The following is a 59,848-nucleotide window of genomic DNA, read 5'->3' as shown; positions in this document are numbered from 1 at the left end:
GTTCACGTGCCGCTATAGGAATCTGCCACGTCACATTAAAATGGCAAAACGGTATTTATTGTTTGAATTTCGTAATAGAATTGACAGAATCTGAGAGCTGAGATTTTTTTAAATATCATGATTCATAAGTAAACTGCTCAGTTTTGTCTGTCGATCTCCGTGTCCTCTTTGCTTCACGATTTTTCTGTGCGTTGGACGCGCCTCACGTGATCTCACGCAGCAGATCTGAAGTGGAAAAGCATGGAAACATGGGATATGCATTGCCATGAGACACACACACGCACGCACGCACATACACACGCACAGAGACTTTGAACCTACCGGTACTTTGAGTTAAGAGCTTAGATCGGGCCCAAAAAATCAAGCCCGACCCTACCCGAGCCCGTGCACGTTGTGTCCGAGCCCGGCCCGGCCGACACAACACAACACATTAAAAACTGTAATTATGAGCCCGATTTAAACCCGACCATTTTTTTTATATGTGGGCCGTTATAACCAGGGGCGGCGCCAGATAATTTTTTATTGCAGGTGCTAATGGGGTGCTAGATATATAGCCTATATAAATACTATTACAAAAATTGCCCACTTAATATTTAATATTCAATTATTTTAATTGTCACAATTAAAGTATTATTTTTATTAAACTGACCAAGCACAACATTCAGCATTCAATCAAATATTCTTAAAGATTTATTATTATTAGGCTAATAATGTTATTTCAACATAATATCTCGTTATTTCAACATAATATGTGTGCATGCAACAAGCAAGATGTGCATTTGTATATCCGGTGACGCGTGCATTGATTTTATGAATAAACTAGTGTTTTCTGTTAGTGTCGGCTGCAAAGATGAAGTTGACGAGCGCCATTTCCGTAGTGAACGCGCTAGCCTAGAGAGAAATGCACATCTTGGATTACATAATCAGAGAGTAGCCTATTTCTTTTCGTTTTGAATTGTTTCGTTTAAAGACATTTCAAGCTTCAATGTATTTCTCACGTCTCTGAGGCATACACTGAGTTTCGGTAAATTTATGATGAGATGCGCTCCAGTTCACAAGCAATGCAAGTGACCGCGCGGGCGCCTCCATGATTATATATTGTCTGCTATACTTGCTTCTCATTTATTAAATCCAGGCAATTGGTTGATAAAAAAATTATATAAATTAAGAAACAATTTATACAAAACGAAATTCACTTTAAAGAAAGGTTTTCTACAAAACAAAACTTAATGAAGTGGTCAAAATCATGTCTGCCCCACTCTATGTCTCCCGATACATTGCACATCATATCTTTCTCGTGCTGTTCACTTTTCATAATCAACATAGATGGAAAAAAATAACAAAATAAAAATATATATAATATTTTAACAAATAGCACAAAAAACATGAGCATTTTTGGAGCGGGCTCAGCCCCCTGGCCACCCATAACGACAGGTATGCCTTCATATCAAGTCATATTGGTGAAAAGGTAGCCGTGACCAAGGAAAGGGAAATCTTTTAAAGGAACACTCCACCGTTTTTTGAAATAGGGCTTATTCACCTTCTTTCCTACATTTAGATAGGTGGGCAAATGCATTTTTGTCTTAGTGCATGCATTGTTTTAGTTTGACAGGGTCGGCGCTAGCTTAGCTTAGCATAATGAATGGAATCCTTTGTTGCCAGCTAGCATGTCCTGAGTAAAAGTGATATAAAAAATAAAAAAACTCCACCTAATTACTTCTTGTGGCCTGCGTATTCACAACGAGAACAAATAGCGATGCAGATTAACACTTGGCGATTTCCTAGGCAGATATTGGCTTATATATTAACCTGTTAACCGTTGCCAGAGCGCGGACGCACTGAAGCGGTTTTATTTATATATAGTTCAAAGTTACTATCAGATTTAATGTTATACCTTGACAAACTATACATCATTAAAAAGATATAAGACTCAAGTTTCAGAATTTGACCACTATTGTATTCTGAGAAACTTATAGCGACAGTTATTTCTTAATTTGTGTCAGGAGTTATGAAATGAAAAAATTAGTCGATACCTTTGATATGAATTATGCGCGTCAGCCGCTTTCATTCATAAAAAAACTCCCGTGCCGTCGTCATGACAGCGATACACAAAACAACGTGCCTCAGGGCTTTAGCTCAAAAATGTGCAGATTTGGAGAAATATTGATATATTCTCATAGGTTTACATCAGATTTCTATAGACAGGAATAATATTTATTGAATTTATACCCAAATGCGTCGATGTAATCATTATGAGCGTTTGCATAACTCTGATACTGTGTTTTCAATTCATACCAATAGCCTGAGGGCGCCCTCGCCGCCCTGTGCACAGTATTAGAACATGAAGAAGTGCCATAATCATGTGACAATCCAGGAAGCCTCGAACACACACAAAGCTAACAAGATCGCGCTGTAACTATGGCTGTAACATGCAGTTTTGAAGACAATAAACATGTTTGCTATGATATTTGAGTTACCTGTGTTTTTCAATCCATGCCAGGTATTTCCATAATAATAGATTATATTTATAATGTAATGCTAATCTATATAGAATCGTTGTGCAGAACACTATCCAATAGTATATTTTCTGTCTGATTTTTTATCTGAAGCCAAATTAGATCACAAAAAATTATTTAAAATACTCGATTTGCTTTATAAAGTAAGTTTATAAGCACAAACATGGTTTTAATCTCATAAATTGTCGTGTATTGATGGTGTGCTAAGCTAACATGCTAGCTAGCCCTAGGTGCACCTGCCACCTAGAAGTTATATTTTTATTATTTTTTGAATGCTTACTGAAATGTTTCTTTATTCAAAAAAATGCATTTGATACAGTTTAAAATGTAAGGGTGAACTTTAAGAAAAGAAATTAGTGACTGAAACCCTATGAATAGCCTGTGAATAGCCAGTCGTTAGTAACTATAATGCAGACAAAATAAATGCATATTTAGAGCCATAACCGGGCTGGAGAGGTGTGAATGTGTGCAGGGGGAGACTGAGACTGAATGGGGCTCGTTTGCACCACAAAACAATAAAGACAATATACTGGATAGATGGTTAGAAGATGACAATAAACATCAGTAGCATTTTAGCGTCAAATCAAAATAAAGTCACATGACATGGTCTTGAAAAACATTTCACTAAATACAGAGTTTTGGACTTATTATCTTAAGATTTTAAACATAAAATGTTTAGACATGTGGCATTAGCTGTAGTGCATTTCTAGATTGCTCCAGTGCCAACTTCAATTTTTTTTTCATGAGGATGTTTCATAAAAAATAATTTCTAATAACTTTACAAAACTTTGAAGCTATTTATAACAATTTTTGTCATTATGACAATAATTAATTCTACATTTACAATAAACTGCCAGGTGTCAGCTTTCAAATGAGATCATACTTGTGCTTTTAGTACAAAGGGTTCATGAACTGTATCTGTTTCAGTTTGGGTATGTCATTTCTTGGGATTTTTCAAAAGTGGGATTGCAGCTTAACAGGTTAAGGACTATATTAGGTGGAAGCACAGGCGAAGCACTGCTACATGGGCGTGATATCTCTGCGCCCAAGTAGCAGTGCTTCGCCTGTGCTTCCCCCTAATATAGTCCCAAGTCAATATCTGCCTAGAAAATTGCCTAGTGTTAATCTGCATCACTATTTGTACTTATTCTCAATATGCAGGCCACAAGAAGTAATTAGGTGGGTTTTTTTTTTTTTTTATGTCACTTTTACTCAGGGCATGCTAGCTGGCAACAAAGGATTCCATTCATTATGCTAAGCTAAGCTAGCGCCAACCCTGTCAAACTAAAACAATGCATGCACTGAGACAAAAATGCATTTGCCTACCTATCTAAATGTAGGAAAGAAGGTGAATAAGCCCTATTTCAAAAAACGGTGGAGTGTTCCTTTAAAAATCATCCTTTTAAGGATATGTCTCATGAATGGCGTTAGCGCTGGTCAATACAATAAATCAATGCCGTTGATCATGGAGTGACGCATCAGCTCAGCGTTGCCCATGTGCCGCTTTGCTACTCAGCTGAGTCTTGAAAAGTGGAGCTCAAAGTTTAAATTAAATATTAAAATAATTAACAGCTTGTTTCATTACATCTATCTGTGAATGCATCCGCATTTTTACATTTCCGTTAAATTAACAGTTTAATGACTGTGTGAGTGACAGCCTGTCTTGAATGCGCATACTTTCAATGCCAATACTGGTGAAATATCAGCAGAAAGCCTCTCGTGAAGTGAGATTCAAGGAATTAACTGTTATATAACAATGGCCTAACAAGCTCATTGTCAGGTTTATGTTGAGTTTATTATATTATGTGGACCCGACCCTTATTTTGACATTGTATCTTCATTTTAAAGGAAAACTAATTTTTTTGTAAATTTGGAGTGCTGTCAATACAGAGAACAACGACAAAAATCGGTGTTGCCTACACCGTGTTATAGATATGAGATAAAAAGAATGAAGATATGAAATAAATACAGGTATGTGCGCTGGCCGAATTAACTTCATTTTTATTCATATCTTTCACATCTACTGCAGTCAGATTCACCCGTGTTCACTCTGAAGGAATCACTCACATTGGCTGTGCACTTGTAATGACACATCAAGGATGTTAAAAGGCTAAAAGCAGGTTTAAAACTTGCCCCATTGAAGTCAACAGGGTGCAAATTTTAAAAAGAGGATAACACTGTGTAGGCAACACCGATTTTTGTCGTTGTTCTCTGTATTGACAGCTCTCCAAATGTACAAAAAAATGAGCTCAATGTTAAAATTGACCGGAGTTCTCCTTTAATCCACTTCGTTTTAACACGCTTTTTAGTTTCGGTTTCATTACTGAACATGTAGGCTACTCGTCTTTGTGCCTGCTGACCACAGCGTAACAATTAGCAATAAATAAATGGAGATAAAAATGTATATTGCGCTGTTGAGTCACTCAAAATTACCTCAAGGGAAATTCCTTCACCACGACAGCCCTATTTGTTTCTTGTTTCTTGGGTATTTTGGCAGTAGTGACATAATCACAGTCTTCACCCCGATTTAAAATCTTAAATATCAAACATGTTTGATCTGATCGGGGCGAGCCCGATTTGTGTGAGAGCAGATCGGGAGGTGCAAGATTCGATCTGTGAACGCCTCACATTACCAGATGATCTGCGCCGAACAGTGGAACCGATCGAGGTCCTCGACAAGATTTTTTCTAAGATTCTCGGGAGGGGAAAATCGGGCATAAATCGGCCTAAAACTCCTGTAGTGTGAGCCAGGCATTAAAGCCAAATTGAACTATATTTGCATCATTGAATCATTATTTTACTGTTGTAAAGCTGCTTTGAAACAATTTGTATTATATAAAGCGCTTTAACAATAAAGGTGACTTGACAACACTCTGCAGGACAGTGGCTGTCAAGGAGTGGAGTTTGACTCATGTGCTTTAGGCTGTCAGATAATTAAGCTCAGTTTGGTTCAGGTGAATTAGGTGTAACAGGGATCCACCCTCAGAAGACATGCAGCTTTGATGAATAGCCTTCCAAAAGCAATTAATGTCAATTCATATATTTCAGGCGTGGAGCAAGCTGGGGCCAGTTGCATAAACGTAGCCACTATGTTAAGACCGTGTCTTAAGAACTAGTTTGACCAACTAGCTGTTAGACAAGAGATTATCTTACTCACACCTCCCTGTTTTATACAGTTCATAACCAATGATCTCATTCACAGTTATCTCCCTCCCTTTCCTTTTTGGCTCATCTTAAAACTCTCACCATAATCCTTCTTATATCTATATGTTATAAGATTATTACTTCACTTTATATGACTATACTTCAAAAAGTTTTCTAAAATGTATAAAGCATACAAATTAAAAGGAATACATTGCCTACATGATGTAGGCATAATATCCCTGGTACAATGGAGAGGCTGGTGCTTGTTAATGATAATAACTAAACACTGAACTTACATAGATTTAACAGTGTCTTATTTCTGCTCATATTGCCCAAATTATACCGCCAAATATATACTGTATTTCTAATAAAAAAATATAGATACAGGCCTGTCAATTTTCAATCTCAACAGAAGAAAAACAAAAATATGTCAACAAAATGCAAGTTTTGTTTCTAAAAAAACATGCTTTGTGTGAAATGTGTATATGTAAATAAAAGCCTAAATTAAATCTGTTAATGTAAAGTGAAAATTCAGAAAATTTGGACTAAACCTCTCAATTCATATGGATTAGTTTTACAATCTCTTTATTAACTTTTTGAAGCATCAAAATGTTGTTTCATAGGCTGTCAATGGAGGGACAGAAATCTCTCAGATTTCATCAAAATATCTTAATTTGTGTACTGAAGATGAATGAAAGTCTTACAGGTTTGGAACAACTTGAGGTTGAGTAAATTATGACAGAGTTTTCATGTTTGGGTGAACTATCCCTTCAAATGGTAGTACACACCCACCCACCCACACACACACACACACAAACATTTTGACTGGGAGATATTTTGTTATTAAACAGCAAACATTTATTGATTTAATAACAAGTCTGTCATAGCTATCATGCTTTAGACATTTAAAATCCTCTTAAATACTACAGAATCATCTAATGTTGAATATAATTACAGACACCATAAGTTTCATATAAAACATTAGCAGGAGAGCTAATGAAACAAAAATTACGATCAAGATAAGATGATACAAGTGACAAAATTAAAATATTTACAGAAAACATCAAACATGATCAATAAAGCTGACATATAATGTACAAGAGAAATCAATTAAATTTAACAAGCTCATATTGGTGTGCACAAAAACACAAATGTATTTTTTACAGCCAACACAAACTTGACAAGAGAAGAACTGTGACGATAGATATAGTGGGTGCGGCCGCTGATGAAGGTACCTCCTGTGATGTCACAACTCTGCCGTTCAAGGGCTGAACTCCTCTGAAGTTGTTGGTCATCAGAACTGAAGGGCTTGCTTTGAAAAAGGTAGTTGTGCTGAAGCGGCTGATCTGTTTGGAGGAATAAATTCAACTGAGTGACTTTTAGGTTTTAACTCAGAATGTGAATAATGTTGCCATCCGGTAATAGACGAATATGATTTTTTTTATGAATTACTCTACTATAGAGTTGCCTTGACTTACCAAGTCCTGACTGACTTTGATGGGATCTTTGAACACAGTCCAAATCACAGCTTCATTGCAGTTGGGTGTGGTAAGAGAGCCTCGGTACCGGTAATATTTAGTCCTGTTCACCCCTTCAAGCAGACTGTCCATTGTGATTTTATTCATGATGTCTATGGTTGTATTACCTAAATACACAAAAATGTCAAGAGGGTGTAAGAAAACTACTTGGCCGTCTTCAGTTTTGTGCTAATTTTTTGTTAAATCATATCGGTTAAGAGAAATTAACAAAATATCTCACGTTTTTAATGGTGTGAATTGCAAGACTCTTCATACTGATAAAAATTGTTACGTGCTTGATGTTAGAGGTATGATTGCATAACGTTTAAGTGAGATATAATTGCTGCAGCATGTGCAATAAACAGAAACAACCGATAAAAAAGAATAAGGTGCAGTACTGAGTGCAATTTATCAGAAAAAAATGCAGTGTGAACAAGTTACCAAACAATATAAATAAAATAGAATACAAACAAAACAAGTGTCACCAAATTGAAGAAGAAGATGATAAAAAAAACCCCCAAATCTTCAGCATATTCAACGCTTTACATTAACTATCCTAACTAAAACCAAAAATACAAAAAGTGGCGATCACTCTTAACCTAACTAACAATGAAGATATAACTCTAGATGTTTGCAAATTGCTGTAAGAACACCAATTGACAGAATTAGAAAGTGGCACAAACAAGTAAACAAGTAGTAAATTCAGAATTAGGTAATTAACAAAACAAACATGATCAAGTGGCAAGACCACAAACACACCACGCTCGTAACTTTGGCTAATCAAGAACAAATACTACACGAATTTGGGCTCTGATAATGTCTGATGTTGCACTAAACACAAGACTCAAACACTTTACGCTGAATCAGTGAAGACTATCAAACTGAGATAATATTTGCAATACATATCGTTAACCAAAGTACGAACCCAAAGATAGTTCGAAGTTCAAGATCACATGGCAAACATCGCTTTCACAAAATTGAGTGAAGTCTGACGCTGATCTGGCTCACTACTCAAAAATGAAAAATCTGTCAACATTGTTGTTCCAAACCCTTTATGACTTTCTTTTTTTCTGTGGAAAACAAAAGAAGGCATTTCTCTATGATTTGTGCCTGAGTGCCATTGTTGTTTTGTACCTCACGGGTTGCAAAAACAGTTGAAAGATTCTTCAAAATGCGTTTCAATGGGGAACGACATGAAGGTGAGGAGTGACAAAATGTTCATTTCTGGGTAAACTATCAACAACCAACTATTTCTTTACCTGAAGAAGAGATCTGTGTCAAAAAGGATGTTAGGATATCCCAACTTTTTGTTTTGTTTTGTTCATTGGTTCCCTGTTGGGTAAATACAAATACATACACATGAGCACACAACTAAGCCATGAATATACTTTAAGGTTTGCGCTTCCCTCTGGATATAATAAACGTGGTCTTGCTCACCTCAATAAAGAAACCAAGAACAGCCAATCCTGTGCTGTCATTAGCAGCAAGAGCAGCTGCCACATTCCCGTTGTATTTTGAATGGACATTCACAATGTGCAGCTGAGAAACAGAATCAGACGGATAAAGATAATCCATTTGGGGTAATGAAGTGCATGTGCAGGGAAAATGTATTCATACCTCCATTGAGTATCGTTTGCCATCCACAGTGTGTTCGGAGCCAGGCGAGGAGCTGCCGTTACCCCAGTGAAGATGGAATTGTTTAGTGTTGTATAGACCTGGAAGATCGCCTCCTTGCACTGCCATTTTATTATCATCCAGGTCGACCTTCACTGTGAAGACAATGGACATATTAGATACAAGGTCCAGGACATGCAATACATTGTCGTTGTGCTCAGGGGTGAAAGCAAAAAAAAATCTTTTGACTAACCCCATTCCACAGTCACACACACAGTTTAAGAGCAGTTTTTTCTTCTTCTTGTAATGAGTATAGTGAGTACATGCTTTACCTTCACAAATTAAATACTCAAAGAACATTTGCATTTAAAGAAAGGCCATTTTGAACCGCGTTTCTATTTACACACTTTATTCAATGTTTTCAATCTAATGCTTTTACAAGACTGCGATGATATCTCAGATCATTATTTAATCTTTTATTATTTAATCATTTCATGGAGAGAGAGAGAGCACAATTGCTAGATCTGCTTTTTTTCAACACTTTTAGTAGAAAACAAACACAGACTAGGTATTTATTCGAAACGGTGGCAACAGACTACTCTCTTATGTAATCCATATAAAATGTGCATTTCTCTCTATAAGCGCGGTCATTTTTTGTATTATAGTTTATATACTATATAGTACATAGTATTATAAATTCAGACGTTCATGATATAAAAAAATAAACATATTAGAATAACTTTTAAAAATGGAGTGAACACGGAGCAGTTTTTCCGTGAGCGGGAATGGAAAATCCGGAGTGGAGTCAGAGCGGAGTGATTACAGAACGCTTACAGAAAAGACAGTTTGACATGTCTGTCATTGGAAAGATCCATGTGGTGTCATGAATAATTAAGAGACAGTGTCTTCTCATAGGATAAGAATACTCAGTCTCATAATTATGAGACACCGATGAGTCATCAAATTACTACAGTGCTCTGCCACCTCAGCCTGTGACGAAAAATCTCTAAAATGTAACAGATGTTAACATTGTCTTCAATGGTGTTCAACACGCATATGTCTGTTAAAATCTCAGAAAATTTGGTTTAGGGTTTCATGACCCTTTAAACTAGTGTGCTGTTTGAGCATAAACAACATCTGCAAAGTTGCAACGCTCAAAGTTCAATGCAAAAGGAGATATTTTATTTTACAGAAACTACAGCAAACGGCTGGTTGGGACTACAACAAGCTTGGTGACATCACAAACCCTAAAATTTACATAAAAATTTAGAGGTTAAAATTTATTTTTAACACTGTTTCTGAACATTATAACCTCAACGTTTGTCTGTGCGCTGCACATTTGTGTTCGCTGCACAAGGAGAAAAGCTTCCAGAAGAGAGTAAAATGCAGGCTATTCACACAAAAGCTTCTCCTGAAAGACGTAGCCATTCCCAAGTATGTCTTATTATTTGTAGATGTGTTTTCTATTAACAGTTCCAATTGTAAGCTTTATGTAGTTGAATGATAGCTATGATGTAATAGAAGGGCAAAGCTTTGCCTCCGCTAGCCTGCTAACTAACATTACAGTACTGACGTAGTGTTTACTGTAGCTTTTGTAAGCTCTTGCTTTTATAAGACTGTTCACCGCCTCTTAGGAATATTATCTATGATTTTGTGATCGATTACTGTTTGTATTACCATAGTTTTCCGACAAATATGAAAAAATGGTGGATAACATTGTATCTATTAGAAAAAAAAACGGAAAAAAAAACATACCACTCTGAAACGTCCTGTGAAATCCATGCTTGAAATCCATTCAGCACAATCCTCTTGTTCATTAACATTGTCAGGGTCTGAATCGGGCTCAAAATGGTTTGAAATTGACGCCACTGTTAATATTTACATCTGATTACAGCTTGTGGTTAGGAAGGGGGATGACATTTCTCTAAGCGCTGCCAATCACAACAGAATGGGCCAGCTAACCAATTACAACGCATTTCGTATTGCGGAAGGAGGGTCTTCATCGAAAATAGCGTGTTCAACCAGACTGGGGAGAGATGAGCTGTAAATCAATCAAGCATGGAAGCATATTCTAGTACACCCCAAAAACAAAATCAAGACTTCATAAAAGGGCATAAAAGGACCCCTTTAAGGTGCCTCTATGTAGTCATTGAGTCTCATGGTATGAATAAAAAGAGGAATCAAATAAATTGTATCTTCTGTTGTCTAACAGTTTATTACCCAGATCTTGGTTTTGTATACTTTTCTGGAGCTTTTTAATCTGAAACTACTCATGTTACTGTCTCTTAAGGATTGATCGCTTTTGTTGGTAACCTATATTCCTCATTCAGAAGCCACTTTGAATAAATCTGCTAAATAAATGTAGCAACTATATTTTGTAAAGACAAACAAATCCTATAATGATAATAAAAAAAATAAAAAAATCAAGGTTGCCAGTGTGCAGCGCTCCTTACCAGATTCGCCTGTATTCGTGATTGACATGAAGGTGGAGTTGTCATCAAAACCAGTGAAGTTAAATGAGGTCAGGTTAGGATTTCCCTGAACACTTGCAGTCACGATATTAATGGGAGATTGCATGGATCCATTGCAGGATTGTGCAGCAATTTGGGGCCAGGTTGTAAAATCTATTACAAATTAAGGGTCAAAAAAGATCTACTTCAGAACAAGTTTTAAATATATAACATTTTATAATAAGATTCATATTAACATTTATATTCACTTTTATGCAGTGGAATATTTTAGAATATAATAAATCACACTTACTGCATGTTGGCTCGTGATAGCACCATTCTGTTTAGGTTTAAATGAAAGCATTAATAAATATAACCAATGAAACAGCAGAACTTCCATAAAAAAAGTTTCAAGTGCCTTAAGTGCCTATTTTAATAGGAGTTTAGATATGCATTGAGTAAATGAAGTTGAACTTGAGTTACTCACCCACTCGGCCGTGGACGCAGGGACACAGAAGAGCAGCAAGGAAAGCTACCAGCAAGACAATCATCTAAATCAAACAAGAAATCATTACAATGGAAATCAATGCTGCTTACAGAATTTTACCTTATTATAAGTAAATTGAATATGATATGAGAAATTAAATCTATCAGAATACGGTAGTTAAGGCTTTACTGTACCTCTTCGATTTGATTCACCTGTCGGTATTCAGAAAAATGATGAATGGTTTCGTTCTCACCTTATATACTATTCGCAGCTCATTTTTAATTCACTCGTCTACATTCCAATTAAACGCATGTCATCACATTGCGTAATGTTTATTCATCATACTTTCCTGTACATAGCTGCCAGTACTTGAATTATCACATTCGTACCTCCCAGCATCACTCCTCACACCTCTCAGGTCATGTTCTCGAACCCTCTCGTGATGGAGGTGAAAAGCACAGTTCATGATTGTTATTTTCCTTTCCAACCTTTAAAATGAGTAAAAATGTTTATTAGCTGTCGACTTGGCAAAATAACCTAAATAAATGGTTGTCAATAGCACTAGTTTAAGTTTATTTGGATTATATCAACAGGTAAACACTTCTGGTCAGGGGTCAGGGTTCAGGTCAGGGGACTGGGGTGGTCACGTCAGAAGCTTCATTTTGTGCTCATTGACACATTTTTGTGTTGATTTTGATGTTTGTTTTGGACTGTTGTCCTGATGGAAGAGCCAACCACAGTCCATTATAATATTTCTAGCAGAGGCCGTCAGGATTAGATTTTTTTAATATGTTGCTAATTGCTAGAATCCATGAATCCATGTATCTGAACAAGTTGTCCAGGACCATTTTATTACAGTGGAGTTTGTACGTATCTCTGCAGTTCTGTATTGAAATGTACGGTGAGTGGCGCTAAAAACGTAATGCTCCATTTTAAAATAACGTACACCTATACTAAACCCTAAACCTACCCGACAGTGTTAACAAAAGCAAATGTGACATAAAAACACAATCGCAACCATGGAATTTTAACTTGTTTTTGAACTCTTGTCTTTGAGCTCTTTTATCGTGACTCGTCTTTCACTGTATGCGTACCTGAGCTCTCCGCTTAACAATTACAATTCTGTAGAAGCTGAGCTACTGAGAACGCTTAATATGTCAGTAAAATATATATCTGGTGGGTTTTCATCTGACCATATAACCCCGTCCCTTCTGAAGTTCCAGAAGTGTTTGACAGCTGAATATGCTGGAGTTTATTTTTGGAGGAGCGAGGAGGATTTTTCTTGAAACCCTCCCAAACAACATGTGGGGATGTAGGTTTTGTTTTAATAATTTTTTTAGGCTTTCTGAACCCAAGACTCAACTAATCTCTACCATTCTCCATCTGTGATCCTTGAAGAGTCTTTGGCCACTCAAACTCTCCTCCTCACTGTGCATTAAGACTATATAGACACGCGTCCTCTTCCTGGCAGATTCGTATATCTTTAGTTGATTATAACTTATAACTTATTGCCCTGATGGTGGAAATGAGAATTTTCAATTCTTTAGCTATTTTCTTACATCCACTTTCTATTTTGTGAATCTCACCATATCTTTTGTTGCGCATCAGAACTATATTCTTTGGTTTTCCTCATTGTGATGGATGATTAAGGGAATTTGGCCTTTGTGTTTCCTCATATTTATACTCCTGTGAAACAAGTCATAGCTGGACAATTTCATGTTCCTATAGTCACAAACTGGTGTGCTAAAAAATGTAAATATTAATGGGAATATACTTCAGAGATATTTCACTCATAACAAATTCTAGGGGTGCCAATAATTGTGGCATTTCATAATGTTATTTTCCCCCCACTGTCAAGCCTTGAACTTCAATGAAATGTTATATTTTTGTGCATTTTTTGAATGAAAGATCAAAAGGATAAACCATGCAGATTTATTTTTACAGCCATCTTTGATCAGGACGAGGTCGAGGGACTTGAGAGAACGGCGCGAGGCCGGTGGCGTGATTAATGATGAACGACACCTGTGAGACGCACCGGTCTCGTATCTCTCACGGAGGAGCGACGATCATGAAGATCGAGAGAGGCCGGGCCTGGATTTTATTTGATGTGTTGTTTCTGTTTTATGTGGGCGAACGACTGCTAGCTTATACTTTCGTTTCTGTATTTGTTTTATTTTGGTATTAAAGTCTTTAGAATGTTCGGCGGTTCCCGCCTCCTTCTTCCCTTGAAGTTTGCAAACTGTCTCCTCATTCTTCTTTAGAGGTTACTGTAAAGAGCATTTCACATTCTCACGAATGTTCAGATGAATGGCATCAGTTATTTGTATCATACTTGATTTATATCCTTCTTGTCTGTTTAATTTTTAATTAACCTCTTTAATTTTCATCTTTTGATGGTTCTTTCCTTTTTGTTTTGACCCATCAAAGAAGTCAATATTCAACTCATGAGAAAACGTCATCATTTTACGGGGTGGCAATTTCACAACGATTTGTATGCTGTGACTCCTATGGAAACATACCATTTTTTTTTAGAAAGATGACAATGGTTAAAGCGCCTATACTTTGGGCTCTTTATATACAGCCAGCATATATTAATCTAAAGTAGCCCACAATGATCACTTATGACTTCTGAGCTGTACGAGATATCTGAGATACAAAGGTTATAGAGTATGTTTTACGGTGTATGAAAGTTTTCATATATAAAATGAGGTTTAATTTCTCAAGAATTTTTTTTTACTTTTTTTTTACTTGTTTTTACTTTTTACTTTTTTCATTGTTGCCATTTCCTAATTTTTACTGTCTAAAGTTGAATGATGTGTGATATGCGCCCCTTTGTTTTCCATATGTGTATGAGGACTCTATACAAAATCTACTTTCAGGTACAAATAAAGGAACTTGAACTTGAACTTGAAGAAAGGAACCACATTGTCATTATTACTGTGAACACAATCCTTTAGCAGTGATTACAGCTGCTTATTTTAAGGATAAGCAAAAAATTCCACCTCAGACAAATTAGATGCATGTCATTCTTGTCCAGGTTTATGCTGCATAACTTAATCATGAGGCCAAAAATGCAGGCTCACCCAAGTCATCATTTATCAGCCTCTATCCCACCCTTAAACACATTATTTCCACTATTAAATACCCAATAGAAACTTTATTTCCACTTTTGTAATATTTACTGTTGCCTTTGGCTTGTTCAGTTGGGGATATTTGGGGATATTTAATTTAATTAATCAATCAACAATACTATTGATCAGCATTACCAAATGTGGACGTTTTCCACTAAAAACAAACATTGATGTATTATTTTAATTTAATACTGTGAAGCTGCTTTGATACAATCTGTATTGTGAAAAGCGCTATATAAATAAACTTGACTTGACTCGACTTGTTTATCAAAATTGTACAGTCTTCAGATTTACTGTAAGAACGTCAGTGCTTCAGGCTATGATACTGGCAGGATGCCACTACAAGCAGATATTGAAATGCCTGTTGTTGTGTAATATTGGGTGAGCCTCTATAGTAATACCTGTACTTCAGGGCAGGACTGCTGAAAGCAAAGCTCAAATCAGTCAAAAGCCTTTTTATGTTTTTTTTTTTTTTTTTTCAATATTGTTTGTGACAATATCTAACTGTGTTCTAATTGTTTTATTTATTTAAATACATACACCATTAACAAAGAATCTCAGGTTTTGTTTTTCCAATTTTGTTCCTGGTATTGATTTTGGGGGACTGGGATGAAGATAGTTTGTTTTATTTATTTATTTATTTATACATATCCAACAACTTGGCATCGTATTGCATCATGCAATCCCTCTGTCAAATTCCAGATATTTTGGAAGCTAAGATAAAATCCAGTGGAGTTGGAATTGTATGATGAATTTATTTTCACCAAAGTAGTTTTAAGTTGTCATAAGTATCATAATGTTTTTAAATAGGGGGAGAGCGGGGCACAAACTAGTTTGTAACACATGGTTTAAAACTTTCCACACATGCGTATTTACTAGTTGCCATATCAAGAATATATATGTATATATGTATATATATATATAAATAGTCTTTGGAAGTTTAAAAAAAAAAAAAAAAAAAGTGCAACATTAAAAAATCTTTGGAAGATATCATTAAACATTTAACCATAGCAAAAGTAAATTTCTTAATTCAGTTAATTTTTCTGTTCTTGATAATTTAAGTTTTTTTATGTGTGTTTATTTAAATTTTGTCACGGCCCCTCCTCTGCCTTGCAGGGGCGGTTCCTCTGTCAGGCAGAGGAGGGTCGTTAGTGATTGTTAGGGTATTAGTGATTGGAGCCACCTGGGCTCAGGGTATTTAAACTGCTTCACTAACCACTCTCTCTCTCTCTGCTCCTCCAGGTATGATCATGTTTTGTTTGTTCCTTTGTAGTTTTACTTAGTTTCCACAGACACCCAGACAGTAGTGGTGGGCAGATCGAGGCTTTGTGAAGCAATGAAAAAACAGTTGAACCAAATGGGCCATATTGTTTCGAGGCTTCGAATCAATCCGACACCCGTCTCAACGGTGACACCTAGTGGTCACTTGCAGGTGTTGATCTGAGACATTAAAAAAATGTGTTGTTTTTTTATTATTGTATTTTTTCTAATGTGTGAAGCTTGTAACCTGTAGGCTCCTCACTGTGTATAATGTTATTTTGGTCCTGCAAAATGAATATTAATAAAAGAAATCAAGCCACAATGTCTCAATTTTTTAGAGATTTTTATTCAAAAATATTAATTTCTCTGCTGTGGAAGGACTTAGCCTACTATGTCACTATATCACCAAAAATCTGCTATCTCAAAATCAAACTCCTCTCACAAAAACCCACGAGGTCAATATGCGTTCATTTCACTTTTATACAGATGTGCGATTGTGTGGTCTGTTCCCGACCGTGTCAATCAAACGCTGATTCACACCTGATGAAACACTTAGTGAAACACTTCGAGGCTTCGTTTGGCCATAGTCACGTGACATGGGTGTTTTGAATCACGCTTCGGATCAGTGTTTCGAAGCATCTGCGCTTTGGGATCTCGCAAAGCTTCGGAACGACTGTTTCGTGTCAGCCATGCCTAACAGACAGACACGCAGACAGACGCACACACAGACATACACATAGATTCACGCTAGGGATGGGGAAATGAAGCCTCGTGAATCAGTGAGGCTTCAAAGCGCTCTTTAGCCCCCAGTGGCTCCTTCCAGGCAGCTAACCCTAACCTCAACCTTAAACCTACCCATCCCCTCTCTGCCTGGAAGGTGCCGTTGGGGGCTAAAAACACCAAACACCATTCAAAGCTTCGAGAGTGTTGAGAACAGCGCCATCTGGTGCTTATTTAAAATAAAGCAGCCAGAAGCCTGTGTTAGAAGCTCTGGCAGAGGAAGCAACCACAACACACTCCATAGTTTCAGTGTTATGTGTACAAATAAAAGCCTTACATGTTTGTGTTTGATTTGTTCATTTAAATAAATTCATTTTCTCTCCTCACAAACCCATCAACCAGACTGAGGCAACAATGACTCGTTAAATAAGATCTGGGCTTCGAGCCTTCTGACACCCAAAGCGAAACACGCACGTGATTGGACAGAAAGTGAGGCTTCGTTTGTCGTCGATCACGTGACTCTAGTAAACCAATACACACCCTGATACGGGGCTTCACCAGAAATTGTGTCGCATGTGCGATACCTACATCGAAGCTTCAGTGTCATACGTAACATCACTAATTCAAGCATCCCTGCACTATACATGCACCTTACATTATGACATTCTCACACCTCATTCCTTTCTCTTTGTTTAAAGCGAATAGTTTTTGGTTTACAATAAAGAACCTTTTTGATTGGCCTATACCTGTTGTTCGTGTCCCCTCATTTTTGCCACAAGCCATGAGCCAGCCTGTGACAAGTGGGGGCTCGTCCTTAAGTTAAAGTTAATTGTACTAAAATCTTACTTTAGTATGTTAGTTTACTTTAACATTTTGTCATAGTTGGTTAAAGTTTTGTCTAGTTTGTCTTTAGCCCTATTCGCACGGGATTAGTATTATCTGGGGACCTCGTGTGATTTAGAAATTACCCCCCCACGTCTGAATTTCGTGTGGCGCATTCGCACGGGATAACCGAAGCCTGTGATTTTACTCGAATTTACTGACTTATCTCCCGGATATGATGTCAATAGGCTATTGCTTGGAAATGACTTGGCGTTATTATAGGTCTAGCTGTATGATATCATAAACAGAAGAATGTTCCTCACCGCATGCTCAGTAGCGTAACTTTAAAAAGTGGGTGGGACGGGGGACGGGGGACGGGGGACGGGGGGATTTATGAATGCGTGAATAAATGCATAAATCCGCTAAATAAAATATGTATATTAAAATGGTCTAGTGGTAGAACTTTTGCCAAGCGTGTCAGAGGTTCGGGGTTCTAATCCACACTCGTATAGGTTTTTTTTTTTTCCTCATCAAAACCGATGTTTATCAGTGGTTGTATATCAGGCAAGCATACGTTTGTATGCATTTTGTTTTGTAATTTCACCAGAACGAATAGAGTCTCCACAACGGATTGAAGCGCACGCCCGAGTGAAGACTGTGCGCGAGCCACAAGAGAACACAGTATCCGCGCCACTGATCGCAGCGGCAACGAGCACTTTGATCACTTGATTTCAAAAACAACACATTTCAGCGCTAGATCGCCTCTTACAAACTAACTAAATGAATGCTCTGCTAGTTAACTGGGGATGTTTTATTTATTTGTATTGGTACATTCGTGCTGCGAGATGTTTCAAAAATGGTGGGGACATGTCCCACCCGCAAATTACGCCTATGTATGTCATTCATCTCCATCTAATCATGGTTTTCAGCTTTCTCTTTCTGATAATTGTAGTTGTATCGTATCATGGTGTATAGCATATGACCCAGCACCCAAAATACTATCAGAACACTCCAACACAGCCTCCATTCTTCACGAAAGATGGATAAAAAAGCACACAGGAAACAAAAACTTTGAAAAAATTATATACACCCTGTTAAATCACAGAGATGCCGATTCGCACGGGACTAATATTATCACAGGACCTCGGTGTTCGCCGAAATATGGTAGGTCATTTGCGGGGGAATTTTTACTTTACAAATTACAGACATGGCCGATTCGCACGGGATTAAGATCACAGACAACCTCCGCAATTATTACAAATTACTAGAGGTCGCCAGGTAATACTAATCCCGTGCGAATAGGGCTTTTGTCTTATCATTGATATGTTTGTTTATTTGTAGTTTGGCTAATTTGACTATTGTTTTGTAGTTAACTTGGCTTAGTAGTTTTGTCGGTTTAGTTCAGATTGCCAAACTTTTTTGGTTGGGCTGATGTTGTTGGAGAGAGTGTTGAGAGCCATGTGTTCCTTTTGTTCAGTTAGCTTTGTAGCTAAATTTGGTTAGCAATTCACTCTGGGCCTTTTCTGGGTTTTGTTCAGGTGGGAGTCCTCTCCTGTTGAGGCTTATCAGCGAGTGTCGATGGGAGGAATTTCCCCTACATCGCCTCCGTGGATATGGGCCGGCCACCAGTTTCTGGCTGTCTTTTCCACTCCACTGGTTTTGTGTGCATAAAACCCCACCACATCAGGGAAGTGGTACACAATCAAGAATGTGTCAATTCGGCAATTTGATGGTTGCACTTATTTGTCTACTACTAAACAGTCTTCTATGACAGTTGTTCCTGATTTAACAAGTGATGTTGCAGTAGTAATTGACCATTTTATGGTCCATGACGGCAGAGGTCAAAGCAGAACACCAAGGTCTGAAGTTGCATCCTTTGCCTGCAGTCAATTTCCAGACTTTGATGACAAGATGTCCACAATGTGCAGCATACCGCAAAACAGCAAGAGTGATGTCCGTACTTCGTGCAGCTGTCACTGTACAGGACAAGAGTGATCAAATGAGCACTTTTGAAGATGTTGTGCTTCGTGAGTTGCTGGATGTGCAAGTCAACAGTCGGCTGGAACCAGATGAGTTGGCAGCAAAGTTGCTCAGTGATGATGATCATGGCCATTTGCACATAAAATACAGAGGACAACGTGTTATCTCTGCATCATATGCAACAATCTTCAGAAGAAGTGTCTGAAGATTTGATGCTTGAAGAATTGTTTATGGTTGAAGTGCTGAATGTTCACAAAGCCAGAGCCAAGATGTGGTGAGTAGTGGAAGCATGGAACAATTTACAGAAGCACTGTCTGCAAATGTAAATTGTAAAAAAAAAAGTCTGCAAAAAAAAAAAATGTAAATTAACAAATGTTAATTAGAATAAACCCAATGTTTATAGTTTATACAACTTTATTCTGTGTTTGGCTAAGTTTCACACAAGTACCATCACTGTCACATTTACAGACAAGTGCAGTGCTCATTTGCTAGTTTCCAGCACATTGTGTTGTATTTAACAGTGTAAAAGCCTTGTTTTGTAATGAACAGTGTAGAGAGGAAATAGCATGTTAACAGTTCACACATGTTTAGAGTCTGGCTTTGGAGGAAAAGGGAAAAGGAAGTAATGAAAGCAACAAAAGGTTTAAAGAAACTGCAGGACATAAGAAACCACAAGTTAATGATGTTCAGTTTTGGTTTTGAATTTTTGGTTAATTGTATAGTGTTACAATACATTACATAAACAAAAGATGTAAATGTAAGTAGTTTTTATATCATTCATAATTAAGGAAATTTTGTGTTTTGATATTTGGGAGAAGTTTGTATTTATTTTTTGTTATTTCCAGATGTTAGTGTTAGTGGTTTGTGTTTTTATACATTTTGATAGTAAAAAAAAAGTGGTAATTTATTTTCACAAGTGAACAAAACTGAACTGTGGCCAATATTGACTTGTTCAGATGTAAACAAGGAAGGCTACGTATGAAAACCATTTCAATTTGTTCAATAAAGTGTTTTTTGTTTGTTTGTTTTTTTGTCATTATTTGCACAAAAAGTATTATTGTTGCATCATAACATTAAAGTTAAACCAATGTAGTAATGTTGAACACTTGAACCATGTTTTTGCATCCTATCTGGATATCAAGTGGTGCAATGACGTTGCTGTCTATGTTTGGTTTAGATGCCATTTGGATTTTTGGAAAATATCTTAATTTTGTTTTACAAAGATAAGCAAAGGTCTTAGAGGTATGGAATGGCATGACGGTGAGTAATTAATGACAAATTTTATTTTTTGGGTGAAATTCTTTTAAGTAAAGGTAAATGTGAAGTGTTGTATATTAAAAGTAGGTTTGCAAGGTTGGTTTTGTTTACACAAGAAAACAAAATGTGTTCTTTATGTTAAGCATTGTTCAATAAATGTGTGTGCAATAAAGGTATATGTAGCTGTATTTTGTTATGTGCACTCTTTTTAATTTTATGTTGCTTATGGTAGTGTTTGTAGTAGCCTACTCTATAAGGTGGAATATAGATTAATTTCATTTCATGGTTGTGCTTGTGCACTTTGCATGACCATATTTACTACTCAAGCGAATTTGGTGCAAACTCAAGTGAATTTGGTGCAGGAAAGAACAACTGTTTGCAGTAAAGTGGAGTAGATTGAATACTTTTACATTTGACCACAGCTTTAATTATTTTTAAATTAACAATTTTTTATTAGCATGTGTCCTACATGTTTCACTCAACTAGTGTTCATTTTCTCATCATCACCAAAATGTAGTCCGATTTAAATTACAATTACAATATATTATCATATTTCCATAAGAGTGCTACATTTGATCACTAAATTAATGTCAGACATATTTAAAGACCAAAGAGAAGTTGTTTTCATGGTGAAACCTCCAAACATTTGGCATCTCTGAAAAGTCCTGAATGTGCTCTTTACAGGACACCCAGGCTGTGACATGTATGATGTCAGAGAAATTCACTAAAATATAATGTCCACTACAGTGGACAATAGTCAATTCCTGGGTCCCAAGCTAAAAGGAAGAGCGTTGTCAAACTTAGGCAGTTTTTAAAAGATGGATTGGTTTTGGAGATTCATATTCGTGGCTAAACGGTGAACATTGCAGACAGCTCCAGACAAACAGTGACACTCAAACCCCGTGTTACTCACGTGTGGAGTGGAATAAACCGCTTCGCTCTCTCCAGCGCTGGAAAGCTTTTCTAATATTAACGCGGGTCCTAAAGCTCTTTCCGGATCATAACCATTCATTTTACAGTGATATTCCTCTGAGCTTTTCTCTTTTGTAATGTCTCTCAGCCATCTCTCTTTCTAGTCTTTCTTCCAATCTCCCTCTACGGCCCTAATGCTGGGGGAGAAATCATTCAAGAATCGAAATCGAGGTAAAATGTTCAATTAATTGAGATTTTGCTTTTAGGTAATATCTACCAGGTAACGGTAACTAAAGATTTTCTGTAAAATAAAAATATTATAGTTATTATTATTTTCTATTTATTATTTTGTAACTTTTACATTTACATATAAATGAAAGTTATTAGAATAATAATATTTGGAATAATTTTGTATAATGTTTTAAATAATAATAAATCTTATAATTATTATTAGTCATATTAATATGTTAAATGCAAACAAGCACAACAAACCTGGTGTTCTTTATAAAAATTATTTGTTTAAAATACTTTAAAAAAACAACAACAAAAAAACAATAAACAATAATCCAAAAAGAAAATTGCAATTAGATGTTTCCCCAAATTGTGCAGCCCTAAATACTTGACATCTGAAAGATACAGTGTATGGAAGAGATTTAATGAGATTTAACTGAGTCTTTTACAGCCTTTCCTTAAAGGGATACTTCAGGATTTAGCATTAAGCTTTGTATTAGTAGAAAACCTGTAGTATTTTCGAATTACCGTGCTTTCCACCCTCATATCCCCCTGAGAGGAGAGATTTATGTATTTTTTGTCTGGAAAAAAATCCTCCGATGATGCAAAAATCGTCATTTTGCGTCATCGGAGGATTTTCTGGCCAGAGGCTAAAGACTACAGCCAGTAGTAGGAGCTGTCCCGCATGTTTTCAACCCGCCCATAGAGGGTGGGATCTCACTCACAGAATGTGAGCAGAAGCTAAGCTATCAGGCTCTTGAAATGTGTAGAAAGCTGAGTAGTAGGAGAAAGCTGAGTAGTAGGGGTTACCATCCTCTTTTTCCTGGACTTGTCCAGCGGGCGAGATCGTTCAAAATGTCCGGGATTCGGCTTTTGCTTTCTGCAGTCGCCATTCATTGTTTACATGCACACCTTTTGTTTCAATCTAACTGAATTCATTCCGATCGGTGAGTCTGAATGTAGTGTTTACATCAGGGAATGACAACTGGCGGCCCGCGGGCCAAAACTGGCCCGACAGCAATATTTTCTGGCCCGCCGGATTATTTTGGAAGTCCTAAATGCTGCACAAATCTCTTCCACTACTCGAGAAAAGCCGCAGACGTGCGGCGATTTCACCGCCGCATACTCACTGTGTGAAACGCCCATAGGGAATCATGCGGCGCGGGATTACATTTTAAAGTATAACGGTGCGTTCACACCGGACGCGAATAGCGCGTCAAATTCGCGCCTGCCGCGTCTAGTTATACGCTTGACCACTTTGTATCCATTCGCGCGTCAAAAGACGGTTGCGGTCGGAACTCTGGTGTACTTTGGACGGAGCGGGCGGTCTGACTGACAATAGCCCACTCCCGACATCTTTTGACAGCGTATCCGCACTTAATTCTGACCACCTGTAGCCTACACCTAGCTCCGAGGAGCTGTTTGGTACTGAAACCATTGTCAGTCAACAACATTCTTTTTTTGCAAGGATGTTTGAAATAGTTCGGCAGAAAATAGCCTACTTCATTTGTCAGTCGGGCAATATGAGTTTCGTTTATGTTGCTTAGAAATTTGAGTGATAGGCTTTGTCCTATTTAATTTATGTTATTTATATTTCATTATTTTTTTCTGTGACATTTTTTTTCTCTGCTGACAGTAGGCTACAATGTTAAAATAGCCTAATATTTATATTGACACGAACACAATTTTTTGTATAGCATTTATAATTATTATAGGCTACTTAATCTCCTTCTTTTCGTTAGAGACATTTGAATGTGAGATTATGGAAACGAGATCTAAATTTTGCGGACCCGTCAGGTCGGGAAATAAAGCGGGTGAACACCGAGTGTATTTTAAGCGGTTGCTGAATAGAACCTTGTGGGAGCGGGACGAAAACAAAACAGTCCCGCGCAGACCTCCTTAAACCTTAGGTGTGTATGAGTGTGTCCCGAATAAATAATAAAAAAAAAAAAGGAATAAAGTTCAAAAGTCGGACTATAAGCGAATGAGGCATGATTGCTATTCACACCTTTATTAAAATGGCTGTAATCTGTTACCACAATAGTAGCCTACTTGATCTGTTTAAAATGATTTCCTTGATATATGCCTAAGGTGTTAAATTAAAAATTAAAAATCAAAATTAAAATTTGTCTAATCCAGTAATTCTTTTTTTCTATTTTTGATCTGAGCACAATCAGAAAATCAGAAAACCCGTCGTTATTAGTTTTTTCATTTTAGTTCAGGAAATAAATAATGGAAAAACAAGTTGTTTTTCATCTTTTTATTTTTGGTTTTAATTTGAAAAAACGATTGAACGAATGGTCCACGGACGGTGACGGACCCATCATATTCCGCGATTATAGGCCTATATAAGAATATTTAATTTGTATCCATAGGCCTACTCTGTGTAGCTGGCCCGCCATCTACTGGCTAAAAAAAATATTGGCCCGCGGCCAAAGTTACATGCCGACCCCTGGTTTACATGAACGCTAAACAAGTGATCGGTTGATGTGCGTTTTACCATTGCTAAGAAAATTCCCGCTCCTCCGTGAGAGATACGAGACCGGCGCATCTCAGTAATGACGCCACCGGCCTCGCGCCGTTCTCCCGCGGCCCTAACCTCGTCCTGCTCGCCACAGTAAACATAATAAATGACGACTGTAGAACGCAAAAGCCGAATCCCGGACATTTTAGGCGATCTCGAAATCCAGGGCAAACTCGTCACGGAGACTCACTAAGTTAGTAGCCTAACCTTCTTGTTGTTTTCAACTGCGCTCTCTAACCGGTAGGCGTGGCTTGGGAGTGGCCTCCGAGGGCAGCGAAGCAAGTGCATTCTGGGAGTTGTTATCTTTCATCCACATAAGCCAAAAATACATTTTCTGGCTTTTCTCAGTCTAGAAAACTCCAAATTCAAAAAATTCTTCACATTTCTTCTACATAAATTACCTATTTTAAATACACATTCATCTTTCCAGAGGTGAAGTATCCCTTTAAGTACTCAGATCAGGATAATTATTCTCCAAATTGAGACATGGAATAACAGCTGGAGTAGCATTGACTGGGATCATAGACTGGGGGAGTTCACACCTGGATGACAAACACAAACACACAGCATCTCTAAACTCTCACTTCTATTACATTTTGTTCTGTTTCTCTGGACACGAGAGCACTGTACCAGACGCACTGAGACATTTCAAATGATACCAGACATGTAAAGAACATTATATTCTGCTATGATCACTCAGAGTGAACTGAGTGAAGGAGAGAATGGGTAAAGGGACTGAAGTGGGAGAAGGAACGAATGAGAAGGAAGGACCGGAGGGAAAAAGCTTTCCTGCATCTTCACTCTGTGGGCTGTGAAACAGAAGCCTGTGTGTGTTTGTGTTGTCCGTATCTCAGAGGATTAAAGTATCTGAGGTTATTTCAGCCTTAAACTGTTACTTCTGACATGATTTTTCTCTTTTAAAAGCAGAGCATTTCTAAAATTGTGAAACACTCGGGAAGTGTCATCATCTGGACTCTTTCTACTGCATGATGGGAAGACAAGAAGAAAATAATCTCAATCCATTGTCTCAGTTTTAACACAAACTGTAGCAATGACTGTATTCATCAACCCTGTTACCAAAGTTACTGTAAGAATAATCTCTAGAACTATGAATAACTTCTAATATTTATGAGAAATGCAACTTCAACAGTAACTATAAATCAGATTTAAACTGAATCTAATGATGATCTAATAATTTGTATTGCAATTAATGCAGCTTTGAGAAAATCAAACAATGTTTAGATTCATATGGACATATAATGGTGTAGTTATTTACCTGAGTGTCATTCATGTTTTTGTATTATTGATGTTTTATCCATGTCATATTGTGAGAAATAACAGTATTGTCTTTCAATAGAGCAGTTTTACAGGCTTTTATCATCTATCCTGAGTCAAATAATGTGTTTCTAACAGCAAACACTCAGAATAAAGTGAGATGATCTGCTGATGATCCTGAATGGCTTGTTGAATGAGTGTTGATAGTCTGAGGCTCATCAATATTAACAGATCTGCTGAAAACACTCTTTATTTCATGACAATAGTTCCTGTTTTCACCTCATTTATTATGCTGATGTCTTCAGATCTGCATTAGAGAAGCAAAGCATGCGACTGGAATGGATGGAAATATGGTGGAGCCCTTAGTCTCATTTTCACTGTTTAAAACACAAGTATATAGCATGTATTGATTACCTTTGAGGTGTGTATATGTTTGATACTGGACTCTGGAGTTGCTTTTGCAAAAGCACTCGACTTTGTGAGATAAAATAATTTCTTGGATAGTAAAGCTTATTTTCTGGCATCAAAACCCCAAGATTGATTTTTAATGAAGTGACAGACTCCACAACAATTTTTGAACGAAGAAGGAGAATAATTGTAGGGTTATGAATTGAATTAGCATCAGTTACTTTATGATAGACAGACAGACATAATGTCCAGTTTTTTTTTACAGATGTGTCATTTAGTTAAAAAACCTCATTTACTGATTTTTGGCAGATCAGCTCCTCCCACAGCAATCACATCATCAGTGAAGCTCCTCCCACATCAATTACATCATCAGTTTAGCTCCTCCCACAGCAATTACATCATCAGTGAAGCTCCTCCCACAGCAATTCTCCAATAAATGCTGTAAATTCCCATCAGCTACAAGTGAAGACGAGCATCAGAGCATCAGGAAGAGCTGAAATCTGCAAAGACTGAGTTTATTAAAGAGGACAGTGAGAACATGAGTGATCCAGAACCCTGCAGAATGAAACACACTGAAGATCCTGAAGAACAAAGAGGTTGGTGTTTATTCTTCATTCATTCATTCATGATGCTGAAGAACATTCATGCTAGAAACATTCAAGCACTTCATCACTTTTAGATAAACAGTTCAACTATGAAATGGGTACAGATTTTCAACACATGTTCAGTAGAGGGAGGTTGGAAAAACTTTCATATAGATTGTCAACTTCAGGTCAAATTATCTCCCTTATCCACTTATTTTATATCTGGTTCGCCTTTTTTACATACAGTATATATATTTTACATTTTATATTTATTATTTTCAAACAGTAAAAAGCAAACTGTATCAAGTAATTGAACAAAAGCAGATTTTAAAGTTACTGATAAAGTTGTTTTCTCATAAGTTATAGAAGTTATTCATAGTTATAGATTCTTCTTACAGTAACTTTGGTAACAGGGTTGATGAATACAGTCAATGCTACAGTTTGTGTTAAAACTGAGACAATGGATTGAGATTATTTTCTTGTCCTCCCATCATGCAGTAGAAAGAGGTTAAATGGTGTCACATTTTAGATACTTTGATCTCCTAAGATACGGACAATACAAACACACACAGGCATTTGCAGTGTTGGGGTAAACGCATTACAAGTAACTTGAGTTATGTAATCAGATTACTTTTCAAGTAACTAGTAAAGTAACACATCATTTTTTCAATTTACAACAAATATCTAAGTTACTTTTTTCACATGTTTTGACTGACAACTCTCCTGTCCCCATGTGGAGAGAAATAAAGGGTGTGTGAGGTCAAGGGTGTAGTTTTGGTTTGACCATTGGGGGGTTGAAGTGTGAACCGTTTAGCGGGGTCCCAGCGCATCTCATGAGATTTATTCATTTTATTTGTGTTTTTTTGTGGTATCATCCACAAATGCATTGATAAAGTAACTGCAATAAAGTAATAGCCTAGTTAGCATTTACTTGTTTACATAGGATAATAATGCATTTTATTATATTAATGCACCAATACACAAAAAAATAAAAAACACATTTTTCGAAACATATAGTTCTCAGGGAGAAGTACATTTTTAATCTCAAAACAAATTTCATAGTTTTCCGTCATTGTCTTTTGATAAAAGAAAACATGTTCTATCATAGTAGCTCAAAAATCCAAGATGGCAGCACTGTGTTTGTCTTGTCTGATCTGCTGATCTGCAGTCTTCTCCCGTACGTTTAAATGTTGCTTGTTTTATTTCAAGAAGGCTTTTTAAAATCTGGCTCTATCTTGCATTGAGTCTGGATTAAAGTCAGACCTGTTTTAATGGACTTTTAGTCAAGTCAAGTTAAGTCAAGTGTATTTATATAGCGCTTTTCACAATACAGATTGCATCAAAGCAGCTTCACAGCATTAAACCAAAATAACACAACAAGGTTGTTTCTAGTGTAAATTTATTGATTGATAAAATTAAATTAATATCCCCAAAATATCCCCAACTGAGCAAGCCAAAGGCAACAGTGGCAAGGAACCAGTTTTAGTTACCTACAACCTGTTTTGCGTTTGGTGAAGTGTGCTTACCTGTTGCACTACCCTGGGTCGCCATCCATCACCACGTTTTCGCTTTGGAAAGCGTTTGCGTCAACAATGGCGATCGGAAAGTCACGGTTGTTCCTTGAAGAACCCCCCGGATACTAAACTAACTGGAGCTCACAGATCATCGTGGCAGTGGGGATACTTGCAGTTAAGGTCGGTGATGTTTTCTCGCCTTGTCTGAACTCTCCAGCTGTTGTTCGCCCGTAAACGAGGCCTACATCTGCCACACTATCGCTCTGCTGTCTGCTCTTCCATCGTGGGTCGTGGAGCTGTCTGTGTGAGCTTGTCTCGGAGCTTGTCTGTGCGATTTTCACTTCAACGCTGGTATCATAAAGGTGCTGCTTTTCTGTGCGGTAATCTCCATGCTCGGACTATGGGACACACCAAGTGCATCTCCCATCAAAATGTACGGACATTATATTCATATTTCGTGCTGCTAGTAATCCTGCGTTAATGGATACAGGGACAAAGAACTCACTCATCTTTATTCTCATTTCTAATAACCCTCTTTTCATGTCAAACTCTCTATTGGACTCTCGTAATGAACAATGTAGTCGTCCACCAAAAAATCCAAGACAGCGATATCTGATAATGTTGCCCTTATTGGCCGGTATTAATCCAAATCCTGGTCCAGTTGGAATTGTTTCAACTCCTTTGGATTTCTCAAATAGATCAGGCCTTGGCATTGTACACTTAAATGTTCGTAGCCTGTTGCCAAAATTAGACCAAGTACAAATATGGGCCAAGATGACCAAAGCAGACATTTTGGTTATCTCTGAGACGTGGCTTAAAAAATCAATCTCAAGCCAACCCGACATTGCATTAGAAGGGTAATGTGTTTAGAGCTGATCGTAAAAGTAAGGGGGGTGGGGTTGCAGCTGTTCTTAAATCGGTTTCTCTCCTATTCCAGATCGATAGCCAAAAACTCAAACTGTTTAGGGGAAAGGATTGTCATTTATGTATAGTTGGCTGCTATAGACCACCTCCAGCAATCAGTGATGCTCTCACCTCACTGTCAGCTGTTTTAAGTGACCTGCTTTCTAAAGATCTTGTATTATTGGGTGATTTGAATTGGAATTGGTTGACATCAAACTCGGATCAGTTCAAAGCATATTGTGATTCTGTGAATCTTACTCAACTTATTGATTCACCTACACGACCTAATCATAAGAACCCAAGCAAGTCCTCTCTAATAGATATTATACTAACAAATAAACCCCATAAATACACCTATACAGGGATTTTTCCTGATAATGTCAGTGATCATTGTACTGTAGTTGCTATAAGGAATTGTAAAATTCCCAAAGTAAAACCTAGAATTATTACAAAAAGGAGCTTTAAATTGTTTAATACTCAAGGGTTTCTGCATGAGTTGTTTGCATCTGACTGGGATAGATTGTTTTTAATACCTGATGTGACCACTGCATGGCAGTATTTTCACACTTTATTTTTGAAGATCGTGAATAGGCATGCACGTGTTAGGATATTCAGAGTAAAAGGCCGTGATAATCCATGGTTTTTAAATGAATGATCTGAACTTCTTCATGAAAGAAACTTGGCTTGGGCCACGGCAAGGAAATCGGATATAGAAAGAGATTGGGTAGCATTTAGAAAATTGAGAAACAAATGTACAGCTCTTATACGCAGATCAAAATCTGAAAATATCTAAATGAAACCTCACAAAATCTAAATAATCCTATTAAATTTTGGAAAACCATCAAATCACTTTCTCCCTCCACGTTATCTAATGATTTTCCTGATCAAATTTGAGTAAAATATAGTCTTATTACTAATAGGACGGATATGGTAAATAGCTTTAATAAGCATTTCATTTCTTCAGGTTCTATTTTTAATGAAATTTCAGTGAGTGATATACCAAATCCATCTCCTCTTCTGAGAGAAGATAGCCCTACTTTTAGCTTTTCTCCAATCTTAAGAAGTGAAGTTTTAAAGGCCTTAAAAAACCTGGACATTAATAAGTCTGCAGGGCCTGATGAAGTTGAGCAATATTTTTTGAAAGTAGCTGCTGAGATCATTGCTGGCCCACTAGCTTATATTTTCAATTTATCATTAGAACAGAATGTTGTCCCTGATGTCTGGAAATCTGCTCTGGTTGTACCCCTGTTGAAAGGAGGTGATCCAACCAACCTAAATAATTATAGACCGATTTCTAAGCTATCAGTTATAGCCAAAATTTTAGAATCTATTGTCAGTGAACAGCAAAAGGAATTTTTTGGTTAGTAACAGCATTTTGTCTAGGTTTCAGTCTGGTTTCAGAAAGAATCATAGTACGGTAACTGCCACTATGAAAGTTCTAAATGACATTACCTGCGCCCTAGATAATGTAAGATCATGTGTTGCAGTGTTTATTGATTTGACTAAAGCTTTTGATACTGTCAATCATGGTATTCTTCTATCGCGTCTACACAGTATCGGTCTTTCTGAAACCGCATTAGGTTGGATTAGGAACTACTTAAAGAATAGGTGCCAAAGGGTGCAAATTAAGGGGTCTCTTTCTGATAGGCTCAGTATTGACTCTGGTGTGCCACAGGGGTCCATTTTGGGTCCCCTGTTATTTACACTATATATTAACAATCTTGGTGATAACCTATCAGATGCAAGTATTCATTTATATGCAGACTACACCATCATTTATTGTTTTGCATCCTCCATTGATAGTTGCATTTCAAAGTTGCAGGAAGCATTTGTAATAGTTCAGCGCAACCTCATCTCTTTAAAACTAGTTCTGAATGATAAGAAAACAAAATGCATGGTCTTTTCTAGGAAACATAAGCGTAAATCTTCTCAACCACCTCTTTACACTCTGCAGGGTAAATCTATAGAACTGGTCTCCTCCTACAGATACCTAGGCTTTGTGTTGGACTTATCATTCAAGTTACATGTTAAACAACTGCTATCCAAGTTAAGGTTACAGCTGGGGTTTTATTTTCGGAATAGTGCCTGCTTTTCACAGTCAGCCAAGAGAAAGTTGGTGGAAGCTACCTTCTTACCTGTCTTAGATTATGGAGATGTTTTTTTTACAGAAATACCACTAAGGCTCTTTTACAATCATTACTCTGTTTATCACTCTGCTCTAAGATTTATAACTCGTACAAATTATTATACTCATCACTGTGCACTGTATGAAATGGTTGGTTGGCCTTCACTTCACTTAAGAAGGTACAAGCATTGGCTTATACTTGTGTACAAGGCCATAGTTGGCCAGCTTCCTCTGTATATATTAACTGTCAATAGTCAAGGGTATAATCTGCGTTCAAGTAGATATATTCTTTTAAATGTTCCCTTAATGAAGACAGAGTTTGGAAAAACTGCTTTTATTTATAGTGCACCAACTGCTTGGAATGAGATTCAAAGATCATTGAAACTTACTGTAATTATTTCAATCAATGAGTTTAAGTTATATCTCAACCAAACATTCCAAACTGTCTGTACCTGACTTTCTCCTTCCCACCTTCAATGACCTGTTTGCTCTCTGAACTGGCTTATATTGGTTGTGTCACATCTTTTGAAAAATGTTAAATCAGTTTTGAGTGGTTGTGTTCAATCAATTACATGTGTTCTCTATTTGTATGTGATTATTGCCTCTTGTGTTTACCAGTATGGATGACATGTACATTAGAGTGCAGAATGTGTTTTGAGAATGAGAATGTGTTTAGAGTTTTGCTGAAAAGTCTAAGTGAGATCTGCAAATTGTGTTTTTCCATGTGAAATGGTTTAAGGTATTGACAACAGACTGCACAATTAGCTAAATGAGTTCAGGCAACTGAGAACTTAGTTCAGCCAATGGGTTTTAGTGTTTTAGCAATTGAGAAAAACTGTAATATTTCTCAGTTCAGAAATGTGATTTGTGCCTAAAATGTCTTGAAAATAATAATTGAAAGGTCAATGTACCTCATTCATGCAATTAATTTATGAAAACAACACCAGAATTATCATATTTTATAACAGTCGTCTACTAGTGCTTTCTACTATTACTAAATTAAACTTTTTTCTTTTATGTCAGACCCGATGGAAGTGAAGGAGGAGAGAGAAGAACTGAGTGAAGTGAAGGAGGAGAGTGAAGAACTGAGTGAAGTGAAGGAGGAGAGTGAAGAACTGAGTGAAGTGAAGGAGGAACATCATGTCAAACCTGGAGAAAAACCTTTGAGTCGCTCAGAGACTAAAAATACATTTTTAAAGAAAAGAAGAGCCAAGAAATCTTTCACCTGCACTCAGTGTGGAAAGAGTTTATTAAACACACGTGATCTTGATCGTCACATGAGGATCCACACTGGAGAGAAACCACACACATGTGATCAGTGTGGGAAGAGTTTCACACAATCAGCAAACCTTAAGAAACACATGAGAATCCACACTGGAGAAAAGCCACATGTGTGTGTTCAGTGTGGAAACAGTTTCACATTAAAACAAAATCTTGATGTTCACATGAGGATCCACACCGGAGAGAAGCCATTCTCATGTGATCAATGTGGAAAAACATTTTTTACTGCATCAAACCTGAAGTCACACCTGAGAGTTCATATGAAGGAGAAGCCACATTCATGTTCTGTGTGTGGAAAGAGTTTTTCAGTTCTGCAAACTCTACATAGACATCAGAAAATTCACACTGATGTGAGAGAGTATGTGTGCTTTGAGTGTGAGAAGACTTTTATTTCAGTGAACTGTTTGAAACTGCACCAGAGGATTCACACCGGAGAAAAACCTTACAAGTGTTCACAGTGTGACAAGAGATTCAGTCTGTCTGGAAATCTGAAAAGACATGAGAGGATCCACGCTGGAGAAAAATCTTACAAGTGTTCACACTGTGACAAGAGATTCAATATGTCAGCAAATCTGACAACACATGAGAGGATCCACACTGGAGAGAAGCCGTTCACATGTGATCAGTGTGGGAAGAGTTTCACACAAAAAACAAATCTGAATGAACACATGATGATCCACACTGGAGAGAAACCACACACATGTGATCAATGTGGGAAGAGTTTTACACGATCAACATCCCTTAAGAGACACATGAAAATCCACACTTGAGAAAAGCCACATGTGTGTGTTCAGCAGGGTTGGGGAGTAACGGAATACATGTAACGGCGTTACGTAATCAGTATACAAAAATCCAGTAACTGTAATTCGTTACAGTTACGTCAAAAAACGTTGTAATCAGATTACAGTTACATTTTGAAAAAAGGGGGAATACTTTCAGGATTACAATGGTTTAATTTAAAACTAAATAAATCAGGATTTTGGCATAATATCACAATATTAAGCTGCTTGATTATACAGTAGTTCCTGGTTCTGTTGCCAGTAATGACTCGCGAGTGCCACCCGCTGGTGCATGCGCAAATAACAGCTTTCTACAATCTCCTCAGACGCAGGTTGAATCACTGCTGCTAATAGAAGGTAAAAACGCTTTCAGTTCATGGAAATTCCACTGCTATTTTGTTTTCAAAGAAGAAAATGCAAACAACATGGTTGTACCAAAATGACCTTTCTTAATCTCTTCTAAGTTAACGGGATGTTCGCTGTATAGGTAACGTAGGAACTCCCACTGCCAATGCCCCAAGTTCAGTCACGCAAATTAAGAAAGATCACGGCTTTGGTCAACATGTTGGCCTATTTTAAAATAATCTATGTAGATTGTGTAGAAATTTTAAATGTTGTGTTTTTATTTTTTCCTTGTACATGTTAGTTAAAAATAAACAAAAATAATCTGTAATACCATACTGTAGCCACTAGATGTCTGTATAGCCCTTTACATAAATATATATTCAGGGCTGTGTGTTCCCAAGTTGTGGAAATACGGAAGAGGATTCGGGCCAAGCAATAATAAAAAAATAAAACCATCTCGAGATTAAAGTCGTTATAAAACTCGTTAAATTTCGAGAAAAAAAGTCAAAATACAATCTTGAGAATAAACTCATTAAATATCGAGAATATAGTAGTTGTGTTTCGAGAAAAAACTCGTTAAATTTAGAGAAAAAAAAAATCGAAATACAATCTTAAGAATAAACTCATTAAATTTTGAGAATAAAGTCATTGTGTTTCATCGTTCATGAATCGAAATCGAGGTAAAATGTTCAATTAATTGAGATTTAGCTTTAAGGTAATATCTTCCAGCCTCTAGTTACCAGGTAACAGTAACTAAAGATTTTCTATAAAATAAAACTATTATAGTTATTATTATTTTCTATTTATTATTTTGTAACTTTTACACACACACACACACACACACATACACACATACATATATATATATATATATATATATATATATATATATATATATATATATATACAGTGAGGAAAATAAGTATTTGAACACCCTGCTATTTTGCAAGTTCTCCCACTTGGAAATCATGGAGGGGTCTGAAATTGTCATCGTAGGTGCATGTCCACTGTGAGAGACATAATCAAAAAATAATAATCCAGAAATCACAATATATGATTTTTTTAACTATTTATTTGTATGATACAGCTGCAAATAAGTATTTGAACACCTGTCTATCAGCTAGAATTCTGACCCTCAAAGACCTGTTAGTCTGCCTTTAAAATGTCCACCTCCACTCCATTTATTATCCTAAATTAGATGCACCTGTTTGAGGTCGTTAGCTGCATAAAGACACCTGTCCACCCCATACAATCAGTAAGAATCCAACTACTAACATGGCCAAGACCAAAGAGCTGTCCAAAGACACTAGAGACAAAATTGTACACCTCAACAAGGCTGGAAAGGGCTACGGGGAAATTGCCAAGCAGCTTGGTGAAAAAAGGTCCACTGTTGGAGCAATCATTAGAAAATGGAAGAAGCTAAACATGACTGTCAATCTCCCTCGGACTGGGGCTCCATGCAAGATCTCACCTCGTGGGGTCTCAATGATCCTAAGAAAGGTGAGAAATCAGCCCAGAACTACACGGGAGGAGCTGGTCAATGACCTGAAAAGAGCTGGGACCACCGTTTCCAAGGTCACTGTTGGTAATACACTAAGACGTCATGGTTTGAAATCATGCATGGCACGGAAGGTTCCCCTGCTTAAACCAGCACATGTCAAGGCCCGTCTTAAGTTTGCCAATGACCATTTGGATGATCCAGAGGAGTCATGGGAGAAAGTCATGTGGTCAGATGAGACCAAAATAGAACTTTTTGGTCATAATTCCACTAAACGTGTTTGGAGGAAGAAGAATGATGAGTACCATCCCAAGAACACCATCCCTACTGTGAAGCATGGGGGTGGTGGCATCATGCTTTGGGGGTGTTTTTCTGCACATGGGACAGGGCGACTGCACTGTATTAAGGAGAGGATGACCGGGGCCATGTATTGCGAGATTTTGGGGAAAAACCTCCTTCCCTCAGTTAGAGCATTGAAGATGGGTCGAGGCTGGGTCTTCCAACATGACAATGACCCGAAGCACACAGCCAGGATAACCAAGGAGTGGCTCTGTAAGAAGCATATCAAGGTTCTGGCGTGGCCTAGCCAGTCTCCAGACCTAAACCCAATAGAGAATCTTTGGAGGGAGCTCAAACTCCGTGTTTCTCAGCGACAGCCCAGAAACCTGACTGATCTAGAGAAGATCTGTGTGGAGGAGTGGGCCAAAATCCCTCCTGCAGTGTGTGCAAACCTGGTGAAAAACTACAGGAAACGTTTGACCTCTGTAATTGCAAACAAAGGCTACTGTACTAAATATTAACATTGATTTTCTCAGGTGTTCAAATACTTATTTGCAGCTGTATCATACAAATAAATTGTTAAAAAATCATACATTGTGATTTCTGGATTTTTTTTTTAGATTATGTCTCTCACAGTGGACATTCACCTACGATGACAATTTCAGACCCCTCCATGATTTCTAAGTGGGAGAACTTGCAAAATATCAGGGTGTTCAAATACTTATTTTCCTCACTGTATATATATATATATATATATATATGAAGAGTTTGGTTCCAAAACGCGATAAACGCCATTTAAAAAAAAAATGAGTTCCTGCAAAAATCAGTATTGTATAGGGTCAGTATTGAAAAGTCAATTTTAAATTTTACGTAAAATGCGATATCCACCGTGTTATTCTGTCATGTTTTCTCCCTTTCTTTCCAAACCGCGACAAACGCCAGTCTCCTTTCTCTGCAGAATGAGATAAATCCGCTCAACCAATCACAGCGCATCATTCCACGCACTGTAAACAGTAACGGCAGCGCTTTGAATACACCCGGCATCCTAGTTTTTCCTATCTAACGTTACTTTGTACTTTTTGATCAACAATCAAACAAAATCTTTTATAATTTTGACGGCATTGATGAACCTGTGGTGGTTTCTGCGGTAGGGAAGAAACGTAAGCCATCGAAATCTAATCATTTACGTGAGGAGATTAAGACGAGGAGGCGCGGGAGGAGGAAAAATGCCGGCTGTTGCTTGTACTCACACGACAGCATCAAACTTCTGTCACACTGACACGTTGAACCCAGGGGATCTTTTGAAAAACTTTCAGTTGTTTTACTCAAAGTCAACGAAAACCGAGTAGGACTAAGCCATTTTACAGATGATCGCCGTCAAAAAAGTTCAAGAGGTATTTCCTAGCTATAGCTGATTGAATGTATTTTTAGTCCAGTGCCTGTAATAAGATATTGACAGAGTTCAGAGGCTGTCATATGTGGATCAACTTATTTTGTTGTGTATTTTCAACAGTTTCAATATGAAAAATAACTTTTATATTGATTCAATGGATTAATTGCATTTGGGGAAAAAAAGTGTCATGAATTTATTGCATTTTGGGGAAAAAATGATCAGTTTTTATAATAAATCTTTGAAAATCAAAATCTGGATTTGAATTTGTTTTGTTATTATAACCTAAAGATGCTATGTGAAAGTTTGAAACAGAAAATAGTGGTTTTCATCTTGCCACATTCTTGGTAAAGAAAACACATTTTTACTCAAATTAATCAAAATGGATTTATCGTGTTTTGGAACCAAACTCTTCATATATATATATATATATATATATATATATATATATATATATATATATATATATATTTTTTTTTTTTTTTATTTTTTTTTTTTTACCTTTATTTAACCAGGTGAGCACGTAGAGAACATGTTCTCAATTGAAACGGCGACCTGGCCAAGATAAAGCGAGGTGCAAGACAACAAATAGTTACACATGAAATTACACAAATTACACATTAAATACACAAGGGAATAAAATTATAAATAAAATACAAGTTTTCTGGACAATAGAATAAACAGTATCGATATATAACAATTAGTGCAACATAATCTATAATAAAAGGATCAAGTTGTTATTTAAAATAGCAAAGCAACTACATAAGTATTATATGATACTGAGCATAATTCTGCAAGTAGATATTGTGCAAATAGCATACAACACATAAGATAATACGCAAGATAGTGCAAGCAGGGTACCAAAGTACAAAAGGCACTAGAGCAGAGGTAAATTGAGTGTGAAATTATAGGAAGGGGGGGGGTCAACATGTGCAACGAACAGGCAGAAGCTCTGATAGTCGTGCTTTAAAGGAAGTGAGAGAGATGGTGTTCTCAAGTTTCAGAGTCTTTTGTAGCTCATTCCAGTCAATCTAGTCTAGATCCATCCAGAGTCAAAATACTACTCAAGTTGGCGGGTACGGGCAGTGTGCGATTGAACAGCATGCATTTAGTTTTGCTGGAATTTAGGAGCAGCTTAAGTCCCCAGAATGCATTCTGAATGGCATTGAAGCTTTTTTTGGAGATTGGTTAGTCATCTGCGTAGAGATGGATCTGAGTGATACCAGCGGCAAGAGCAACATCATTGATATACACAGAGAATAGTATTGGCCCGAGAATTGAACCTTGTGGCACCCCCATCGAGATATCAATAGGTCCAGACCCTCAGATTTAACATGTTGAACCCTGTCAGAGAAGTAGTTGGTGAACCAATCGAGGCAGTTTTTCGATAAACCAAGGCTACCAAGTCTGCCAATGAGGATGCGATGGTCGACCAAGTCGAAAGCCTTGGCCAGGTCAATAAATACGGCTGCACAGTAATGTCTTTTAACAATGGCAGTTGTAATGTCATTTAAGACCTTGAGTGTAGCAGAGGTGCAGCCATGACCAGCTCGGAAACCTGATTGCATGGCAGAAAGTGTATTGTGGGATTCAAAATGTTTGATCATCTGCTTGTTGATCTGGCTTTCGAAAACTTTGGAGAGACAGGGCAAGATGGATATTGGTCTATAACAGTTGGGGTCCAGCGTGTCACTCCCTTTAAAGAGGGGGATGACTGCTGCTGTTTTCCAATCTTTAGGGATCTCTGAGGATACGATGGAAAGGTTGAACAGACTAGTAATAGGAGTTGCAATGATTGCTGCTGAGAGTTTCAGGAAGGTCGGATCCAGATTACCTAGTCCAGCTGATTTATAAGGGTCAAGCATTTGCAAATCTTTCATGACATCTGCTGGTTGAATTTGTGTGAAGGAAAAATTAGAGGGACTAAGGCAAGGTGATGCGGGGGGTGACGAGCTTATGGCCATATGGGTAGCCAAATTGAACACATGGCCATCCATAGCAAAATGCTTATTGAGATTTTCAACTATAGCAGTTTTGACAGTGGTGATGGTGTTGTCTAGCCGCAGCGCAATAGGCAGTTTGGAGGAGGTGTTCTTATTCTCCATGGTCTTCACAGTGTCCCAGAACTTTTTTGAGTTGGTACTACAGGCCGCAAATTTCTGTTTAAAGAAACTACTCTTGGCGTTCCTGACTGCCAGTGTGTACCGGTTCCTTACTTCTCTGAAGAGATGCATGTCATATGGATTTTTTGAGGCAGGAGCAGTACGCCACAGGGTGTTTTTGTGCTGGGCTAGGGCGGTCAGATCTTGAGTGTACGAAGGACTATATCTATTTTTGGTTCTAAACTTTTTGAGAGGAGCATGTTAGCTCAAAACAGAGAAGAAGGCATTTTAAAAAAATGACCATGCATCCTCAACTGTCGGTATAAGGTCAACGTTCTTCCAAGGTACCCGGGCTAAGTCAGTTAGGAAGGCTGGTTCACTAAAGTGCTTCAATGAGCGTTTCACTCTAATGAGTGGGGGTGGTTTGGTTACTGACCCATTACGGATGCATGCAATGAGGCAATGGTCACTGAGATCCTGACTGAAAACAGCAGAGGAATATTTTGAGGGCATATTAGTTAGAATAATGTCAATAAGGGTTCCCTAGGACACATTTTTCAGGTTGTACCAGGTTGGTTCATTGACAATTTGTGTGAGGTTAAGGGCATCTAATTTAGATTGTACATTTGCAGGAATGTTGAGCATGTCCCAGTTTAGATGACCTAATAATATAAACTCAGAGGATAAGTGGGGGGCTAACAATTCACATAAGGTGTCAAGGGCACAACTAGGGACTGAAGGTGGTCTGTAACAAACAGCAACAATGAAAGACTTATTTCTGGAAAGGTTAATTTTCAAGACAAGCGGTTCCTGTTTTCAACTCAAATTGGGGGGTATTGTTTGTGTTACCTGGTGTGTGCGTGAACCTTCATCGTCTGGAATAAACCTCTATTTGTTTGGATCTCTTTGTCTTAATGAACTCCTTTGTATTTGCCAAATGCAGCGCCGTGACAATATATAAATGAAAGTTATGAGAATAATAATATTTGGAATAATAATTTTATAATAATAAATCATCATAATTATTATTAGTCATATTAATATGTTAAGTGGAAACAAGCACAACAAACCTGGTGTTCTTTATAAAAAAAATTGGTTAAAAAATACATTTAAAAAAAACAATAATCCAAAATCCCAGTTTTAACTAGAAAATTGCAATTAGATACAATTACAATAACAGCTGGAGTTTTCATTTACTGGGATCACAGACTGGGGGAGTTCACACCTTATTGAGGAACAGGAGGTCATTTGGTTTGGAGACCCAGGGAAAAGACACACACACACACACACACACACACACACCAGGGTTTCCGTTGTCCGGTAATTGCAATGTCCGCCAAATGTCACAATGTCCAACAAAATTAAATCTCTCCGGTCAAATTGTCCGATCAAAATTGCCTAATAATCCCGCCCCCCTAACACAATCTGAATTTGAGAATAAGCCTAAAATGTATAAAGCAAAAATACACCGACCTTTGGCTATGTTATAAAGGAACAGGCTCTACCGTTTGAGTAAGGGTTAATGCCCGACGAGGTGTCCATTGTCAGGTATTAATGGACGATGACGAGGCGTGAACCGTCCGACGCGCAGTGATGCTTCAGCGCTTTTGCCTCTGCCGAAGTCCATTAATACCGGTAGGCTACCTGACAATGGACACCTCGAAGGGCAATAACCCGCTTATACCATGGTCACTTGCCAAATAACACATTTTTAAAACATTAGTTTATATTTTAATTAGTTTTACAATCAAAATCTAAAGTTTTTACAAACAATAACTTGGTTTCCCTGGTTACGCCTGACGGTTTATTTAGCAACCGGAGATATTTATAGTCCACTCAGCTCGTGGAACCCTTCAGTTTACTGCCTGTTGCTATGGTTACTCACAGCTGATGTAGCCAGTGCATTTATTTATTCAATTTGAATGGTAAACAGTCAGTTTCACCAGAACTCCTTTACTAGTGTCCTCTATCAAATATTATTTATTTGACCGGCATATCATCAAAATGTCCGGAAAATGAAACTGACCGGCACCATTTTTTTCTAGTGGAAACTCTGACACACACACACACACACACATATTACGAAACAACATCTCTAAACTCTCTCACTTCTTTTACATTTTGTTCTGTTTCTCTGGACATGAGAGCATTGTACCAGTCGCACTGAGACATTTCAAATGATACCAGACATGTAAAGAACTTTATATTCTGCTATGATCTCAGAGTGAACTGAGTGAAGGGGAGAATGGGTAAAGGGACTGAAGGGGGAGAAGGAACAAATGAGGATCCGCGCTGCGCAGAAGGACCGATTTTTAGCGACGTCTGTTCGCCTCCTCCACACGAGCTCACAAGCGGCTACAGTGACGAACCAGGAGATCGTTATTTAGGACAGCGGACTCGGGTTGGAGTTTGAAATTGAGTATACGAGTTGAAGTAGCGAATATTTTGATTTTCTAGTCTCAGAATTGGGTATTGTGGGGAACACTGTGCAGGACTATAGACCGACGGCCTGTATAGGTCCGGAACAGTAGTCCTGTGAGGTTCCTTACAAACTCGAACAGAATGGCAGGGAGGGAGACAGATGATAATAACAGTATGGAGTATAGTGGGGAAGAGGGAAATTACGTAGATGAGGGGGGAGGAAAAGGGTGGAAAGAGGTGGTAAGACAGAGAGAGAATAGGAATGCAAGTAGGTGTAAGAGAAAGAAAAATACAGCTAGTTTAAGTGAAGCAGAAAGTGAAGGAGGAGAAAGTGAGAAGAAGAATCAAACGGCAGGAATGATTAATGTAGTGTTAAGATTTGAGGGGGAGGGGGGAGTAAAGAAAATGGATCCATTGAAGTTAACAAAAATTATTCGAGGACAAGTGGGGGAAGTAAATTATGCAAAAGTATTAGGAGATGGTAACTTGCTAATAGGGTGTAGTAGTGGAGAACAGGTGGTGAAAGCAAAGAATATGACTATCATTGGAAAAACCATAGTGACTAAGGTTGTAAGAGTTGGAGAAGAAAGAATCAATGGTAGTAAAGGGGTGATATCTGGAGTTCCTCTAAATGTCAGTATGAGGGAGCTAATGGAGAACCTGAAAGTGAGGGAAGGATCAGTTAAGAGTGTGAAAAGAATGACAAGAGGAATAGAGAAAATTGAGACTGAAACTGTTTTGGTAGAGTTTGGAAAAAAGGAGATTCCAAAGGAGGTTTACTGTGTGTAAACGCACTATTTACGCGTGGCTGGGAGCAGGTGTAGATTTCTTTCGTACCAACTAACATTTGGAAAATACGAACATTTTAATGAATCCGAAAATATACGCCAGAACCACTTTACACACGATTTACACAAAGATTCGTTCTGCTTGTGTTTCATGAATGAGACCCATAGTGTGTATCCAAGAATCCTGGTTAAAACCAAACTTGGATTTTGTTCTATATGGGTATGTAACTGTGAGGCGAGATAGGATAGAGGGAGCAGGCGGGAGATGTATCACTTTTATAAAGCAGGGTATTCCTTACAGGATTTTAGGGATAGGAAGAGAACAAAAGTACGTGGTAGTGAAAATGTGGGCAGGGAAAGAAGTAACGATTGTGAATTATTATAACCTGTGCAAAAAACAGGAGGGAATGGAGCTACCCGGTTCTGGTTGAGGGGAATGAGACAGCAGTAACAAATAGGGAAAAGGCAGAGCTAATGGCAAAAACTTTTGTTATGGTAGATAGCTTAAATAATTTGCAGGAAGAAAGTAGAAGAGGTAGAGAGAAAACTAAATATGAAAATATGGAGGCTTTAGGTAGGAAAATTAGTATGGAGGATGGACAGAATGTTCCCTTTAGGATAGGAGAGTTAATAAGGGCACTAGATAAAGCAGGACAGACGGCGCCAGGGAAAGATGAAATATGCAAATGGCAAAGGATACAGGGGTATATGATAAAGAGTTTGGCACAAATGTGGTGTGGCCTATTAGACCTGTCTGGGAATTAGAAATACCATGTGTAGATTTGGAAATACTTAAGATTAAAAGCAATAATAAGAATGCTGATTTAACTAGTGTATATTATAGCTATAGGGAATGTAAGTATAAGGAAAGTATTCAGATTTTCACAGATAGGTCAAAGGACATGCAAACAGATGCAACAGAATCTGCAGTTGTTGTTCCTAGATATCAGGTAGAACTTAGTAAAAGAACATCTAATTGTCTGAGTGTGTTTGCAGTTGAACTGTTTGCCATATTGATGGCGTTGGAATGGACAGAACATATTAGTGAGAAGGAAATATTAATATGTAGTGACTCTATGGCAGCTCTTATAAGCATGAAGACAGGTACAAAGAAGTCACTTAGATCTGCTTTATGAAGTGTTATTTACAAACTCAAGAATAGTTAGGCAGGGGAAAAATTTCATATTTCTGTGGGTCCCTGCACACTCAGGAATTCAGGGAAATGAGAAAGCGAATAAGGTGACAAAAGAAGCAGTTAAAAAAGGAGATGTTGAAGTCAACATTAAATTATCAAAATCAGAGGGGAAAGGCATAGTGTGGAGAAGTATAAATCAACAATGGCAACAGAGCTGGGATAATGCAACAAAAGGGAGACATTTACACGAAATCCAAAGCAAAGTAGGTATATCAAGAAGTAGGGGAATAAAGAGGAAAGAGCAGATGTTAATAAGCAGGCTGAGAATTGGGCATAGCAATCTTAACGGCATATTCTTACAACATGCAGGAAATTTACTCAGGAAAGACAAGAAATGATAACACAGTTAAAAAAAAAAGGTAATACAGTAAAATGTTTATTGGAGTATGGAGAGAATGTGGAGGGTAGGAAATGGATATTTGGTTTTCTGAGGATGACTGATTAGATAGGTGGATTTAGTATGAATGAAAACAAAGGGTAAATAAAACCGAAAGGTGGCAGTAATGCAACTCAAAGGATGCCAGCTGCCGTAAAAACCCAAAGAAGAAGAAGAAGAAGAAGAAGAAGAAGAAGAAGAAGAAGAAGGAACAAATGAGAAGGAAGGACCGGAGGGAAAAAAGCTTTCCTGCATCTTCACTCTGTGTGCTGTGAAACAGAAGCTGTGTGTGTTTGTGTTGTTCGTATCTCAGAAGATCAAAGTATCTGATGTTATTTCAGCCTTAAACTGTTACTTCTGACATGATTTTCCTCTTTTAAAAACAGAGCATTTCTAAAATTGTGAAACACTCAGTAAGTGACATCATCTGGGCTCTTTCTACTGCATGATGGGAAGACAAGAAAATAATCTCAATCCATTGTCTCAGTTTCTACACAAACTGTAGCATTGACTGTATTCATCAACCCTGTTACCAAAGTTACTGTAAGAAGAATCTCTAGAACTATGAATAACTTCTACTATTTATGAGAAATGCAACTTCAACAGTAACTATAAATAAGATTTAAACTGAATCTAATGATGATCTAATAATTTTAATAAATATAAAACGCAGCTTTGAGAAAATCAAACAATGTTTAGATTCATATGGACATATAATGGTGTAGTTATTTACCTGAGTGTCATTCATGTTTTTGTATTATTGATGTTTTATCCATGTCATATTGTGAGCAATAACAGTATTGTCTTTCACTAGAGCAGTTTTACAGGCTTTTATCATGTATCCTGAGTCAAATAATGTGTTTCTAACAGCAAACACTCAGAATAAAGTGAGATGATCTGCTGATGATCCTGAATGGCTTGTTGAATGAGTGTTGATAGTCTGAGGCTCATCAATATTAACAGATCTGCTGAAAACACTCTTTATTTCATGACAATAGTTCCTGTTTTCACCTCATTTATTATGCTGATGTCTTCAGATCTCCTGTAAATTGACACTTAAAGCTCATTTTATTGGTGTCAGCAGACTGAGGGGATTTGTTGGTTACTATATGTACATTTATTTCTGAGTTTAACTGTTTTTCTTATCATTATTTGTATTTGGAAGAATTTACCTGAATATATTAATGTTTTTCTTTATTTCTGCATATTGTAGAATATTATTTACTGGATTAAGTGAAATCTATGACAATATTAACAAAGACATTATACTTTATTATGCATTAGAGAAGCAAAGCATGTGATGGATGGATGGAAAAGCTCATATATGGTGAAGCCCTTAGTCTCATTTTCACTGTTTAAAACACAAGTATATAGTATGTATTGATCACCTTTGAGGTGTGTATATGTTTGATACTGGACTCTGGAGATGCTTTTGCAAAAGCACTTGCTTTGTTAGATAAAATAATTTCTTGGATAGTAAAGCTTATTTTCTGGCATCAAAACTCCAAGACTTTAAGATTGATTTTTAATGAAGTGACAGACTCCACAACTATTTTTGAATGAAGAAGGAGAATAATTATGAAAATAATTAGGGTTATGAATTAAATGAGCATCAGTTACTTTCTGACAGACAGACAGACAGACAGACAGACATGATGTACAGATTTTTTACAGATGTGTCATTTAGTTAAAAAAACTCATTTACTGATTTTTGGCAGATCAGCTCCTCCCACAGCAATTAATCATCAGTGAAGCTCCTCCCACAGCAATTGCATCATTAGTGAAGCTCCTCCCACTAAAGATTTTCAACAAATGTTCAGTAGAGGGAGGTTGGAGAAACTTTTATATAGACTGTCAACTTCAGGTCAAATTATCTCCCTTAATTTACACTTATTTTATATCTGGTTCGCCTTTTTAAAAAAAATTTTTTATACATACAGTTGTAACAGTTCTGAAAGGCTGTTCCCTTTCTTGTGCTGTAATGCTACTCCCCGCCTCAAGGGGGATCTAGGGAGGTTTCTACGGGAAGGGCTATCCTTTTAAGAGAGACAAGTAAGAGTGTTTATAGAAGTACTGGCATGGCTCTGTGTTTGCTTAGTGTTTGCTCAACTGAGCCGGATGCAAGAAACCCTATTATGAGGAACTTTATTGGTTCTACAGCTCAATGTAAGTTGTGTATTTTTTGTAATTCAATGTTTATTATGTGTCAGTTGCATATTTTGATTTGTGTTTGCCTATTTGTTCAGAGGGTTCATCCACACATGCATTGATAAAGTAACTGCAGTAAAGTAATAGCCTAGTTAGCATTTACTTGTTTACATAGGATAATAATGCATTTTATTTTATTTATGCACCTATTGCTAAAAGCACTATATAAATAAAAGTGACTTGACTTAACTAACGTATCAGTTTAAAGTATTTTTTTTAATCAAAGTGCTATGGTAGGTCAAACTACCTTTACTTAACATTTTCTTGTATTGAAAATGTTAATTTCCTGTAATCTCTTGGAATATATGAAAGCCATGTTTTTGCTATGTGTCATTATTAGCAGAACACATTTTTGTGGAAATTTATGTTGGTGCAGGATGATGTTTTCCCCTCTTGTTATCAGTTTTTAGCGCAATTTTCCAACGGACAAAATTGCGATTGTTAAAGGGATAGTTCACTTTGAAATTAATTTTTGATATGTTTTAGCTTACCTCAAGGGCATCCAAGATGTAGGTGTCTTTGTTTCCGCAGTAGTTTCAATTTTGATATTTTTAGGTCAAACCGTTCTTGTCTGTCAGTCATATAATGCAGGTCGATGGTCACTGTCTCAAAACACAAGCACAGAGTCCAAATTAAAACAATTCCCCATCGTCCAAATGAAACAATTGCCCATCATAAGTACACATTGATGGCCTAAGACACGAAACGAGCGGTTTGTGTGAGAAAATGAACAGTATTTATATCGTTGTTATCTCTTGAAAACAGCACACGTCCAAATGATCTGACGGCGCGGGCGGGTATAGATATATACATAGATGTCGCCTTGGCTACTGCAGTTCATTGGAACGAAACTGTAGCCAAGCGACATCTAGTGTATATATCTATACCCGCCCGCGCCGTCAGATCATTTGGACAGTTATCCCATTTCCCCATCACCCCCACAAACTACGCCCCTAGAGGAGGTGTTGTGTGCGCTGTGTAAACAAACATGATGGTTATTTTAGTGTGTGTGTATATATATATATATATGTATGCATGTATGCATGTATGCATGTATAGTAATGCATTACATTTACAAGTAACTTTCCCCAACACTGGGCATTTGTTACCGGGAGATCAACGTTAGTGGCCGGTGGGAAACTCTAAGTGACAATGACATCCTCTTGAATAAGTGAAATAAAAAGATTTAAACAGAATAATCAAATGTTTACCTAAATTATTGGCGTTTCAACGTAAATTCGAGGATGTGGAAAATTGGTCAGATAACTTGGAATTAAATTACTTTGTGCACCGAAAAGACAGCATGCAGGAAACCTTCTACCACACCATTGGATTCAGACGTTGGGACAATTGGTTTGACCTTGCATTTAAAAAATGTGTCTCCTTTCTGCTATTACATCGGGCTCATTTTTACATCATTTATTTTCATATTTCTATCTTATAAGACATGGACTTGCTGCCACCTAGTGGTGGTTAAATTGTCATATTTATTTATCCATGACAGTACCCTAGTAATCCAGAGTTCTCACGAGAGCACAAGTTGAATTCAGCGAGTTACTCTGGTGTAGGATAATGTTGCTCATTAAATATGCCCCTTGATCTGAGCTGCACCAATCACATCAGGTTATCTGATATAGGCGGGCCAGAGGTGAGCTAAACAGATGACGACAGCGATGTGACGTCGAAGTCATTAGTAAACATTGCAAGATGGTTATGGATGAACACCAGTTGTTTGAAACGGCTTTGGCCGCTACAATGAACGCGTTAGACTTGGCTTTTTATCTAAAACAGGAACAGAAAACGGCGCTCGAATCGTTCCTTTGCAAGAAGGACGTTTTTTGCTGTTTTGCCGACCGGATACGGCAAGAGTCTAATCTCCCAGTTAGCTCCGCTGGTAGCTAAGCGTAATGGGTTTATTGCTGTGATTGGTCATAGTGTTTTTCAATTGTGTGCAGTGAGATTTTCAAATGCATTCTTGGTGCCGCCCCTTGAGCTGGCCGACTTTCATTAGTTGACGCCAGACCATTAATCTTTCAGATTTTGGTCTGGATTTCCAGGCTACCATGACAGGCCTGTACCGAACAAAACAGAATCAGCAAAATAATTTTAATTATTGTTATCGGAAAATTCCTAACAAATATCGAGAGAGAATTGTATTTCAATTTTGCACACCCCTTGGCACTATAAATGTATAAATGTTAATATCACATTAAATAATTGTGTAATTAATCAAATATATTTAATCTTTCTCACTTAAGAAACGTGATTTGTGCCTTAAATGTCTTGAAAATAATAATTGAAATATCAATGTACCTCATTCATGCAATTCATTTATGAAAACCACACCAGAATTATCATATTTTATAGCAGTCGTCTACTAGTACTTTCTGCTATTACTAAATTAAACCTTTTTCTTTTGTGTCAGACCCGATGGAAGTGAAGGAGGAGAGTGAAGAACTGAGTGAAGTGAAGGAGGAGAGTGAAGAACTGAGTGAAGTGAAGGAGGAGAGTGAAGAACTGAGTGAAGTGAAGGAGGAGAGAGAAGAACTGAGTGAAGTGAAGGAGGAACATCATGTCAAACCTGGAGAAAAACCTTTGAGTCGCTCAAAGACTAAAAAGACATTTTTAAAGAAAAGAAGAGCCAAGAAATCTTTCACCTGCACTCAGTGTGGAAAGAGTGTCTTAAAAGCACGTGATCTTGACCGTCACATGAGAGTTCACACTGGAGAGAAGCCGTTCTCATGTGATCAGTGCGGGAAGAGCTACTCACGGAAAGATAGTCTAGAGATTCACATGAGGATCCACACTGGAGAGAAGCCGCTCCCCTGCACTCAGTGTGGGAAGAGTTTCTCAAACACACGTGATCTTGATCGTCACATGAGGATCCACACTGGAGAGAAGCCACACACATGTGATCAGTGTGGGAAGAGTTTCACACTATCAGCAAACCTTAAGAAACACACGAGAATCCACACTGGAGAAAAGCCACATGTGTGTGTTCAGTGTGGAAACAGTTTCACATTAAAACAAAATCTTGATGTTCACATGAGGATCCACACCGGAGAGAAGCCGTTCACATGTGATCAGTGTGGAAAAACATTTGTTACTGCATCACACATGAAGAGACACCAGGTAGTTCATACGAAGGAGAAGCCACATTCATGTTCTGTGTGTGGAAAGAGTTTTTCACTGCTGGAGAATTTACGTAAACATGAGAAAAAACATACTGGTGTGAGAGAGTACGTGTGCTTTGAGTGTGGGAAGACTTTTAATACAGCTAAACCATTAAAACGGCACCAGAGAATCCACGCTGGAGAAAAACCTTAGAAGTGTTCACACTGTGACAAGAGATTCAATATGTCATCAAATCTGAAAATACATGAGAGGATCCACAGTGGAGGGAAGCCGTTCACATGTGATCAGTGTGGGAAGAGATTCACACAAAAAACAAATCTGAACGAACACATGTTGATCCACACTGGAGAGAAGCCATGTGTGTGTTCAGCAGGGTTGGAGTAACGGAATACATGTAACGACGTTATGTAATCAGAATACAAAAATACAGTAACTGTAATTCGTTACAGTTACGTCAAAAAACGTTGTAATCAGATTATAGTTACATTTTGAAAAAAGGGGGAATACTTTCAGGATTACAATGGTTTAATATAAAACTAAATAAATCAGTATTTTGGCATAATATCACTATATTAAAGGGTAACTAAACACTAAACCAACTTTTTAGTTAATGATGTGTAAGAATGGGGCTTTATTAATGTTGTTCATTGATTCAAGTAATTTTTTTATGGGCAGAGCAAACTAACAACTTCGAATTAAACTGTAGCGGTATCCGATTATAGACAAAGTTAGATGGGATAGCTTTAGTCAACATGTAGGCCTATTTTAAAATAAACTATGTAGATTGTGTTGATAGATCTGCCATTTTCCCTATGATCCTCCTCCTGCTTGTTTCTTCACCTGCAGAACTTCTGACGATTCGGCTGCGCAGTTTCGCCTGGCACTGAGCATGATTCATATGAGCATATGCAAATTTTTGGCGGCGTACATATTAATGATCCCGACTGTTGCGTCACAGTCGGTGTTATGTGGAGATTCGCCTATTTTTCAGGGGTGTTTTTCAAAAACGAGATTTAAATAAGAAAGAGAAAACTATGGTGTTTGAGACTCACTGTATGTCATCTCCATGTACTGAACTCTTGTTATTTAACTATGCCAAGATAAATTCAATTTCACATTCAAGGGCACCTTTAAGTGATATATCGGTACTTTTACTGCGCTATTTTCCCTGTACCTGCCGTCACTACATTATATATTTATTTTTATAAGTCATGTGATTCCATGCGTGATTCCCGTCAAATCAAATCTCGCGCACGGAAAATTTAGCATCAGACCAGCATCAAACAGACTTCGAGACACCTGGTGCCAATTTATTTTAATCATGGAGGATGAGGAGGGAGGAAGTGTGGTGGTGGATGCGTCAACATGCAACAGCTCAAATATAGCACTTCAGCATCCTTGGCCATACCTGAAAGAGCTTTTTGAAGTGAAGACGAAGAAGGGCAATTGTGTGATTATGTCATGTCAACTTTGCTTGCCTAAGCCAGTTGAAATCTCAGCATTCAAGAATTCTTCCTCTAATTTAAAAAAAAAACACATTGAGGTAAGTTTCGAATATCTGTATCATATATCTTGTTAAATTGTATAATAAAATTCATCATATAGTGCGCAAGTTTGTTCATGTGCCTATTGGTTTATCATGAGTGTGAATGTTTGACAACCGAAATTATTCTGCCAAAAATAGCAAAAAAAAGCACTGTGAAAAGATCGAATAAATTTTACCGGACAATGGTGTTTTTGATGACGCGATCATAGCAACCATGATAGCTACCAGTGAGCCTAGAGCAGTGGTTCTCAACTCCAGTCCTCGGGACCCACTGCTCTGCATATTGTGTATGTCTCCCTTATTTAACACACCTGAACCAGATCATCAGCTCGTTAGGATAGACTCCATGAACTGAGCTGAGTGTGTCAGATAAGAAAGACATCCAAAATGTGCAGAGCAGTGGGTCCCGAGGACTGGAGTTGAGAACCACTGGCCTAGAGTAAGAGGCACGGGCACTTTATAAAGGGGTTGTTGCTGGTTACTGTATGATGACTGAAATCATGAAATTGCCTTAAACAATTATTAAAAAAATAAACTGCAGAATGTTACTTTTTTTTTAATACACGCACAAATTATATTCTGTTAGCGCTGCACGAGCTTGCAGTGCCATCTGCTGGAAACAGTTAATTTATTTTGTTTGTTTACCAGGCTTCAAAGTGCATTAAGCATAATCTATCATCACTGCTAGATTTTTGTCCCTTACATCGATTTCGTTTAGCATGTAAATGCATTAACCTGCTTTCTGTCGACTTATTGAAGTGGATATGTAACGTGTTCTCACATGGTGATTTACAATTTTAATTCATGTATCTCAAATAACTTTCATAAAACATCAGATTTATATTTAAATCAAGTTTTTTTATTTTATTTTTATTTGCGAGCAAAAATGATCAGTGGTGAAAATTGTGTGTTACTCAATTCTGAAGTGTGTTCTTTTTACATAGGTACCACTACTGACTGTTGGACAGCACGACAACGCAGTTACATCGGATTGATGAACCTACTCTGGAAAGAAGGTCTGCTTCCATTGCCTTCAGACGCTTGAAAGGTTCACATACATTTGATTTGCTTGCAGGGACCTTGGATGACATCCACTCGGAATATGGCATCTCAGAAAAAATTGTCAGAACGACAACTGATTGTGGATCAAATTTTATCAAAGCCTTCAAAGTGTATGGTGAACAGAGTCAGGAAGAGTTAATTGGTGCTGACACTGCTGAGGCAGTGACACTGGAGTGTGAGAACGATGAAGAAGGATTTGAAGTTCAGGACACCTGTTCTATTTTAAACACTAACAGTGGGTTGGAGTATCACCTACCCAAGCATCAGCGAACGCGTGTCATATTCTTAATTTGGTGGCTACTGTGGATGCTTCCAAGGCAGAGGACAGCAGTGAGGTATTTAAGAAGCTTTCCCGTTCAAATTTGGGAAATGCCAGGCATTGTACAATAAAACCAGCCGGTCTGCCATCAGTGTTGAGACTGTGCAAGAAGAATGTAAGCTGCAGTTCATTCAGCCCAACCACACACAATGGAATTCAGTGTACAATGCTGCAGAGAGGGTAATGCGGATCCTAAAGGAGCATGGAGAAGCATCCCTACGGAATGTATGTGCAGCATTCAAAATGAAAATGTAAGTCTGTTTGCTTAATCTCACTCTGTTCTAATTGGAGTAGTAAAGAAATTGTTCACTTAAAACTGAAAACTGTCACTTACACACCCTCAAGTTGTTTCAAACCTGTATGAATGTCTGTCTTCTGCTGAACATAAAATAAGATATTTTGAAGAATGTCGGTATTCGGTAACCAAAAAGTTGATGGATCCCATTGACTTCCATGGTAGGAAAAAAAAATACTGTAAATGGGGTCCATCAACTGTGTGGTTACCAACATTCTTCAAAATATCAAAGGATTGTGTTCAGCAGAAGAAAGAACTTCATACAGGTTTGAAACAACCTGAGGGTGTATAAATGACAATTTTCATTTTTAAGTGAACTATTCTTTTAAGATGTTTGTTTTGATTTTGACTTTATTTATTTTTTAAATAGGCTAAATCTAGTGTTGTAGTACTCGAGACCGGTCTTGGTCTCGAGACCACTTTTTGATGGTCTCGAGACCACTTTTTGATGGTCTCGAGACCACTTTTTGATGGTCTCGGTCTCGTCTCGGACTCGACCGCATTTGTACTCGGTCTTGTCTCGGTCTCGGACATTGAGGACTCGGGATTTTTTTTCAAGACCATAACTGTGGAAATATCACTAAATTGCCAGTATATGTTGTCTAATTTTTTTTGTTAACATCCTTGCTTTTATTGGATGTAAAACATACTGATTCAAATCCATGCAACGTGACTCATTGGTCATTGCTAATTATGTATTTTTGTTCGCTGTCACCCATCCCCGCCCCCTTTCACTCGCACTCCCAAGAAAGTGAGCTGTGGTTGTCTGGGAGCAGGAGATGTCTGCAAAATCTTCAGTAATAAAATTCGGCTACAAAAATCATAAAGAATATTTGTAAAACAACATCCAGAAGATATCATACAGCTTCTTGTAAATTCTGCAGTGCTTCGCTTTCAGAGACGATGGGGACTACGTCAAACTTTTATCGTCACTTGGAAAGGAAGCACAAAGAAAGGTAAGCTAACGTTATGTGTAAGTTAAGTGATGTTAGCAAAGCTGGCTAGCTAACGTTAGCAATCTGCCTCGTACCAAAATGTTTTACTCCTCACACAAAGAGGTTTAAAACCTCAATATCAGCTATACATATTAATAGGGATGGGAATTGATACCGGTTCCACTCGAGAACCGGTTCTAAGTTTTATGAACCATCGATATTGTATGCCCTCGACGTTAACGAGTCCTCTTATCGATGCTCCTGCTCCAAAGTGAATTTTTGTCCCGCCATAGTCTTATTTGATTGGTGAGTAATGTAGATGAACTGCTGTGCTTGTGACAGGGCGCAACTGAAGAACGAGCAGAGAGAGAGAGAGCGCCCCGGTTGCGCGCACAATCTTTCTTTTCGGAGCCAGGCGAAAGTATAAACAAGGCTTCACCCAGAGTCCTGCAATGGGTCGGGTACCCGCATAAAAGTGGCTAAAGAGGGTGGATTGTGACATTCCTAAAATTCACGGGCGGGGACGTGGGTGGATAATGAACTCCTTGCGGGCGGGTAACGGATGAAAAATATGTGCAATATTTGTATGTCTAAATTACCATAACACAGTACGCAAATATGTGTTTTAGTCAGGCTGTCCTTAAAAATATTCTTGTTTGCCGTAACCCGACCGACCCTGTCAATTTAGGACCGACCCAATTATTTTTTTCCCCTTTTTAGTCCGACCGACTTGCCGGTTGTGAACTTGTGTTTATTTTTTTTTTTTTTTTTACTCTTCAAACAACTAATACAAATGCAATAAAATTATATTAATTATATTTTAGTAAGTATTGTGTATATAAATTGCCCATAATATAGGCCTACATACAAACATATACAGTCTTTCTTTTAAATAAAAACCGGTGGCGTCATCTATGATAAGGGCTGTATGCTATATGCGAAATGAAACCGAAATCGCGACACTCAGGGCCACGAACCTACAATTACAACTTTCACAGAGATCTCAAACAGACATTAAAAATACCAAATATTAAGAATTGGCATATCAAGCAAAATAATATTCGATAAATGATCGAAAATCTCCCCCTCCACATGCTCACAATGCTCTGACATTAAATTTCTCTGTACTGTATGTGTTGTAGCCCTGTCATTAAAAACGATTTAGTTTCATATTCATGTTTAAATAAAATAATATATTTTTTTAAATTTTATGTTGATTTATATGAAAAGTGAAAAGCATGAATAAGATAAGATGATCCCGAATATCGGGAGACAAATGCAGTGGGCAGACATGATTTTGACCATTTCATTAAGTTTGTTTATATAGAAAGCCTTTCTTTAAAGTGAATTTCGTTTCGTATTAATTATATCTTAATTTTAATCAATGTTTCATCAACCAATATCCTGGATTTAATAAAGAGGTAAATAAAGAGGTAAATATAGCAGGCAATAATCACGACACGGAGGCGCGGGCGCGTGAACTTAAGGCTCGTCTCTAAAATGAACCGAAACTCCGCGTATAAGCTACTTGCCTCACAGACCTGAGAAATAGAAAGCATGAAATGTCTACTTTTAAACAAAACAATTAAAAAAAGAAAGAAAACAGACTGCTCTCTGCTTATGCAATCTGTATGAAATGTGAATTTCTCTCTGGCGCGTTCACTACTGCGAAGATCGCGAGTCAGTCAGCATCGTCAACTTCAACTTTGACACAGAAAACACTTGTTTATTAATAAACAATTGAAATGTCTCCTTGATATATTTGACATATTAATAATCATTACTTTTCCCAGTACTTTGTGACAGCTTTTAGGTGCGTTATTGGCAGCGCACCCTATGAACCCACCGCTCAATAGATTTTAGCTTGTGTGTGATTTATCGCGGGCACGGGTCGGGTAACGGGCCAAATATTAACGGGTCTGGGCGGGTGCGGATTTAATTTTGATATTATCACGGGTGACGGGTCGGATCTGGTGCTGAACTTTGCTGGTACGGGCGGGGGCGGGTCTCCAAAAATGAACCTGTGCAGGACTCTGGCTTCACCGTCTCCTAAGCGCTGTCTTGCTCTCTCTCCCTGGCACATATTAATCAAAATAAATCGACACGATGGTTAAAGGTCAGAAGACCATATTTTCATGTGGAGCATTCGGATATTTTTTTTTCCTGAATTACCGTTGGGTGTGAATTGTGCTAAAATACCTTATCTTCTCTGAAAAGCGTTCTGCACATTCAGCTGACATAAACCACACTTTAAATAATCGAAAAAACCTATCCAATTAAATGTTTTCTGTGTTGACACAAATCGTGTGGGATGTCACGAGACAGGCCACATAAAGCTGTGTAGCTAATGTTAAGTTACATCGACCTTAGCTAATGTCCGACATTAAAGCTACGCGCCGAGGTTATGCTTCCTCGTTTGGGTGAGAGAGCTAACCTAGAGATATGAGCAGAGAGTGGAGACTGAGTAATGCGCCTCAACTTATATGATAAATGATTAAATTAAATAGGTTATGGCACATGGCACGTTACTTTCAGAGAGCTAATTTTTAAGTTCCAATTTACAGTTGCAGATCAAATATATAACTTTTTACCAGCATGCTCTCTCTGGCTCATACCATATCAATCATTTAACTTCCTTGTTTACCTATTTGAAAAATGTGATGGCCAAAATACCATTGATTTATATTGTGTTTACCCACACATGTGTTCTTATGCAGTAACATTACACAGATTTTACATACATTTATGAAGTTGCTACTTATTTTTAAGATTGTTCTTTTTATGTAATTGATATTCATATGAAGATATTTTACTGATGATATTTTACTGATTCCTCTTCCCTAAATTTTTAGGTTCTTGGAGTACAAGGCAGGGCAACAGACAGATGTCACACAGCCAACTATATCATTCTTTACACAGAAAGTGCAGCTCTACAGTCTACAATCGCCAAGGCAACAAGACATCAGTTGAAGCCATTGTTGTAATAATTGGGTGTTGTCTGCCTCTGTCACTTGTGGAAAATGGACATTTTAAACACTTTCTTGGGATTATGGATAGTAAATACACACCAATCTCTAGAAAAACTATTTCTGAGAGACGGATACCAGAGTTGGTAAGGAAGGTCAAGGAAACTGTTTTGAAGAAACTTGAGACCCAGTCATCTGTGTCATTAACAACTGACATCTGGTCTGATCGCAGGCTACGCTCCTTCCTAGGAGTGACTGCCCATGTGTGCTATAAATCAAAGGATTCCTATGCAGTTGAATCCTACCTGCTGGACTGTAGGCGTTTTGTAGGCAGACATACTGGAGAGCATATTGCTTCTGCCTTTGAGGAGATCCCAGAAGAATATGGTATCCGTCAGAAAATAAGCTATATCATAACAGACAATGCCGCAAATATGAAATGCGCTTTCAAAGTAAACATGCCCCAACAGCAATCTGACGACAGTGAGAGTGAGGAGGATAATCTAGATGATGAGCACTTGTGGGAGGACATTACTTCAGTGGAAGACACAGAATTACCAGGTGAACGTCTTTCCTGCTTTGCACACTCTCTGCAGTTGTGAATGACGGCATGAAGGAGGTTAGGGCCATTTCCCGCACCATAGCCAAAACATCACGGTTCACAACTCTATTACATAGCAGCTCACAATTCAAAGACAAGTTTGAGGCTATGTTTGGCACTAATAGGACTGTTCCAGCTGCAAACAATACTCGCTGGAACAGTACATTCAAACAAGTACAGGCCCTCACAGCTCTGGACCACAAAGCCCTGAACGAAATGTGCAGCAAAGATTATGGGGATGTGGTGTTTAGTGTCCGTGAGTGGAACCAGCTGAAGGAACTGAGTGCAGTTCTTGCTCCATTTTCCGAGGCAACAGACCTGACAGACCTGACAGAAGGAGAGAAATCAGTTACCATTAGCATGGTGGTTCCAACTGTCCTGGACTTGAATACACACCTCCTCAAGATGGAGGAGACCCGAATGCAGTGCATTGGTCAGAGCCCTCCAGCAGTCTCTGGTGAAAAGATTCTCTGGAATCTTTACAAAAACAAACATGGGCAAAGACAGCGGAAAAGAGGAACCTTTTAACCACAATGTGTACTTTTTTGCTACCATGCTGGATCCACAGTTTGGCTTAAGCTGGGTGGACTTAGATGTTACCAATGGGGGAAATGCAACATCAGTGAAGAAGTTCAGAGATGATCTTAAGAAGACACTGACAGGTTAGTATACATTTTTATCCAGTGAAAATAAATGTCTTATTTGCAAAACTATGAATCCTAAATGTTTTAAATTAGTAGCCTATAAAAGCCTTAACTAGTCTTACAGTGGAATTCATAGTCTTCCTTTCATCTGTTTATTTTTGTCATTACAAATATTTTGTAATACTCTGGGCCAACTGAACCTGATACTCTTTATATTTAGGCTGGTAACATGCCTATTGTACATAAACCAAACTCACTTTATACTAGCCCATCATACTCACCTGTAGAGAGAAATCAAAGTACAGAGTGTTTCAAGTACTATTAAAAACAGTAGGCCAATGGTTAGATTTAGTACAGTAGCACCTTGTAGCCTAAATAAATAACTATTCATAAAATCATTTCATTACTGATCTTTGCACTGAATGAAATAACCAGAATTTACATTAACTTGCTATGTTTATTTGAATAACAAAAAGATAATGTAATTGATCATTTAAAAAATGTGTCTTATAAAAGGTCCTAAAAGTATTTCATTTAACTCTAAATGAAAATCTAACTCATTGTGTTTGTGTTTTTCAGACACATTGATCTTAGAGGTGGAGAACATAATGGTCAGTAAAGATGATCATGAAACTGCCTCAGAAGCCATAAATGTGGATCCAGCCAGTGATTCGCCACCACCCAAATGCCCTCGCCTTCTGTCCCGCTACAAGGCACACAAGAAGCGCGGCTCAGTCCAGGATTCAAGTATTGTAGCACAGATAAGCAAATACTTTGATGCCATCCGTGACTCTGATACTGACAATGCACTTGTCTTCTGGGCCAAAAACCATGCTAGATTCCCACAACTCCACAATTTGGCATTGAAGGTGCTGTCAGTCCCTGCCTCCTCTGCACCAGTGGAGAGGGTTTACAGTAGAGGAGGCATTATAATGAGACCTCATCGAGCACGTTTAGGTCACAGAATGTTGCAATCTCTCATGTTTCTAAAATGCAACCAAACTTTACTTTAAACTGATTTCCATTGATGTAACTTTTGAGGTGTCCATCTACTCCTCTATTGCAACTACAGTGCAACTATGTGGTTATCCTTGGTCTTGAGCTTGAATTTATGAAGAGTGTTTTGCCACTGCAGTTTTTTAAGGTTTGGCATATGATGAAACTGCTCCCAATTAAACAGTTGTGTATTTTTATGTAGCTTTGAAAACTTATAAAAGCTGACACATTCATTCAAAAGCAAACTTAAATCTGTAAAAGAGAGAAACTGTCTTTAGTTCTTACTGTCGATGATTGTTTCTGAGCATCTACATTTTACATAGACTTACTGTATTCATATTCAGCTTTACTTTTAATGCAGCGGAAACCCCTGGGTGAATGTTTAGATGTTGCTGTATAGATTGAATTTAAAGTTAATGTTTTGAAGTAAGTAATAACTCAAAACAACCATTGAATATGTATCTTGGGCATTTTTGCACACTGTAAAAGATGCTGGATACAATTTACTGTTTTTATAGTTTTTGTGGTATTGTGCAACTACTCATCTATGCGTTTATCCATTGCAGTGAGCTTAAATTTATGAAGAGTGTTTTGCCACTGCAGTTTAAGGTTTGGCATATGATGAAACTACTCCCAATTAAATCAACTTTGTACTTTTATAAATCACATGCAGTTAGGCCACTGACTTTCTGACCTCTTTGTATTAAATCTTTTGTTGCTTTGATTGCACATAAAAGCTATAAAAGACTCTTACTTACAATAGTTGTTCCTAAACATCAACATTTCACATAGAATTACTGTGTTCATTACAATGCACAGCTTTTTTTTTTCTTTTTTTTTACACATTTAGCTATGTGGTTTTAAAAAAAAAAAAAAAAGGTTTGTTGTTGGTTTAAAAACAACATAACTCTATGTATTGTTTATAAAAGGCGGAGAAAAGTGAAGACTTTAGTGATGAACAATGAATAATTGTTTTACATTCTGTACTAAATGATGGAAGTCACCCAGGAGTATTGAATAAAGATGGTTAAGTTTATTTTTGCTTTTGAGTGTTTAATATCTAGGTGTTTTTTGGAGAGTGTGGATCTTTCAGATCAATTTGAGAAGCTCTTTTGATCATGTTTCACATTTTATTGTGTCATGTAGTGTGGGTGCTGGTCTTGGACTTGACTCGGTCTTGGTCTCGACTTGGTCTCAGCCCCTAAAAGTCTTGGTCTTGTCTCAGTCTCGATACACTCTGGTCTTGGTCTTGTCTTGGTCTCGGGTTAGGTGGTCTTGACTACAACACTAGCTAAATCCTGCTGAAGTTTCTT

At 37.6% G+C, this 59,848-nt stretch overlaps 2 protein-coding genes across 13 annotated transcripts; one reads left to right on the top strand and one right to left on the bottom strand.

Annotated features, from left to right (window-relative positions):
- Positions 1–6,233: 6,233 nt before the first annotated feature.
- Positions 6,234–11,991, bottom strand: LOC311085697 (carbonic anhydrase 4-like). The gene is made up of 9 exons (XM_084118283.1): positions 11,923–11,991; positions 11,729–11,792; positions 11,555–11,581; positions 11,245–11,415; positions 8,795–8,946; positions 8,615–8,716; positions 8,437–8,509; positions 7,139–7,305; positions 6,234–7,006 (listed from the first exon to the last, which is right to left on the bottom strand). Exons 2-9 carry the CDS (start codon positions 11,790–11,792, stop codon positions 6,821–6,823), a joined length of 942 nt encoding a protein of 313 aa, XP_083974409.1. The 5' UTR covers positions 11,923–11,991; the 3' UTR covers positions 6,234–6,820.
- Positions 11,992–45,879: 33,888 nt separating this feature from the next.
- Positions 45,880–59,571, top strand: LOC311073139 (uncharacterized protein). Of its 12 annotated transcripts, none has more exons than XM_084098617.1 (6): positions 45,880–45,994; positions 48,462–50,714; positions 51,662–52,349; positions 53,146–53,349; positions 56,181–57,557; positions 58,119–59,571. In XM_084098617.1, the coding sequence occupies exons 1-2, from the start codon at positions 45,907–45,909 to the stop codon at positions 49,361–49,363; spliced, it is 990 nt and encodes a 329-aa protein (XP_083954743.1). In that variant the 5' UTR covers positions 45,880–45,906; the 3' UTR covers positions 49,364–50,714; positions 51,662–52,349; positions 53,146–53,349; positions 56,181–57,557; positions 58,119–59,571. The 12 variants fall into 12 exon arrangements, with proteins under 12 accessions (XP_083954743.1, XP_083954742.1, XP_083954748.1 ...); XM_084098616.1 differs by having other exon boundaries at positions 48,462–52,349; positions 53,146–53,190; positions 53,278–53,349; positions 56,248–57,557; XM_084098622.1 differs by having other exon boundaries at positions 48,462–52,349; positions 53,146–53,190; positions 53,278–53,349.
- The last annotated feature ends 277 nt before the right edge of the window (positions 59,572–59,848 follow it).

Source organism: Abramis brama, assembly GCF_963993115.1.
Source record: "Abramis brama genome assembly, chromosome: 1".
In the NCBI taxonomy this organism is placed as follows: Eukaryota; Metazoa; Chordata; class Actinopteri; order Cypriniformes; family Leuciscidae; genus Abramis; species Abramis brama.
Note: the sequence above shows the minus strand (reverse complement) of the source record. Positions and strands in the feature narration are given on the sequence as shown.

Coding starts and splice junctions, on each gene's coding strand:
- LOC311073139 (XM_084098617.1), top strand. CDS start 45,907: ATGGCTCTGTGTTTGCTTAGTGTTTGCTCAACTGAGCCGGATGCAAGA. Junction 45,995..48,461: donor TATTGGTTCTACAGCTCAAT/GTAAGTTGTGTA, acceptor CTTTTGTGTCAG/ACCCGATGGAAGTGAAGGAG.
- LOC311085697 (XM_084118283.1), bottom strand. CDS start 11,792: ATGATTGTCTTGCTGGTAGCTTTCCTTGCTGCTCTTCTGTGTCCCTGC. Junction 11,582..11,728: donor CTGCGTCCACGGCCGAGTGG/GTGAGTAACTCA, acceptor AAACCTAAACAG/AATGGTGCTATCACGAGCCA. Junction 7,306..8,436: donor GACACAGATCTCTTCTTCAG/GTAAAGAAATAG, acceptor TTGTGTATTTAG/GTAATACAACCATAGACATC.